This window comes from Chenopodium album, chromosome 9, assembly GCF_948465745.1.
Source record: "Chenopodium album chromosome 9, dcCheAlbu1.1, whole genome shotgun sequence".
Classification (NCBI taxonomy): Eukaryota; Viridiplantae; Streptophyta; class Magnoliopsida; order Caryophyllales; family Amaranthaceae; genus Chenopodium; species Chenopodium album.
In genome coordinates this window covers 56,101,482-56,173,570 of record NC_137842.1, presented here as the reverse complement: position 1 = coordinate 56,173,570, position 72,089 = coordinate 56,101,482, and the positions used below count along the sequence as shown (strand labels likewise).

Genomic DNA, 72,089 nt, shown 5'->3' with positions numbered 1-72,089 from the left:
TTTTAATCAGAATAAAAGCGTGTTTTAAAGGAAAATACGATTTTGCCCTTCTGTACGGCTAAATTTTATCAAAACTAAGAAAACGCGTTAAAATAATGATTAGCGCCTGACGACATGGATTAGCGCTTGGCGCTAATGCTTGGCGCCTAGCGCTAGCCTTAGCGCCTAGCACTAATGTTCAGCGTCTGGCTCTAACCTGTTTTATTCTCGTAGAAACTCTGATTTGTTTTTCTATCTGTTCGACTGATTTTATCTATAAATAGCCTTCTAAAACCTCCGTTTTCAATCATCAATTTCCATCAATTCTTCTCATCAATTCTCTAAATCTTTCTCTCACCAACTCTCATCAAGAATCTCTTGATTATTCTCTAAGCTCTTTCTCTCTCTTTTCTATACCAACCCTTTTGCATACAAAATTCCGCATTCACAAGACCTAGAAGCACCTAGCCAAGTTCAAAGTTGCCTTCGCCCTAGACATAAAAGGTTTTAATTTCTGAGGGTTTGGTCCTAAATCTCTATTTCAATTATTTAATTTAATTGTTGTTTATTATTTTCCTTGAAGTTACTAACGCGTTTATTTTGTTATTAGAAAGAGGTACGAGGTATCCAAGTAAGTGCTTTTAATTGTTTACATTGATTTTATGATATAGAAATCATGTTTAGGTTATTATTTTGATTCCTAGTATCATGTTTAGGGTAATTTCTAATATCAAGAATGATTAAAAGAATGCTTCCTAGTATCATGTTTAGGGTAAAGAATATAATGTCAATTATGATTTCTATGATGCCTTTTATTTCTCTTTCTAATATTCATGTTAGTATCATGTTAGGGCTATATATTTGACTTTATTGTTTAGTGACATGCTAGGGTTTGTTAATAATCTTGTTAGTATCATGCCTAGTGTAGGGAATAATTTCAAGCGTTAACCCCTAGCTTGAACCCCACTGTGATCATACACTAAAGTACGGTGGCGTCCAAAAGAGAAGAAGATAGAGCAAAAGAGTCGCCAACAAGTTTTAGGAACTTGTAAACCGTTCACAGGGTGAAAGTTACACCCCTTAACGATCCAAGAGATCGTCAACTCCACAAGGTCTTGAACCAAATAAGGGTTCGGGGATGAAGGTACAAATCCAACCTAAAAGAGATTGAACCTGCCCTAATAATAGGCCTCTACTTTACTCTGATCGTATTCATGTGCGCTTTCTAATTAACATGCAATCATTAGGATTAACCCTAAACCTGTTTATCTATGTTGGTTGAATTTAATGCACAAATAAATCTATTATTGGTGATCACTTGAATTATAATCACAATTAACCCTAACAAGATTATTAATTATCTTATTAAGCGTGATTACAAGTACCAAATTCCCTATAAACATGCATAAAAAGGTGTGATCAAGCAATAAAAATAAATAATCAAGCAACATAATAAATAATCAATCATTAGAATAAACATGAATAATAATAATCATCATAAAAATAATAATAATAATCATCATAAATTATAACAATTATAATCATAATCATGTTCATGTTAATATTAAAGCATAATAATAGCAAGATCCTAGGCATGATAGTAACCAGATTAATAACAAACCCTAGCATGTCACTAAGCAATAAAAATCAAATCTATAGCCCTAACATGATACTAACAATCATAAACATTATGAAGAACATAAGAAGCATTGCAGGAATCATAATAAGCATATTTGATATTATAATTACCCTAGACATGATACTAGGAATATCATAGTAACAATGTAAATATGATTTCTACATCATAATATCAATTAAAACCATTAAAGCACTTACTTTGATGCCTCGTACCTCTTTCTAATAACAAAATACACACGTTAGTAACTTCAAGAAAAATAATAAACAAACAATTAAATTAAATAATTGAAAGAGAGATTTGGGACCAAACCCTCAGAAATTAAACCTTTCACGTCTAGGGCGAAGGCAACTTCGAATATGGCTAGGTGTTTCTAGATCTTGCGAATGCAGAATTTTGTATGTGAAAAGCAAAGTTTGAGAATTAAGAGAGAATTAGAGAATTAATGATTGCGAAAGAAAACTAATTGTAGGTGAGAATTCGTGAATGAAAACGGAGTTTTTAATACGTTATTTATAGAGAAATCAGCCAAAAAGATAAAATAAACAAAACAGAGTCTGACGCACAAAAAACAGGGCTGGCGAAAGCCCTGGCTAACTGGCGCCAGGCACCAACACTAGCGTCAGGCGCCAATGGCTAGCACCAGGCGACAGGCCTGATTCCAGGCGCCAATGCTTGAAGTCAGGCGCCAAGTCTGGTTTTAACGCGTTTTCGAAAATCAGATAAGTTTGTCGTACTGGAGGATAAAATCATATAATTTCCTCGAAAATGCTATTTGATTTTGATTAAAACTCTGAAAAGTAAAAAAAAGTCAATTTATCAATGCTAATTGAATTAGGAATGAAAAAAACCTTCTAGAAGAATCTAGAAGACTAAAACCATTCCTAATGAATGATAAATCATATTAGGCCCTCCCCTATATCATTGGGCCATATATAAGGCTCAAACCGGGCCCAGTTTAGTAAATTGGCCATAACTTCCTCAATATTCATCGGAATTGGGCTTATAATATATCGTTGGAAAGCTCTTGTCAAACCCCATCCAACTACACTACTATTGGACCCATATCATGGACCAACCAAACTGGATTGGCTGTTTTCTTGAAATAAGTTTTTAAAAGCAGAGAGAATAGAAAAGAAATTAAAACTATCCGCAACACTAGACTTTCCACACTTTCGCTTCATTCGATTATGATTCGACGTGAAAGGTACTCATCACTAGGTTTAGTTTTGGGGAGACACAAATGGGTATCTACACAACCCCCTACTTTGACTGAGTTTGGAGAAACGCAAGTTTCGAAAACAAAAGTCAAAGTAGCGATAGGGACGGAGAATGATTCAGAACGTTCTGCGATCCTAAATCACTCTTGTAACGCCGATACCTGCAAAACTAGCGTTAGTTAAACAGATAAAAGAGTTAAGAAACGTGTATCTTGCACCGTCAAGCACACGTCTCTAAAAGTAACCGGTTAGCTGCTTTTGTTGTTTTGATGACCTCCTGCAAGCTAGAGAATGCCATCCCGCTTGAAAACCGCTACGCCCGTAACTGCTTCCAAATTAGAAGATTGCTTCGCCTGAAACGATCCTCCTCCGCTATGATAGTATTCCACATCCAAGGCAATACCATCGAAGATTGCTTCTCTTGAAACAATCCTCAGCTGTTTGTGACAACTTTCCACAATCTAGGGAACGCCACCTTGCTGTTTCGATGTTCACTCGTCTCTGAACAAAGAGCTTCTTTTTTATATGTTCACGTGTCTCTGAACAAAGAGCTTCTTTTTTATATGACTCCGATTTCCGCTGTGATAGTCTTCGATAAGATCACTGCTTTTTAATCTTTAATGCTGCTATGCCAGTACGTCGGCGCTTTGCTGCTTGTGAACCAGTATGTCGACAATCCTCTTGTATTTGGGAATATTTGCCAACACAACTCTTGTACGATGTATGACAATCCGATTTAGGGAAAGTTGTCAATGCTACGCAACAATCCATCCTTGGAAATGTTGCCACGATGAAGCGACAACCCGTACCTCGGAAAATTTGCCAAAATCTAATTTTTGGAAAAGTTGTCAATGCTTCGTAACAATCTTTCATAAGAACTTTGCTACGATCAACAATCCACATCTTGGAATATAACTCTTGAAAGCAATCCACCTTGGAAATTTGCCAACGCTATGCGACAATCCTCTTAGGAAAATATTTCCATGATTGACAATCCGCGTTTTGGAACATTTGCAAAAAAGAGTCGACCGACAATCCACTTCGGGAAAATTTGCCATTTGCTGAAATGAATGACAATCCACGTTGAGGAACTTTGCCGAAATTTATGATGAATAGAGACCTACAACAATCCTTTGGGAAATTTTGCCATAGGGAACTGGGTGTATGACAATCCAATCTCGGAAAACTTGCCAACGAGCCGATGAATGTATGACAATCCGAACTTGGAAAAACTTGCCAATAAAGAAGGAGCACGACAATCCACGCTTGGAAACTTTGCCAGAGATGACAATCCAATCTTGGAAAAATTGTCGTTTAAGAAGAATGTGCGACAATCCATATTTAGAAATATTGTCGTTTAAGTGCTTGCTTTTAAACCGATTGTAATGAGCCAGTGTTTTAGGCGCTTAAGCTAAGTGAGACGATCTTTCATCAGGTCGACCACTTATTGTGATTGTAATCAAACTAACTACTTAATCATGTCAAATTTCTTATAGGGGCTAACTGGCGTACCAAGGAACCCGAAATTGCTGCATGAGGTCGAAATCACCTTTCTGAGAGGCTTCGAGCTTTTCGTTGCTGAGATATTTCTGGCGCCATGAATTGGAGTAGGGTCCTCCCTATTCTGCTGCACCTGTATTTATTTTGACTATAGAACTTTGCCAATCTTTTTAATTATCTTAGGGTTGACCTAAGGTCTAGCGTGTTTGACACATTGACTTGACACGACTCAAGGCATAAACTTGACTCGATGTGATTGACTGACTCGAGGTTGACTCGACTGAAATGACACGTGTGACTCATGACCCGTGTGTGCATAGTGTTGACTCAATGTGATAACGCGACATGACTCGTGTGTGCATTGTATTGTGATCGTGCGACTCGAAAATGCAAAAAAGCAAAAATTTTCCGTCATTTTTGTGGAGGGTACCGACTTTCTCCCGAAAAAGAAAGACGTGAAAAAGAAAGAAGCGAAGTTTTGAAGGTGCAATTCGTTGACTCAATGATGAAAGTATTTGGGTAACTTAGGCACGGAGGCTAAGCACTTCATACTTAGTGATGTTACAAGGCATGCTTCAGTGTTGTATTAAGATTACATGATAAAGGGTTCCTAAGGGAAGTATATTTTGTCATGTATCTATGCAGTGTGTGAAAGTGACACTAAATTTAGGCTGCAAGAGCTAAGTGTGTGGAGAGATATTATTTTTAGAAGATTCAAATAATGGTGACTCTTTAGGCTAGGTAAGCTAATGATGTAAAGATCAAGCCCCCAAGTCTAGCTCTAAGTGAATAGGGATGAGCATAAGATATCCCTTGATATGATCATGGTGCAAGTGTGTGAATTTGAATATGAATGCATGTTTATTACGGCCGCACCTCGATGGGAGGTTGCCTATGTATCCGTTAGGAATCTGGCCGAACGTAGCTCTAGCCAAACCTCGCACAAGTATGTGTATACCTCAAAAAGGTCTTTTTAAGGGTTGTAACGTGGTTAGGCTAAAGGCTGAAGAAGAAGGGGATAAAGGCTCAAAACCCTAGATAAGCCCCCAAGGTGTGCAACCTTGCTTCTGAATCTTTGTATTTTCATGCTTGAGTTTCTACTCTTTTTTAGCTCTCTTTTTTTTGCTTTATTTGTTTTATTTTCACAAGTGTGGGAAATCCCGATCATGCGGTCTATCACTTACTTGGAATTCATGTTTCTCAGGCACGGTACCGAGCACTCGATAAGAGACGCAATCTGAGACGTGTTCTTATCGAAGATATTTTCATATCAAAGACATTGGAACACTTACCCTTTTGTACACTTTTATTATTTTTTGCTTTTGCTTATTTTTGCTATTTTAATTTTTTGAATCACTCAAGCCTTTTTTAGAATTGCATAAGTTACACACCATCCCATCCCAAGGTTAGGTAGATGTAGGTTGAAACAAGAAGGGTCTATCGTTAGACGAGGCTCAAAGTGGTTTATGAAGAAAGGATTGCAAATTTGAAAGGTGAAAGGGGATATGATGTGGCTACAAGGGGTGCCTCAAATCATTGGTATACCTTGTGCTTAATTCGACATTTTTTTTTAATGCAATGTAATGAAATGATCATATGCAAGGAAATAAATGCTCATTTTTATTAAAAGAAAAAAAATATAATGATCCTATAAAAATAATCTAAGGGAAAAGAAAGGTGCCTATGCTAGACTTATTGGGGAAAGGAAAAAATGAAAAAGAAATAGAGAAAAGAGGTCATGAGATCTTGTCGTTGAAGCTCGCCTCTGCCTTGTGTTGTTTGCTCCGACATCATCCAGCCTTCTCGCTGGTTAGAGGCAATGGGATCTTATTTGCCTCTATGAGATCTTGAATGAGGTTTTGAAACCTGTAGCATTCATCAGTAGTATGACTGCGCCCTCGATGGTACTTGCAATAGGAATTTGGATTCCATCTCGAAGATCGATTTTCTGGTGTTGGATCCTCGGTAGGGCCAATAGGTTTGATTAATCCTCGATCATAAAGACGGTCAAAAGCAGCATCGTAGGTCATTCCAATGGGTGTGAACTCTCTCCTGGGTTTCCTTTTAGATCCTTGATTGTCCATGACTAAGACGCCATTATGGTCAAAGGTACTAACATTATTACTAGAGTGGCCGTTTTCGGAAGAAGAAGGATTGTCGCTCTTCTTTCCTTTCTAGCCACCGTGGTTACTATTGTTAGTAGCTTTTTTCTTTGCGAGGTCATCTTCGATCTCGATACCTATGTCATAGACGGCTCTGAAAGTATTCAAGTTGTGTTGATATTTTAAGTGCTTTGAATGCTTTTCTTGGAGATTCTTGATAAACATCCTCACATATTACTTTTCGGTGGGGACCTCAATCATCTTAGCGGAAGTTTCCCTCCACTTATTAAAGAAAGAAGTAAAGCCTTCATTTTCTTTTTGTCTTAGCATCTCAAGTTGCCTATGATCAGTTTCAACGTGAATATTGCACTTGTATCTATCAACGAAAGCGTTTACTATCGATTCCCATGTAGAGGTCTTCTCCTTGTCAAGGGAGAAGAACCATTGTTGGCAAACGGTTTCAAGAGATAGTGGGAACAAAGAGGGGAAAACCTTCCTATCGATACCCTTAATGTTCATTATAGTTTCAAAAGCTCTTAGATGAAAGTAAGGGTTATTTGTTGCCTTGAATTTAGGGATGTCAGTGGCGTTGAACTTATGTGGAAGAAGTTTCTTGTCCAGCGAGACCCCTTGTGAACTCATGCCCTGAATTTTATAGTCACTAGATAGCTTGCTTAAACTTTCTTGCATGAGGTTCATTTGTTGTTGCTTCACAGGATCATCGATCTTGAGTGTGAGTAGCTTCATTGTCTCAGTCACGTTAGTCAATTGACTCCTAAGTTCATTAACTTCCTCTTGAGTTGTCATTATCTTCTTAGCCTTCCTCTTTTGACGAATCGGTTTATCAAAAAGTGAGACTTGAACAAAGAGGTTGTCCTTGATTAATCTCCCTTCTCTCCTCGACCAAGTACTGTGGAAAAGGAATTTGGGGATATTCATTATTAATTATTTGACTCAAACTATATTCAACATGTAATGGAAGGAGGATATGAAGAAAGATTGGAATAGAATGTGAAGGAAAATGATGTAGATGGAGGGATATGAAGAATTAGGAATAAAATGTACCCCTAACTCAAATGACGGAAAAGACCGACTCATGCATGAACCTAAGACATGGTCATGGCGACATATACTCAAAGTGTGTGCTAAGACTAGTGAGTGCAGGTGACATGTTAAGACTCGTGTCATGACCATGTGGCTAGACTATGTGACTAGACTCAAGCAAAGACTAAGTTAAGACTTCACGTATATGCATTAAACTGGATAGACTGTGGTATTTTAGTCATAACTTTTTATCTGTGACTCTGATTTGGGTGAAACCAACGTCAAATTAAAGATAAAACTCGGGGCTACAGATCCATATGTTGTACGACTCGTAGTTCTTCCTATAACTCCGGCTATGACCAAAAAACGTTGACGTTTGTGCAGTATACAGGAATAAAAATCCGGGTTGACTTAAAGGAATTATGACTCGATTTTAAGTTTATTTTTTTAGCTCAAATTAATTAATTAATTAATTAATTAAATAAACAAAGTCCTTTAGTCATTAATTATTTTATTTAGTCTTAACACAAGTCAAACAAACGGTTAAGAAAACATAGAATATATGCACAACAAATAATGCACAATTAGTCAAGTAGGCACAATATGATGCAATGAGTTCGCAACCTAACCATGGCTCTAGTTCTCTAAAGTTCGGGATATGGTTTAGTCAATAGAGGGTCCATGGCTAATTGTCCGGATGCACTGCGCGGAAGCCTAACCGTGAAGGGTTGGCGCGAGTGGATGGGACACCGCGAATTTTAGAAAAAACTCGCTTCCATGGTTTGGTGAATTCAACAATCTCGGATGTACCCTTTGTTGCACGGACCGTTCAATCGGGTAGATAGAGCATGAATTCCCAGAGGGTTATGTCCATATGTAGAACACATATGGGTTTCAGAAAAGTGAGAAAAAATTCAATCAGGAAGTAGAATCGAGCAAACAATACGAAAAATCGGTCGAAATTAGAACGCATATTTCTGGCTCGGTATTGGGGAAGTTGGCGCCAACAATCAAAGACTGGCGCCAGTTTTTAACTGTAGCGCCTAGCGCCAATGCTGGCGTCTGGCGCTACGGCTAAAAGTCTGGCGCCAATGCTCTGGCCCCTGGCGCTACTTCCCACATGCCTCAGCAGCTTTCTGTGCTCGATAAAATTTTCCAGTTTCGCGCGGTGTTATTTCGGTCCTAGTTGTGAAAGATATTTCTCAAATTTCCTACATGTAAAATCCTATGTTTTTAACTCATTACGGATGGTCTTTCCAATGAGATCTTTTTTATGCATATGAAAATAATGTTAATCAAAATTACGCACATGAGATACTTAGAACGTTTCGAGTCTCATCCACTCATTCTAAATCATTGCCAAAACAAATTCAGGAATAAAAATAGAAATCCTCCCCAGTAGAGTCGCCAAAAACTGTAGGGAATAATTTCAAGCGTTAACCCCTAGCTTGAACCCCACTGTGACCATACACTAAAGTACGGTGGCGTCCAAAAGAGAAGAAGATAGAGCAAAAGAGTCGCCAACAAGTTTTTGGAACTTATAAACCGTTCACAGGGTGAAGGTTACACCCCTTAACGATCCAAGAGATCGTCAACTCCATAAGGTCTTGAACCAAATAAGGGTTCGGGAATGAAGGTACAAATCCAACCTAAAAGAGATTGAACCTGCCCTAATAATAGGCCTCTACTTTATTCTGATCGTATTCATGTGCGCTTTCTGATTAACATGCAATCATTAGGATTAACCCTAAACCTGTTTATCTATGTTGGTTGAATTTAATACACAAATAAATCTATTATTGGTGATCACTTGAATTATAATCACAATTAACCCTAACAAGATTATTAATTATTTTATTAAGCGTGATTACAAGTACCAAATTCCCTATAAACATGCATAAAAAGGTGTGATCAAGCAATAAAAATAAATAATCAAGCAACATAATAAATAATCAATCATTAGAATAAACATGAATAATAATAATCATCATAAAAATAATAATAATAATATTCATAATCATCATAAATTATAACAATTATAATCATAATCATGTTCATGTTAATATTAAAGCATAATAATAGCAAGATCCTAGGCATGATAGTAACCAAATTAATAACAAACCCTAGCATGTCACTAAGCAATAAAAATCAAATCTATAGCCCTAACATGATACTAACAATCATAAACATTAGGAAGAACATAGGAAGCATTGCAGGAATCATAATAAGCATATTTGATATTATAATTACCCTAAACATGATACTAGGAGTATCATAATAACAAAGTAAACATGATTTCTACATCATAATATCCATTAAAACCATTAAAGCACTTACTTTGATGCCTCGTACCTCTTTCTAATAACAAAATACACACGTTAGTAACTTCAAGAAAAATAATAAACAAACAATTAAATTAAATAATTGAAAGAGAGATTTGGGACCAAACCCTCAGAAATTAAACCTTTCACGTCTAGGGCGAAGGCAACTTCGAATATGGCTAGGTGTTTCTAGATCTTGCGAATGCGGAATTTTGTATGTGAAAAGCAAGGTTTGAGAATTAAGAGAGAATTAGAGAATTAATGATTGCGAAAGAAAACTGATTGTAGGTGAGAATTCGTGAATGAAAACGGAGTTTTTAATACGTTATTTATAGAGAAATCAGCCAAAAAGATAAAATAAACAAAACAGAGTCTGACGCACAAAAAACAGGGCTGGCGCAAGCCCTGGCTAACTGGCGCCAGGCACCAACACTAGCGTCAGGCGCCAATGGCTAGCGCTAGGCGCCGGGCTTGGTTTCAGGCGCCAATGCCTGGAGTCAGGCGCCAAGTCTGGTTTTAACGCGTTTTCGAAAATCAGATAAGTTTGCCGTACTGGAGGATAAAATCATATAATTTCCTCGAAAAGCTAATTGATGTTGATTAAAACTCTGAAAAGTCAACAAAAGTCAATTTATCAATGCTAATTGATAGGAATGAAAAAACCTTCTAGAAGAATCTAGAAGACTAAAACCATTCCTAATGAATGATAAATCATATTAGGCCCTCCCCTAGATCATTGGGCCGTATATAAGGCTCAAACCGGGCCCAGTTTAGTAAATTGGCCATAACTTCCTCAATATTCATCGGAATTGGGCTTATAATATATCGTTGGAAAGCTCTTGTCAAGCCCCATCCAACTACACTACTATTGGACCCATATCATGGACCAACCAAACTGGATTGGCTGTTTTCTTAAAATAAGTTTTCAAAAACAGAGAGAATAGAAAAGAAATTAAAATTATACGCAACACTAGACTTTCCACACTTTCGCTTCATTCGATTATGATTCGACGTGAAAGGTACTCATCACTTGGTTTGGTTTTGGGGAGACACAAATGGGTGTCTACACCTAGGATCTTGCTATTATTATACTTTAACATGATTATTTTAATGATGATTATTATGATTATTATTATTAAAATTATTATGTTGCTTGATATTTATTTGTTATTGCTTGATCACACCTTTTATGCATGTTTAAAGGGAATTTGTACTTGTAATCACGCTCATATAAGATAATTAATAATCTTGTTTAGGGTTAATTTGATTATAATTCAAGTGATCGCCAATAATAGTTTTATTTGTGCATTAATATTCAACCAACATAGATTAAATAGGTTTAGGGTTAACCTATTGATTACATGTTAGTCAGAAAGCGCATATGAATACGATCAGAATAAAGTAGAGGCCTATTATTAGGGCAGATTCAATCTCTTTTAGGTTGGATTTGTACCTTCATCCCCGAACTACCAGTCATGGTTCTAGACCTATTGGAGTTGACGATCTCCTGGATCGTTAAGGGGTGTAACCTTCACCTCGTGAACTATTTACAAGTTCCTAAAACTTGTTGGCGACTCTTTTTCTCTAGCTTCCTTCCCTTTGGACGCCACCGTACTTTAGTGTATGATCACAGTGGGGTTCGAGCTAGGGATAATGCTTGAAATATTCCCTACAGAACTGAACTGATTAGAGTTGAAATGAACTGAATACAGCTGAAATGAGTTGTTTATGAGAGAAGGAAATTAGGAACTGAACTAAACTGATTAGAGTTAAATTGAAGAAATTAAGCTGAAAAGAACATGCCTTAAGTGATTAGTCCAATAAGCTACCAAGGACATAATATAAGTTGATTTATAAATTATCTTTTTTCCTACATCATTACTATTATAAGCTGATTTATCAAACCTTAATTACTTGAGTTTGTTCGTTTAATCATGCATCAATAATAACAGGGAAATGCAGCCTGATGTTCAGGGGCGGAGCCAGGGGGTGGGGTGGGCCATGGCCTCCCCCTTGACTCAAGATAAATGATAGTATTAAATTTTGTATATAATTAATATAAACTTTAGTGTAGAGGAGTTGATTTTTGTCATGTGATAGTGAATAAGAGGTCACGAGTTCAAATCTTGCAACTAATTTTTTTTTTTTAATTTTTTAGTAAATATAATCAACGAACTCAATATAATAGTTGCGAAATCACACATATATAGATATGATCTTGGCCCCCTCACTTAAAAATTATGGTTCCACCATTGCTAATGTTATACTCCCTCTGTCCCAATTTACTTGCAACATTTTGACTGGACACGCTTGTCGATGCATATGTTTGACCGTTGATATCTTTCATTATATGTTTATATAAGTTATAAAAATATTATATTAAGAAACTATTTATTAAAATAAACCCAACAATATCATACATGATTACATTGACTATCATATAATAGTTAAAGAAAAGGAAAAATTGCTCCCATTAATGTGAACTTTGCCTCGTCCGCCCAAATTAATTCCAACTTTTGATTATTATCTATCACTCCCAACTTTAGGGGGTATTAATTTCTATTGCACCCAAATGACTTACAACCGGTCAATCAGGTAAACAATTGTGAATTAATTTTTTTTTCACACGTGTCAATATGTAATTAGTTGAAAAAAAAATAAAAAAAAATGTAAAAATAAAATAAAAAAAATCCTAAAACCAAACCCAGCCACCCATAGTAGCCCGCTGCCACCAACGACCACCACGTAGCAACCCACGACAAGCCCAACACCGTTCCCTTCGAGCACCGGTCGCCGCCCAGTAATCATTCCCTTCTCCTAGTGCCGGCGAAGCCCGACCACCCTCCCCTTTTCCTGGAAAATCGGCCGCTGAAAACAGCCACCAGAAAACACCGCACTTCTCCCTGAAAACGACCACCGAAATGGCCGAAAACGACCGAATTTCGGGTTGAATGGTTGGTTTTAACCCAAAATCGATCGATTTCGGCCATTCGTGGCTAATTTCGTTAGCGGTGGCTAATTTCGTTCGTGGCTAGGCGAAATTTGGGGAAGGGAAGGGGTGGGGTAGGGGTTTTCGGGGGTGGGGGAAGGGAAGGGGTGGCTAGGCGGCGGTTTTCGGCAGCGGGGGAGGGGTTTACGGGGAAGGGGCCGATTTCCAGCGGGGTGGGGGTGGGGGTGTGGTGTTTTTCGGGATAGGGTGGGGGGCTGGGTTTGGTAGTTTTTTTTTTTAATTTTTGTTTTTATTATTTTTTCTTTTTTTTATTTTTTGGACCTATCACGTGTTGACACGTGTCTAGGTAACCTGCTACATCAGGTTGGATGACTTGTTGGGTGCAATAGAAATTAATACCCCTTAAAGTTGGGAGTGATAAATAATAAACGAAAGTTGGGATTAATTTGGACAGACGAGGCAAAGTTCTAATTAATGGGAGCAATTTTTCCTAAAGAAAATGGTCAAAAGGGATGTGTGAATAGTGCAAAAAGTCAAACCGTTGCGAGTAATTTGGGACGAGGGAGTAGCAAAAAACTTTATGCCATTCGTAGGAGGAACAAGGAAATGTGCAGGAGCAGAATATGCTAAAGTGTTGATGACTGTTTTTCTGTATAACCTTGTTACTAATTACAGGTTACTTATCGAGTAACCCTCAAAGCTAATCAAGTAACCCCTGTAACGCTGAAAAGTAACCCCTATGATGATTGATCACACAGTGTGACCAACCACAAATAAATGTTTGTGCAATATGAAATAGAGGCATTACAACTAAAAAAGGGGTGGTGTTAAATACCGCTAGCAATTTTTATCAAAATCGCCAATATTTATGGTGAATGGACACCAATGCCCTTACTTAACCCCCTCCCATCTTCTTCTTTCTCTTTTATTTTTTTCTCTCCCATCACTCACAAGGGGCACAACCACCACTTCTCAACCACAACAGCGATTGTTCATCGGAGGTGAAGGGAAGCAACAGCCATACGTCAGGGTGGAAGGGTAGCGACGCCGACGACCGTAGGGGGCATCACGATGGTCAGCAAAGCAGTTTGTCCCCAATCTTTTTTTTCATAATCACCGATGCTCACCAAAACCAAAACACCACGACAATCGGTTTTAGACGCCGTTTACCAACCGACGTGGAAAATCGGTCACTCGAGACGGAAACCGGTTTTGGACGCCGGTTAATCGACGTTGGAAACCAGTTACCGCCCCGGGTGACCGGTTTTGCACGCCGATCATGCAGGTTACCAGAATATGAAGAAACCACCACCCTCCTGCCGACGAGGGAAGGTGGTGTCGTGATGGGTTATTTTTACCGATGATTCTTGACTGTTGTTAGTGGTTCCAACAAGGCAGCAACACAAACAAAATTCTGGTGGTTGTGGGCGGTGGTGGTGGTCGTGGTCGTGGTGGCTTGGGTGATGTTGGTCGTGGTCATGGTGGCGTGGGTTATGGTGGCAATAGTGGTTGCTTTGTGGTTGTTGATGGTTGAGTTTGAGGCTTGATGGACTTAGGAGAGAGAAAGCAAAGCGAGAATGAGTAAGGGTAATTTTGTCACTTCATTACTTTTACTGGCAGTTAGATAAAAAAACATTGATGGTGTTTAGCAATCCACTTAAAAATTAATAGAATCCAAGTTCGATTTCAATAAAAAGAGAAGTCAGACACTCATATAAAATGTCATATCGAATTATATTATAATATAATTATTAAATTTCTTCGGCTCTTTGCCCCCTCCCCTCCCCCTCTCCTCCATGTAACTAAAAAAATCAATGTGATTGATATTTTTGCTCTTATGTTTTCAGCCACAAATATATCTATCCAAACAAAAGAAATAGTTTGAGTCAAATGTATCATCGATTCATCATTATCACGTAGTATACAACATCATCAGTGATATATTCGTCTATCAAATTATCAATCACGTTTTTTTTTTTTTTTTAATTTGTTTTATCAAAATTAATCATATAATTGCTTTCAATCCATCAGTCGTACATCTTCTTCCTTTAATGGCTTTTTAGAAGACAATCATACAAGCTACGATTTACTGAACAAGTTGTACGTCTCTCTTCCGATCCCATGTGCATTCTTATGCGAAAATTGTACAATAAATTGCCTTATGCAATCTAGTAGCAAGTGACCTAAAAAATCTAATGAAAGTTGTACGTACAAAATAATATTGTCTCATATAGAGTACTTTTTTTTTTTTTCTTTTTCTTGAGACCATATAGAGTACTTATTTAATAACAATTGCTTCAAACAAAATAAAAACTCTCAACAACAAGAAAAAAGTTCAATCTTAGATAATAGTAGGTTAAGTCCCGTGCCATGCACGGTAATAATTAAACTTTATAACAAAAATTATAAAGAATGATGTTAATTTAACAATAATTTACCAAAAAAAATATTTGTAACAAAATAATAGTCTTTAATTAAGGATATTGATGGTTAAAGTTGTGTCTCAACAAATGTGCAAATTCAACTATAACATATACAAAAAGGAGGAGTATTATATAATATAATAATTTTATTTGATTGTTTTTATAAACGTTATGCATAATTTTAAGATTTATACAAAGTATGCTACCAAAATATTTTTTTTTTCTATTTTTAATTAAAATAAATTTTAAGTTAGAGGAAAAAAATTGATAATATTATAATAATCTTGGATAATGATATACGAAGTATTTCAGTATCTTAATTTTAATCTATGTTACTATACTTGTAATTAAAAGATTCCTAGTATATAAAATATATGTTAAAAAATAATAAAAAAAAATTAATTGAGTATGATTGGATTAAATGTGTTGTCAAAATGGAAATAAATATTATTGTAGGTTAAAAATTGGAAGTCATTCAAATTTAGCAAAAAAAAAATAAAGAAAGAAAAAAAAAAGCGGGAAATTTTTTAATGACATCATGACAAGTATCACTTTAGGTTCGCTTTCAGTATATGTTAATTGATTGTCTCATATAGAGTAGTACTAATTTGATTACAATTGCTTTAAAAATAAAAATAAAAAAATTCAACAACAAGAAAAAAGTTACACCATTTGTCCTTTTCCTAAATAAATAAACGGGTTTTTCATCATATGCCCCTGAGTTTTTTGTTTATTCACCATATACCCCCTAACTTTTTTAAATTCATCATATACTCCCAAATTTTAAGAAAAAAAACACCATACACCTTTGATGACTAATGATTGTTAATTTTGTCAATGAGTAGAGTTAATTATGAACCGAAACCACCCTAAATACATTTCCTAACCCCCGAAACCACCCACATTCATTTTCCCACTCCCAAAACCATCCTAACTTTCCTTTTCTCATCCTCAAAATCAATCATATGGATATGGTTATAGAGATTTAAAGTGCTTTCGGGGGCTGGAAAAAGGAGAGGAGTGGTTTTGGGATGAGGGGGAGAGATCTAAGGTGATTTCGAGGTATATTTGACCAAATTTCACTCATCTTATTTTTATTAGGGGTATATAGTGAATTACTGTAACAACTTAGGAGTATAGGGTGAATTTGAAAATTTTCATGGGTATATGGTGAATAAACAAAAAACTCAGGGGTATGTGGTAAGTTTGTTTTGTAAAACCATCTAAATATCAATACAATATTGAGTATGCAAACATAGATACTGAAATGCATCTAAATCGAGCAATGAAACATCGAAAAGCTTGAAAGCACTTGAAGTGTCATGTTAAAAGACTCATTTATAAATTGTCCACATTAAATAAAAAAAAAATAATAAAGAGAAAATACTTGTTACACTCCGTATAAGATTTGGGGCCGTTTGGTTGGGGGTATTCATCAAAGGAAAAGGGAAATCAACCACCTTGATTCCCTTTGTTGTCATTTGTTAGCTGATTTTTCCCATTCCCTTTACCCCCTCTATTCCCCTAAATCCTTCCAAGTTCATTCCCCACCCCCTAGGTATTTTCATTCCCATTCCCTAGCCACCATCACACCACCACCTTCCTACCTACCAACAACATCGGAAAACCAGCCCACCTTCATACCAGACCCTCGCTGCCCCTCCCCTCCCAGCAAAAACATCCCACAACCCCTGTAAAATCCTAGAAACCCCTACCTATCTCCGTAAAACCGTCGCCTGCCTATCCCTACATCCTCAAAACCCTAGCGGCTAAGGTTTCGAGGGTGGTGGGAGGGCCGACCGACGGTTTTACGGGGAGAGAGAGAGTTGTTTTTAGGGTTTTGCGGGGCTAGGCTAAGGGAGGTTTTTTCGGGGGAGGGGAGCGGCGAGGGGCAGCAAGTGGTGGAGTGGCTGAAAATTGTGGGAAGTGAAGCAATGTGGTGGTGGTGGTGGGGTGGTGGTTAGACTAGTGACATTCCATTCATTCCATTCCTTTGTTATTCAATCAAACAACACAGCAAAATTGGGGGATTTTCATTCCATTTCAATTCTTTCCCTTTGTTCATTCCATTCAGATTACCCCGTGCAAACCAAACGACTTCTTAGGTGGAATTTTTTATATGCACTCAAGGTTAGTATTTGCTTTCATTTAATGATTAAATGAAAAACAATAATCAAAATGAGAATAAAATACTCATGGGTGTACGGTATACACGAATGTATATAATACTCTCTGATTTAGGAGTTACTCGTACAGTCATACTACTGCTGCTATTACCTATCATCGGTCATGAAACTCCTACGACCTTGTAGCTAGGTAGGTTAGACTCTCTCCTCTTTATTATTAAGACCACTTTTATAAGCTTGTGTAGTTAGTAAGTTACTAGTTAGTTAGCTACTCTTCATATTATTTAGACCCAATACGGCATAGTTGTCTTCAGTATCCGGCACCCTTGGATACGGCAATCTTTAATTGTAGCTACTACTGTTTTACGTAGTATTTAGACCCAATACTTCCATAGTTGTCTTCAGTGCCAGTTTTTGACAGGTTCCTTATGAGATAAGTAACAAAATGTAGGTCTGATATATTTTTGTCGGTAATTTGTAGGTGTGAAGCAACTTCATGATCTAATAATGTCCAATTTTGAATGACAAAAAGGCTACTAGAGTAGACATGATCGATGGATTTTTGTACAATAGTTGTAAATTGAGATATGCTACTTATAGGTTGTCGTACACCTGTCAAAAATAAATTCCTAACAAAACCAACTAACAATGTAGTAGGGTAAGTAGGGTCGAATCCACAGAGAGATGGCTATTCAATCTAGCTTTTAAGATATGGAGAAACTAAACTATGTCGCGAAATTGGGATGAAAATATAGTCTAAATTAAAAGAGGGAAAAAATAATTAATAAAAAGACCTAGGGTTGTGGTTCACCATGCTTATAGCTCTAAATCTATCAAATATCAATAACAATTCAATCAATCAATTATCTAGAGCAATTGCTAAGCCTACGGTCGGGTCTTAACGCTCTCAATTCAACATATGCAGTATGGTCGCTAACATAATCAGAATTGCTAATTGTAGGGAAGCCTCTAAAAGTAAGATCTTTCCACTCAAACTCTTATTAACAAGAATTAATCAAACAATTGATCAGGTTGCAAGATTAATAAGAAAAACACTATCAATTAGAGATATCAATAATCAAATCATAAATAATATCAATCAAGAATTAAATTATAACAATGGATTCCCAAACCCTAGAAATTAAACTACTCAAACATGAAAAGAAATAATTAAAGCTAAATCTAATAAAGAAAGCATAATTAAAATAAAGAAATAAAATTATCTCAATGAATAAAATTAATAAACTCAAGAACAATCCATGGAGAATCCATGGAGTTGCCCATGAGAAAACTAGGGCTAAGAAAACGAATGTAAAAAGGGTCTAAGGGAAAAATAATAATCCCTTCAAGTATTTATAAACTTTCTAAATTCTAATCTAAAAATAAATAAAGAAAAGAAATAAGAAAATAAATATTACATAAGTTGAATTATTATTGGATGATAGAAGATGACGTGGCCCGAAGACTTGTGACGATGTGGAATGAAAAAGCTGCTCGAGACTTCAAGGCTGCTCGACCAAACCTGCGGGCGCAGGCTGGTGGTCGCGGGTTGGCAGTAGCTTTGGCTGGTGTCGAGTGGTCGCGGGATAGGGGCGCAGCAACATCCCGCGGGTGGCTGACTGCATCGCTTGGATTCAAAAGCCTATAACTTCCGTTCTAGAAATCTTCTTGAGGCGTGCAACCTATCATTGGAAAGCTCTTCAAGTCTAGTTTCTAATGCAACTTGAATCTCTTCAATCCAATCTATAAAACTCAAGATATTATCAAAATAGTGAGCAAAGGTCATTTTTTATACTTTGCAAACCTTCGTTTTTCTTCGTTTCTAACTCAAATTCATTTCCGTAAAGTACAAAACGACCCTTGTGAATGCTATATTCATGTCTCGTGCACATATTAATCAAAATCAACATCCACAAATATGGGATATCCAATTAATAAACTCAATCATCGGCTTCCATCCAAATATCATCCGAATCAACTCCTAACACTACGAAAGCGTCCAAATGTCTATCAAATCACCTGAAACATTAAGAAAAACACAAACGGAGTGTAATAGAGTACAAAACAAACAACTTATGTATTTATGGCCTAAAAAGCAACTAAAAGACCTAAAAAGCAACTATAAAATTAGCGTAAACGTGCCTATAAATCCTATATAAATGTGATTCATCAAATTCCACCAAGCTAAACCGTTACTTGTCCCCAAGCAACACTAGACTCAAGACGGAGAAACAAGACAAATAAGACTTCCAGGGAACCAGAATAAGACCGACCTGACTCTCGAGCAAACAATCAAACCAAAGTTATTAAGACCAAAATTTAGCTCGGATACAAATAGAACCACTTAACATCACGATCCACAATTGAAACCAAACTTGGCCACAAACGATTTCCCAATCAAGCTAGTCGTCGCCGCACACCTTGTAGAATATAAATATTTGATGCAACAAAGGGTGACTTGACGATAGCAAGAAATAACGTTCACTCAATCACAAAATACACATGCCGATCAAAAGGACTTTATAAGCTTGTAATGGGGCTAAGGTAAAGGGGTAGGATAATATTTAGGAAAATGTGAGTAAAAAGCCAACTTGGGGAGCAAAAACATAAACGCGATCAAATAATGATCTAAGTCCGATTGACATCACAAACTTTCTCCAAAACATTATATCGAACCAAGATTGAAATTAACTATACATCGTCATAAATAATTTTTTCTTTTCTTTTTCCTTTTTCTTTGCCTTTTTCTTTCAATTCTTCGGCTTTTTCAATGAGTACACATAAACAAGCTTTTTATTTATTTTTTCTTTTTTTTTTCACTTTTTCAAGTAACACTTCTCAACTATAAATTCACCTTTTTTTCAAACTTTATTCCACCATGTTTTGCATAAATTGAAGCTTGACACACAAACAACGACACCAGATCAATAAGCTCCCCAAGCTAGCTAGACTTGGGAATAATAATCAATGGGGCTAAAGAGGCTTGTAATGTAGCTAAATATCAATGAATGGGAAAGGCAATAACATGAGTGAGCAAAGGGAACAAATGTATCTAAATATCATCTAAAGGTTACCTAAAGAACATGGCCTTTATCATATGCGACATGCGTGAATCATAATCAAATTACTAATAAATCTCAAGACAAAGTCATTGAAATAAAAAATTGCATCAATCACACAAACACAAAGTAAGGTGACCTAACAAGAGAATTGGCTAGCTATACTTGTTATGGGACAACCGATCTTTCCACAAACCAGTCAATTGGTTCACATAATGTCAAGTAGTTAGCAATGTATAGCACAAACCGACTGAATTTTAGAATTATAACTAAGATCAAAAGAAGCTCAAGAGAGTCAAACCAAATCCTCACACGGTTCGAAGTCAAAAATATGAAAGATAGACACAAGTATGCACTAGCAAAAACAACTAAAAACAACTAAGAAAGCAACACATTATTTTTCGTTGTATGTAAACTCCCACTCCTAATGAATGGTACAAACCATACAACACCTAAAAATCAATAAAAAAAATTAAAAAAAAATAAAAAAAATAAAAAAAAAACTAAACACAACTAACATGCCCAAAGTGATGATTATAATCATCCTCCCCCAAGCTAAACATCACATTGTCCTCAATGTGAACAACGAGGAACTAAAGCATAAATAAGGGAGAGGTACAACTCACAAAGGGGTGGGTAAGCGAAGGGAGCGTCAAAAGGTATAGACACCCCCACCACAATCGGTGGTTGTAATAAGGTAGCCGACATAGCCAAGGAACTTAGCTATGTTTGTACCTAGCAACAAAGTTCATCACTTGAACACACATTAGCATTATTATTTAAATAACGAAAAAAAAAAGAAATAAAAATAGGAAGTAGGAAAAAAGAATAAACAAAAAGAAAATTGGGTTGCCTCCCAATTAGCGCTGGTTTTTAAGGTCCACGACCCTACTCAAGTCGTCAATCGGAAGAATCCAATGCCTTGAGTAACTTATCATATGCTCCTGCAAACATATCATTGAGCACCACATATGGCTTGATAGCAAGCACACAAATCTTGATATACATGGGGTTAGAAAAAATAAAAGAAAAATTAAAAGAAAATGAAGAGTAAGAAGAGGAAGAAAAATCAAAATAAAAAGAAAAGGGAAAGAATTTACAACTTCTCTCTACTTGTTCTTTGGGCAATATAAACCTCTTTAAATGAACATCAAGATCCACTTTGCCACTGTCATGCAATGGAGATATTCTGAGAAAGTTAGAGCAATAAAGCATAGAGATGAATTCACAAGTTTAAGACTCTCTACACATGGGACATAAAGGGAAGGTAGAGTTGGCTCAACATCCATGAATTTACCATTATTAATCGCACCCTCTTCTATAAGCATGTCTGCACAAGAGTCCGTAGCTTGAATTTTCATACCCAGTGATTCCTCAGCCATGTATTCATCATATAACGGTTCATCATCCTCAAAAATATATATCATATCCACTTTGTTCTCATCATGAACATCTATTAATTCATACACGTTCTCATGAAAATTTTCATTCTTAATCCAGCCTTCATCGTCATCATAAATGTATGGTAAGACACTAGATTTTACAATAGAATGCGCTTCATACTTGGGAGAGGGGTTTGGAACATGCATGAAAGAGTTATTGTAAGGACATGAAGAGTCATCATATGATCATATGAATAACAGTGAGAACAATAATAAGGGGATGGAGTATTGGTCAAAGAAGTGAAGGAGAAGAAATTTTCTTGAGTTGGTTCAGCATACAATGTCATTTCCCACTCATATGTATCTCTATCAAACCACTCAATAAAATCCCAACCAAAAGATTCTTCACTACATATAGACTCAACAATATACCTAGTTTCTTCATTTAAACCCTCATAAATCACTAAGCACATATCCCATTCTTCAATTCCATGAATAGAGCCAACAAAGTCACCAAGCCTATAATAATATCTCCAAAATACCTCATTCTCAAATTGTGGAAAATAAAAAATAGCCATTAAAATAAATCCACAAAAGAGCAAGAGCACCTGCAAACACAAGAATAAGTAGAGAAAATATATATATATATATATATATATATATATATATATGTGTGTGTGTATATATATATATATATATATGTGTATATATATATATATATATACATATATATATATATATATATATATATATATATATATATATATATATATATATATATATATAGATAGATAGATAGATAGATTAGTCTCACCAAATAAGAAGCTAAATAAAATTAAGCCGTCTCCCCGGCAACGGCGCCAAAATTTGATAGGTTGTCGTACACCTGTCAAAAATAAATTCCTAACAAAACCAACTAACAATGTAGTAGGGTAAGTAGGGTCGAATCAACAGAGAGATGGCTATTCAATCTAGCTTTTAAGGTATGGAAAAACTAAACTATGTCGCGAAATTGGGATGAAAATATAGTCTAAATTAAAATAGGGAAAAAATAATTAATAAAAAGACCTAGGGTTGTGGTTCACCATGCTTATAGCTCTAAATCTATCAAATATCAATAACAATTCAATCAATCAATTATCTAGAGCAATTGCTAAGCCTACGGTCGGGTCTTAACGCTCTCAATTCAACATATGCAGTACGGTCGCTAACATAATCAGAATTGCTAATTGTAGGGAAGCCTCTAAAAGTAAGATCTTTCCACTCAAACTCTTATTAACAAGAATTAATCAAACAATTGATCAAGTTGCAATATTAATAAGAAAAACACTATCAATTAGAGATATCAATAATCAAATCATAAATAATATCAATCAAGAATTAAAGTATAACAATGGATTCCCAAACCCTAGAAATTAAACTACTCAAACATGAAAAGAAATAATTAAAGCTAAATCTAATAAAGAAAGCATAATTAAAATAAGGAAATAAAATTACCTCAATGAATAAAATTAATAAACTCAAGAACAATCCATGGAGAATCCATGGAGTTGCCCATGAGAAAACTAGGGCTAAGAAAACGAATGTGAAAAGGGCCTAAGGGAAAAATAATAATCCCTTCAAGTATTTATAAACTTTCTAAATTCTAATCTAAAAATAAATAAAGAAAAGAAATAAGAAAATAAAGATTACATAAGTTGAATTATTATTGGATGATAGAAGATGACGTGGCCCGAAGACTTGTGACGATGTGGAATGAAAAAGCTACTTGAGACTTCAAGGCTGCTCGACCAGACCTGCGGGTGCAGGCTGGTGGCCGCGGGTTGGCAGTAGATGCGGCTGGTGTCGAGTGGTCGCGGTATAGGGGCGCAGCAACATCCCACGGGTGGCTAACTGCATCACTTGGATTCAAAAGCCTATAACTTCCGTTCTAGAAATCTTCTTGAGGCGTACGACCTATAATTGGAAAGCTCTTCAAGTCTAGTTTCTAATGCAACTTGAATCGCTTCAATCCAATCTATAGAACTCAAGATATTATCAAAATAGTTAGCAAAGGTCATTTTTGATACTTTGCAAACCTTCGTTTTTCTTCGTTTCTAACTCAAATTCATTTCCGTAAAGTACAAAACAACCCTTGTGAATGCTATATTCATGTCTCGTGCACATATTAATCAAAATCAACATCCACAAACATGGGATCTCCAATTAATAAACTTAATTCATCGGCTTCCATCCAAATATCATCCGAATCAACTCCTAACACTACGAAAGCGTCCAAATGTCTATCAAATCACCTGAAACATTAAGAAAAACACAAACAGAGCGTAATAGAGTACAAAACAAACAACTTATGTATTTATGACCTAAAAAGCGACTAAAAGACCTAAAAAGCAACTACAAACTTAGCATAAACGTGCCTATAAATCCTATATAAATGTGATTCATCAGCTACTTCCTATCCCTTTAACTTTATTTGCCCCATTTCAAAAATTTGGATCAAGCTTTATAACTTTTATTGAGTTTTCACCGTATTTAGCACTGTCAAAACGGTTTGACAGTTTGGTTCGGGTCGGTTTGAAATCAGTTTAAGTATCGCGGGTCGGTTTTAGTTTGGTTTAAATAGTTATCGGTTCGATTCTGTTTCAGTTCATTCTTGAGCGGTTTTAATTCGGTTCGGGTTCTAAACGGATCTGTGCAGCTGGGTTGCGGTTTGTTAACGGTTCGGTGTAAACAGTTTTTATACTGGTCAAACAATTTCGGGTTGGAAACGGTTTCGAGTTAGAAACGGTTTGGTTCTTTTTCGGTTTAGTTTTATTTTGGCTCGTTTTGTTAACGGGTTCGCCTTTTATACGGTTTAACGTTATTCAGATCAGTTCCATTTCACGTTTACTAAATTATGGTTCGGATAGGTTTTTTTATTTAAAAAGTCGGTTTTTGATCGGTTCGTTTGGATTCGGGCTGTTGAACGATTTTGGTTTGAAATTTCATAGTACTTGGTAACCTTTTGCTGGTTAACAAGTTTTATATCAAGCTGATACTTCATCACTTCATATTTAGGCATTAGACATTATATTATATACAAATTCTCATCGATTTTAAAAATACATATCATGTTATTTTCAAGTTTAGTCATACTGATCTTACTAGTTTATTACGAAATAACATAGATTATAAAAGTTTAGTGTATTAATGAATTATTATTGTTTTACTATCACGTTATTAGCTGCTTCTTATTCAATCATCTAACTGATGTGTCATAATCATGATTTTATGAGTTATTGTGACATCGAAATTGCAGTTTGATTTATAGACGGTTCGATTTGTAAGTGGTTCGGTTTATAAACGGTTCGGTGCAAACAGGTTGCAGTTTATTAACAGTTCGGTGTAAATGGTTTTTACCTCGGTTCAAACGGTTTCGGATTGGAAACGGTTTCGGGTTAGAAACGGTTTGGTTCTTTTTTGGTTCGATTTGATTTCAGTTCAGTTTAGATCTGGTTCGGTTTGTTAACGGATTCGGTTCTTATACGGTTTGACATTATTCAGATAGGTTTGGTTTTGGGTTTATTTAAATACGGGTCGGGTCGGTTTTCGGTTTTACAAAATCGATTTTTAATCGGTTCGGTTCTCATTTGGGTCGGTTGGTTTTAGGCAGTTAAACGGTTTCGGTTTGAAATTTGACAGCACTAACCATATACCCTTAAGTTACTCCCTCTGTTTTTTTTTTATTTGCATCACTTTCCTTTTATGGATTTTTTTTTAATTTTATTTTATTTGCATCATTTTTTTTTTAAACTTTTATATATAGTAACTTTATACCGATTTTTATTATTTCTCTCTCTTTCTTTAAACCCCACTCAAATAATTTATCATTTCTCTCTCTCATGCATGGTCCCCACTACTCTCTCTCACATACTTTCATTTTCATAGTCTCCATATCACTTTTACCATAATAAATTATTCATTCACTCACATTATTATATTATACTAAAGGAAAATTTGCAAATTGCAGCCATTTAAAGTTCGTATTTTGCAAATTGCAGCCATTTAAAAAAATTTTTGCAAATTGCAGCCCAAAAGTTCGTATTAATTGTAAATTGCAGCCTAATTTAATTTTTTTCATCGGTTTACAGGTTGAAAATTCTTCGGTTAAGGTTTTAGGGGTCATTTTATCCCTTAGGGACCCGAATTGAGCTCGGAATTAGCAAAAAAATAACGTAAGTATCTCATATTTACAGTTTAATTTCCCACAAATCGATACATTTTTGTTACGTAAAACGAGATACTTGCGTTATTTTTTTGCTAATTCTGAGCTCAATTCAGAACCTTAATGGCCCCTAAAACCTTAATCGAAGATTTTTCAACTTGTAAAGCGATTAAAAAGTTGAATCGAGCTGCAATTTACAATTTATATGAACTTTTGGGCTGCAATTTGCAAAAAAAAAAAATTTAATGGCTACAATTTGCAAAATACAAACTTTAAATGGCTGCAATTTGCAAATTTTCCTATACTAAATTCACTCTCCTAAAACTCTGTGCAAACACAAGTGATGCAAATAAAAAAAACGGATGGAATATATTTTTATTCACCAAATACCTAATTTTTTTTTTTCCCAAATAAAATTCTCCAATGGTTGGGAAAAAGGACTAGCTTGCAAATATTAAAAATCTTAATTAAACTAGTAGCTACACCATTGTTGCACATCTTATTGATTAGCTTTGGCAAGCAAATTAGCTTTGTAGTGCTAATTAGCTTGGCAAATATTTATTATTAGATAAGAAACATTATTAATTTAAAAATAAATTAATTTACAACTAGCTTAACCACTATTGGAGAAACAAATAGCTTGAATTGTTGTAGCTTAAGAAAATTATGTGGCATGCCAAGCTATTAAATAAATCGGCCAACTATTGTAGTTGCTCTAAGTTTCACTAAAATGTTATAACATGCCTTTGATAACTAACGACATTTACCTCCTCACGTGGCGACAAATGATTGGCTGCCTTTTAAAACGATTAAATTTTAAAATAATTAAACTTATTTAATTATAAATAAAAAAAAATAAAAAAAAAAAAACAACCACCAAAGCAAAGCCCAGCCAGCAACCACCATGTCCCCGCAACCCCCTGTTGGTGCAGATTCCACCTAAACCCCCGCGCTGGCAAACCTAGACACCGATACCTATACCCCACATGTTGACAAACCACCTTTTCTACCCCTGAACCACCTTCTCGCCAATCATCAAAACCACCTATTCCCTCCCTCGAAAAACCCTCCCCTTCATCCTCACCAGTCACCGCAGGCGTCCAAACCCCTCTTCCCACGACGGCGAACGCAAATCACCCCCTTTCCATCTCCACCCCCTTAACCACCATGCGGGAAACCCAAAATAAAAAATAAAAAAAAAACCACAAAATCAAAATCTAGGGTTTTGATTTTGGGATTTTAGGGTTTCGAGTGGTAGTTTTTGGCTAAGTGGGCAGCAGCAACGCAGGGGAGGGGATCTGGGCTGCCAACGAAGGGTATCATAGGTTGTTGCCTAATTTTTAGCTGGCGGGGAAGGGTTTTTACGGTTCAATGTGTGGTGGAAAAATGGTTCAGGGGATGGAGCGAGCACCAGCGCGGGGTTAGGGGGGAGTAGCGCCAATGCGGTAGGGAGGCTAGGCTATGGTGGGAAGGTGGGGTGGCGATTTTGGGAAAGTGGCTGGGTTGTGGTGGTCAGCGGAAGGTGGTTGGTTGGGTTTTACAGGTGTTTTTTTTTTGTTTTTTAGAAAATTAATTAAACAATTAAAAAAATAATCAACCAGATGTTGACATGTGGAAATTTAGCCTTAATAACTAACGGAGTGTCATTTAGGGCATTTTCTGTCATTTTTGTGAAACTCAAGTGTATATGTTGAATTTGAAATTTCTTATGGAGATATGGTGAATAAAAAAATAACTCAAGGGTATATGGTGAAAAATCCGAAGCTTTTTACTCAAACTAGAGTGGCTAACGAGTCCGATGCGCTAAATCTAGCTATTTCTGGGAGTTATTTTAGATGTTGGCAACATAACAAGGGAAATATATGTAAGTAAAAAGTTTAGGGGTATAAATGTCCATACACTAATTTAAAAAGGCCACAACCAATGTTAATGAGGACAAATAAGTAAATAAATATTTTAGAGGGAATAATTATCAAAACACTATCCATAAGAGCTAAATCACACAATGAAAAGCATAGAGACAATTAACTTTAAATCAATAGGGACATATAATTAAACAAACATTTTAAGGATATAATTGTCTTTACGCTATTCATAAGTATTTTCTCGTACTTTTTTTTTCTTGGTGAATGAGAGGGGCAAAGCTCCCAAAAACAAACAAAACAACTAAGAAAACTAGGGAAAAAAAAAGACTAACTAAAAACATCTTTTTAAAAGTTAAGGAAATACCTTTAATCTATAAGAGATAATATAGTCATTTTCTTAATTCGTCTTATTCTATATTTTTTTTTTTTTTTTTTTTGAAAGAAGTCTTAATCTATATTTAATTAATACAATGTATGAAAATAGAGATAAAATCATTTTAAGACACATCTCGTAGATCGTGGAAAGTTGATCAAATGGGAAAAAAATATAAGGGGCGGAGGGAGTATGTAAAATAAAATTGTTGATTGTAGGCTAAAAGATGGAGAACCAATTCTAGATTTGTTTCATTATTTATACACCATGAAATTTATTTGAATCCACACCATTTCACCAATTGTATGTCAACAATATACATGATGCAAAAGAAAGTAGCTATAGTAGGGGCAGGTGTTAGTGGTCTCCTAGCATGCAAATATACCCTTAGTAAAGGTCATTACCCCATAGTTTTTGAGGCACTAGACATTAGTGGGGGTGTTTGGGCCAAAACATTAGAAAGAACCAAACTTCAAAGTCCTAAACCACTATATCAATTCTCTGATTTTCCTTGGCCTTCCTCGGTGAATCAACTTTTCCCAACTTGTGTTCAGGTCTTGGATTATGTAAATTCTTATGCTAAGTATTTTGATTTGCTCACGCACATTAGGTTTAGTACTAAAGTTATTAGCATCAATTATGAAGGTCCTTCCAATGAAGAACTACAGTCTTGGACTCTTTGGGGCGGTAATGGTGACCCTTTTGGCAACGGGGGCAAATGGCTTGTCGCGACACAAAACCTCTATAATCTTTCAACTGAGGTACGATATTACTAATCCTCATGTACATGCTTTTGTATTTCTTAGACGATGTAAATTAAATTTTGCTTGGTCTTGCGGGTAGAGTTCCTTGTTATTTATGAGTTGTGAGTTACTACCACTTTTACTAATACATGGACGTGTTACGTGTGTACGTGAAGAGTTTGATAAATGTCCAGTACAAGACACACCTAGTAAAGGACTTTCTCAATCAAAAGGTCAAGGTAATGGTTGAAGTCTAAGATTGGTTTATGTACCTTATCAGACCCCCTCATAGCTTGAAATGAGGATGCGCCATGAGTCCCTCAAAACCAGCGCGATATATTCAACTTGAATGTTGGGGGTGGATGAGATTTAAACTCATGATCATTGTATCACGTTGGCTCTAATACCTTGAAATAATATCAACTCGACCTAAAAATTCCATGATTGGTTTATATACCCCATTAACTCGACCTACTTGGAGTATTTGCTTTGGTTATCCTCAACACGTACATAAGATTTTTATGTGTTAAAATAAACAAAATAAGAATATTGTCTAATTAAGACTAAATTTGAGCACAGGTGATGGAAGTGGATTTTGTGATCTTATGTGTGGGGCGATTTAGTGGAGTACCAAATGTACCAAAATACCCAACAAATAAAGGACCTGAAGCATGTGAAGCTCAGGTGATCCATTCAATGGAGTATTCTGCCTTGGACTACGAAGCTGCCAGAAATTTGGTTAGAGGGAAACAAGTTACTATCGTTGGGTTCGGGAAAACAGCCATGGACGTCGCTATGGAGTGTGCCATCGCTAATGGTAAGGTTTAATTTTGTACGTGTCGAAAACTCGATACCAGGAAACTGTGACTGAAACCCTAGACTGCTAATGAAGCCAAGTAAGGGAAAGAGTGATTGCATATGTCCATTTTAAGGTGTGTGCGTGACTATCAATTTTGGAGGGATTAATTTTAAATTTCACATTAAATGTGTGTATAATATTTCAACAACTTAATTGACATTATTGATTTAAGATCTGATAAACAGGTCTGGGTCACACCCATTATAAGAGTCCACTTTATACAACTAAGGAGTCAAGGGGGTCTCACCTTAAAACCATATGACAATGAGGGGATGAATCCCTTAGCCTTTTATAGTGGACACAATTTTCTACTTTCTTAATGTGAGATATGATACTTTTATATAATTTTTTTTTAATGTGGGATAACACTTTCACTCACATATAGATTTGCTCTCAACAAGACCATTTAATATAAACGATCTTATACTTGTATATATTTATACATGATTAGATAATCCATGTACAATGATCTACCGGAATGTGTATTGGAACGTACCGGATTACTTCTTGTGGAGATCACCTCTCGCATATTTGTATCTGAATCGCTTCGCCGAAGTTTGGGTTCGCAAGCCCAGTGATGGTTTCCTCATAGTTCTCCTAGCTTTAATCTTTTGGTCACTGGTAATATAATTTTGTATATTGATGTCTGATAATAATTCAAGGTCAAACCTTATAATTCGTTAATATAATGTTTTGATGATTATGTGATTCATAATTGACGTATTTTTCTCTAAATAATAAATACAAATTTTTATAAACAACTGGCCACATGATACGACATAGGTTACTTATAGGGTGTTACTTGTAAGGTGTTACGGGTTTTGGTCATGGGTTACTTGTAGAGTGTTACTGGTTTGGTATGAGGGTTTGGTTTGGAATTACTTGTATTATGGGGTTACTTGTAGGATGTTACTGATTTTGGTCATGGGTTACTTGTAGGGGTGTTACTGATTTGGTATGGGGTTATCTGTAGGGGTTACTTAGCATATAAATAACACCTACAAGAATACAAGTAACCTCGGACAAAACCAGTAACACCTTACAAGTAACCCTTGCCGCACCATGTGACATGTCGCACTGAAAAACTTATGAATAATAAATTATATCACTATCAAAAAATTTATTATTTATCAAATTATTAGTTTCATTATTTATGTAGTTTTTATTTTTATTTTATAGTTTCTCAAAAAAAAAAATTGTTGGATTAAAATTTTCAAAAATTTATATTAGATAAAAGTTAAGATATACATGCTACGCGTGTACCATATAAGAAATTAGATGAAAAAAAAATAATCGATTCAAGAGTGGTTTTATATTTTATGGGGAGTGAGAACAGTTGAATTATTGGGTAGTTATGATACGTTTTTTTTTAAAAAAAAAAAAAAAATTCTTAAATTTTAACTGTAATTGTAAAAAAAAAAAAAAAAAAAAAAAAAAAAAAAAAAAAAAAAAAAAAAAAAGTAATTTTGCAACTTAAGAAGGGTAATTTGGGGATAGTGAAATTTGTCACTCAAAAGCCCCTTTTACTCTTTTTTTTTTTTTTTTTGAAAACAAAAAGGTCCTTTCACTTTATATATAGGATTAGAAAACTAATTGTATCCATATTATAATGTGAAAATGAACCGTTCACATTGTTTGTCATTAAACTAATATGATAGTCATATTTCAAGCGGTCAACCAGTGTAAAAGTTTTATAGAGCACATTATATGGACAAAGAAATAACCTTGGTTGTACCAAAATGAAATGCAGAAATGGGCGATTTGTAAAGTTGTGGAGGGAGAAGTGAAGCGTATGCATCGACTAGAGAAGTTGGGATTGGTACCGGAACGTAGCTTATTAGAAGAAATGAATGCATGTTTAATATCAACAGTTCCACAAGAATTTTATGACAAAGTTGAGGAAGGGAGCATCGTTTTACAGAAATGTTCTAGCTTTCATTTTTGCAAAGAGGGGATCTTGCTTAGCAATAATGAACTTGAACCGCCCCGACTCGTCAACAACGACTTGGTCATTCTTGCTACTGGTTTCAAAGGAGAACAAAAGCTCAAACACATTTTTTCATCAACCAAATTTCAGGACTATATTATGCCCCCTAATATCAATACCCTTGTTCCACTATACAGGTTTGTATTCGTTACTACTGCCTCCGTCCCAATTTTCTTGCTTCATTAACTTTTCAGTCTTAAAATGTACTTCGATATAACTCCATATTCGTACTCGTAAAAATCATAAAAATTTGTATTACAGAGTATTTTTAATGTTTATACTTTTGGTCTAGCATACAACTAAAATATGTTGTTCTAACAAAATGTATATTGATACAGGGAATGTATACATCCGCGAATTCCACAACTAGCGATAATAGGGTTTTCAGATAGTTTAGCAAATCTTTATTCCTCGGAGTTGAAATGTCGTTGGTTGGCAGAACTATTTGGAGGGAAATTCAAGCTGCCAAGTATTCAAGACATGGAGGAAGATATATTAACCACGGAAAATTTAATTGCGAAAAATTCAGAGAATCGTGATAGCAAGACTTGCATTGGAGCTCTCCACATCTGGTATAATGATCAACTTTGCAAAGATATGGGTTGGAATCCAAAAAGAAAGAACGGATTTTGGGCCGAGTGGTTTGAGCCTTATGGTCCCATGGATTACACCCAATCATAGGTTAGTTGAGTTGCATAATTGCATTGAGTTGTTCAGTTGTTAGTCCGTATTAATATGAACGTGATTTTTTTTTTTTATTATTATTATTTATCTTTTATTTATACTACCTTGGTTAATTTTTATGTGCAACTTTGGAACATTTTATATCTCACAAATAATACTCCAAAATTGCACATAAAAATTAACAGAGATAGTATTTAGATAACCACAAGGACGAGTGATGAGAATTGATTTTAGAAGGTGGAAAAGAGCTCTAACCACTTAATCTATTCAGTACTCATTCTCAAATAAACAAGAATGAATATGTATATGCTCCATAGTTGAAATAAAATTAGCATATAGTACAATTGTTATACTTCCTATTTCTATTTAAAGGTTGTACTTTTTGACATTATTACCCTTTTTGTGATGAGTTGTCATCATTTTCTCCTTTTCTTTTTTTTGTACTTTTAATATTAATTTCCAACATTTTTTCTCTCTATCTTTTCAATTATTCTCAACTACTTTTTCTGTCTCTTTATTTCTCTCTAACCCTACATGCACATATGTACTTTAAATCATTTTTAGGAAATTTACAACTTTTTTTAATTCCCGCGTAAAAATCCAAAGAAGCATTGTATTATGAGAAGGAGCGAGTAATATAATAAAAATTAAAGCGTTTCTAAAAACGTTTATGTGACACGTAAACCTCTCATTACGCCACGTCATCCACTTAGCTTCTCAGTACGCCACGTGGCTCTCCTTTCTAATTGTTTTTAATTGCACGTCATGCACTTATAATAAAAAAGAATCTCCACAACATTTGAACATGTAACCTATAATTCTAAAACTAAGTGTCTTACATATGTGGTATTTATATTATCTTTTGAATACAAACTATTAATATATTGCGATTGATAATAAGAAAAACAAATTTAATTACAAGAAATTTGAGTTGGAAATTAAAATGTATATTAATGATCAACTTCATATAATGACACGAGGCATCGTCCGGGCCCAATTACTAGCTAGCTTCTTATTATTTGTAGCAAAGAAGTTTTAGTTGTAGACATAAAAATATATTTATTGTTATTAATAAGAAACGGAAATAGTATATAGAACAGACAATAGAATAAAGTATGTATTTAAAAAGGAAAATTTGTTCGAAAGGATCACTTAAAAAATTGTTTTGGTAAGTTTAAAAAGCATATAAAGGCACAAAAAGACTTGCGTGGACATAGTGACCATTATTTTTAACATAGTAACCTTTATTAAAACTACTACAACGTTTAATAATATTGTGAACTTGAAATACGACGCTATTATCCTAATTTTAACATAGTGGTCTTTATTATTCATATTGATCAGTATATAAAATATTTCATTACAAAAATAACCACTTAGGCCTATATATAACCAAAATGATTTTTATTTCAACATAGTGACCTTTTTTTTTAATTATAGTGACCCTTTTTTTATTAATAAAACAACCATACTTTCTCTAATGTTAGTGGTCCACAATAAATTAGTGTGAACCAGGTCCATTTAAGAATTTGTAATAAAGGCATGCCTAAGGCCGGATCAAAATGTCCCTAAACCACCCAATTTAAAAAATTTCTCGGCTTGAAATTATCAACACACAAACCCAATATAATTTTGGTGATTTTTTTCAGTAGGAATGAAAATCAAGCTGACAAACTATGTTAGAGTGTTTGATAATTTTAATATAAATGAATGACTACAAAATTTATGGTCACCATTACATTGGTTATATATTTAAGGGAAATTTATGGATGAAGCTTATTATCTCTAGAAATAAAAGTTATAATCCTTACAAAAAAACAAAAAAAAAAAAAACAAAGAAAATCTCTTGGTAGGGGCTAGATATATCATCAAGTCTTCAACCAACAACTCATCATATGTCTGGCACCTTCGTTTCGAACATCTATCCTATGTCTGAAGCTACAATCAATTCTTTGTTTGACTTCAAGGAAAATGTAATGTAGGCATTAGGCATGCATGTACAAGTAGTGCGTACAATTGCTGTGAACTGCGGTCCTCTGCACAATTGTCATTTGTCATGTCATATACTCATTTTGGTATCTTTCATAATTGTAGATTTGTAGATGATATTGCGAATTTACAATAAAGAAGCACTCTAGCACGAAAAATCACATGAGACAAAGTTATAAGGGACCTTACATGTGAAGGGGAGTGTTGAATAATAGACATCCTAAGTATCACCATATGTAAGTGTTCCACATTGCCACATTGGTTGAAGAATGAAGAGATGGTCAAACACTTTATAAAGCTAAGGGGATAAACCTCCTGTTGCCATGTGGTTTTGAGATAGAACATCCTTTGGACTTGTAAAGTGGATTCTCTCTCTTAGTTTGCGGGTGCGGCACACAGAGGCAGACCTACGTAGTAATAAGGCCTAAAAAAAATAAAATAACACTGTTAATCAAAGAGACCTGTTTTTTGAAATAACAGGTCTCTTTGATTATTCCATGACCTGCTGACCAGTGCGCTCTTTTAAACAAAAAGAGACCGGTTGTATAAAAACTGGTCTCTTAGGTTATTTTTTAAATTTTTTTTTTTTTCAACTTTTTTCTTTTGACTTTATTATTATTATTTTTTACTTTTCTTCTACTTGTATTAGTTGTATCTTGTATGTGTGTATGTGTTTATGTGTGTATAATTAATTTTGTATTTGTCCATTTTTTTTAAAGGCTTTCATTCAAATAGTAAAATCTATGCTTTTTAAGTAATAATACAAATTTGTTTAAAAACTTTAATCATTTTTTTAAAGAGAACTTTAATTAATTTTTAAATATCGTACATGATACCCAATCTAAAGAAAAGATTATATAAAATGAGTAGCTTATTCATTCTCTTTATATTAAGACCCCTTGGCCTTCATTTGATGAATTTCTGTACATTTTAATTGCATTTTTCATTTTTTCAATGCACATATTTAGTAAGTAATACATTTACTAATTAGTTTTATACGAGAAATAATTTCATTTTATTTATATTATACCAGTATAAATTATCATATAGTTTATAACCTTACGAATAATAGATGCGGAGTATATATATACAAAAGTAATTAATTTATCGGACATATGGAGTATACTTTTTAATTTGATCATTGTGTTATATTGACAATTAGAATATTAATTTTTCTATATTTGTAAAAATACATGTTAAAATTTTAAAATCTAATTATCAATTGATAATGTATACAAAATGTATAATAACTCGTTTATATATATTTTTTTTCTTCTTATTGCTCAATGTTACCCCTCATTAGAAATCCTAGATCCGTCACTGGCTGCACAAACTCGTATTTAACAGATTCTCACATCATTCGTTTAATCGATCATACACATTGACAAAGATAACCTTGTACAATATAATTATAAGTAGTCACAACATTTTTAATGGGAAGATATTCCTTATTATTTGCAACAAAGAAATATTAATCTTGCATTTACTTATCTTAAATTAAAAGTGACGCTCAATAAAACGACCCAAGTCTCACAATGATACATGTATATTTATACTACTCCTAACACCTGGTTTAACCTAACACCTAGTTTGTTGTGCCCGCCGACTGGTGTCAATTTGGGTGTACGAGCTGGATTTGGTGACGTCGGGTCGAATCAAGTCTATTTGAAATTTAAAATGCGACATTAATGTGTTCATACAAGTTAAAATATAAAATTGTTTTTTTTTTTCGGGTCGGGTCAGTTGGTCCAATTTTGACACCTTTAGTGAGTATATAATGATGGTGCGTTCCATTTGTTGATCGCACTGAATTAATTAGGTTATTGCATGTCACGCTATAATGAAGAGGAGAATATGCATTGTAGGAGCGGGCATTAGTGGCCTCTTAGCATGCAAATATGCCCTTGCTAAGGGTTACCAACCCTTAGTTTTTGAGTCTCGTAGCACTATTGGTGGTGTTTGGACTCAAACTTTAAAGACCACAAAGCTACAAACATCCAAACCTTCCTACCAATTTTCTGATTTCCCTTGGCCTTCTTCTGTAGAAACATTATTTCCTGACCACAACCAAGTTTTTGATTACATCCAATCTTATGCTAACCACTTTAATTTACTTAAGCACATTAGATTTAATACCAAGGTGCTTAGTATTAAGTACGATGGTCCGTCTCATGAACACGTCCAATCTTGTGCTCTTTGGGGTGGTAACGGTGACCCCTTTGGCGATAAGGGCAAATGGATTATCACTACTCGAGATCTTCTCACCCAATCGATTGAGGTAATTTCATTTTCAATTTTTATGTATTACCTCCGTTTCTTATTATTTGCAACAATTTGACATAAAATGTAAGTAAAAAATGTCTTATCCTTATAAATAATAATATAATATAAACAGAGGTAGTATGAATTAAAAAAAAAATTGTACTATCGTAATTTAATTAATCGTTAAGAATACTGATTACTTATATTAATAAGACAGGTGATTGTAGTAGATTTTGTAATCTTGTGTTTGGGACGATTTAGTGATGTACCAAACATGCCGGAGTTCCCCTCGGGAAAAGGGCCAGAAGTTTTTGAAGGGAAGGTTATGCATTCTATGGATTATTCTTCTTTGAACGATGAAACTGCTACAAATACGGTGAAAGGGAAGCGAGTCATAGTGGTTGGCTTGCAAAAATCTGCACTTGACATTACTATGGAGTGTTCGATTGCCAACGGTAAGACCGCCGTAAGAGGCTAATTAAGATTTAATTTTTGCATTATTATTGCTATTTCACACATAACTTGTGTACATATGACATTTTTATAAATAAATTAATAAAATATGTCACTTGTTGCTGATTAGAGAAAGTTGATAAATTATTTACGAAAATGTCATGTGATAATTTGATAAATTACCGATTGAGACAATTATATCGATTATTTTGAGATAATTTGTTGATTGTTTTAATTCCTACAATGTGATGATGATTGCAGGAGTGGAACATCCATGTACGATAATATGCAGGACTCCGCATTGGAATGTGGACGAGTCCTTCCCTTGGAAAAGACTCTATTCCAATCGATTTTCTCAACTCATGCTTCATAAACCCGGAGAAGGGCTTCTGCTTAATATTCTTGCCTCATTACTTTCACCCTTGGTATGTAGTCTTTTCATATTACTTTTGTAAAAAAAAAAAATGATATCCTCTATGTATGTACGTGAGTGTTTTTATCATCATTTATTATTGAATAATTGCATAGAATAATCTAAAGTATTGTCGGTATATTACTTGAGTTTGTATGTATATTTTAGTTTTCGCACTTGGCACAATTTTGATTATTAATATCTTAAATTAGATATTAGTAAAATAAATAAGTAAAAATTATATTATGAAATTAGACATTGCAACAAATTTAACATTATATTACATAGTCATGTTTATTAATTTTATAATAGTAAGAAAAATATGTCAAGGCCTCAAGGGTAATATACTAATATATAAATAGTGCAAAATCTCAAGTGATGCATTAAAAAAAACGGACGGAGTATTTATTTGTTTTCTAGACTTAGAGGGAAAACTTAATAAAGAATATATAAGTTCCAAACAAAATTATTTTCTAACAAAGTAGAGAAGAATACTTAAAAAATTCAAGTTTCCAAAATAAAATAAAAAATTTCTAATAGAATATAAAACATATTTTCAATCCTCAACCGTCAGTTTAAGCTTATGTAAAACTTTATAAATTTCAAATCAATCAATCATTTTAAAATGATGGTTAAGTCTCAGAAATATGTTTTATACACTTTCAATTTCTTTCATACTCCATATGTGCTATTTTCAAATTTCCCTTTAAAGTTTTTGTGAAATTGTGAAGGGTAACAAAAATACAGAAAAGGGCATTAATTATAGGAAAAACTAGTTTAAATCCCGTGCAACGCACGGTTTTTACTTAATCAAATTATGAATCAGTGAATTATAATGTTAATACAACAATTTTTTTTTTTTCAAAAAAAAATATTTTTAATTGAAACAAATACTTGAATTTCTTTTCAAAAAAAAAAAAACAAAAAAATTTGAATTAATATTATATTGTTATCAAAAGTTATTGATTATTAAACAATAAAAAAAATAAAAAAAATAAAAAAAAAACACAAAAATTTAATGATTATAGTGTTTTATATGAGAATGCAATTTATAATTATAACCCGTGCAATGTAATTATATACCCATTTGTCCCTATTTTATTGGCATGTTTTGACCGGCACAATATTTTATAGCATACTGTAATTGGCACAATGTTTTACAATATATTTTTTTTTTGAAACAAATCAATTCATTAATAAAAAGTCTTCCGGCATCTACAAATGAAATCTACATTAACAAATACATAAAATTGAATCAAATTAGGGTTTCCTTCATCAAAGCTACGATCGTTGAAAAAATCCTGAACTGTGGTACATCTCTCGCACACATCGCTGGAATATACAGCCTTTTCGGAGAGACGGTCTAACGATTGGTTGTAGCCGTAAGGATGATTTTCATCTGATTCGCTTGAACGCATTTGAAAACTTGACAACCATTGCGATCCCGAACAAATCTTTACCAAAGAACTGACAATAGGGCAAAAGATGATTACCTTGTTGATAAACCCTAACACACAAACAAACCCTAACACATAAACAAACAACTAAACTAACAAAAACTAACGACTCCACCATAGGGAGACACTCCATCATAGGGAGACAGACGTATATACACTTACTCGTGTAGATTTATTGAAATTTAAATCAAAACTAAAGAAAATTTAGGGAAAAGGGTCGGAAATAGTCTAATTTTCGAAGAAACTACCTATTTCCGGCCTAAACGACCAAGATTTTGGAGAAACTCTAGAGAAGAGGAGGAGAGAAGAGGGGAGGCGAGAGTTTTTAATTCATGATTGTGTATTTTTGTTTTTATGTTTTACAAATTTAATTGACTAATTTTTATGAAAATTAATAATCATGATTTTTTAATTTTGTTTTATATTTATGTTTATAGTTATTGAATTGTAATGTTATTACTCCCTCCGTCCCCAAATGATAGTCCCTTATGGGCAAATTTTAGTCCCAAAATGTTCATCCATTTGCTTTTTCCAACAACCATTAATATTAATTTTTTTACCAAAATTTCCTCCAATTTGCAACAATATTTGTGCAAATTTAAATTTTCCATGTAAATTTTATTTTTCCATGTACTTTTATTACTTTTTCTCTCTCAATTTTTTTTCATACCCAATGTCAATTTACTTTTTCAATGTACTTTTACTATTCTTATTTGTGCTTATTAATTCCCTTGAATAATGCCCATAAGGGACTATCAAAAGGGGACGAAGGGAGTATTATAAAAAAAATCAATAAATATTATACTCCGTAAAATAATAGCTAAAGTATCAAATCCTGGTTAGAGCAAAAAAACTTTCAAAGAAAAAATACGTTGTAGAATGATACGAAGTATGGGAGTAGTACATTTTATTATTCTAATATATTACCTTATTATGTATTTGTTTATTATAGAAAAATACCTATTATAAAAAATATGAAAGATATGCATAATTGCATATAATCCATAGAATATATTTCGTATATAGTTGCCAAATTGAAAGTTAAATATCATAGGATATATAAAATAATATTAATGAAGATTTTGTAAAAAAGAGAAAAAAAAATGGAAAGAAAAAAGTGGCGGGAAATTTTTTAATCGAAACATGACAAGTGTCATACTTTGAGTGGTCCGCTAAAAACAAGTCAAACTTTAAATTATTTCTAAATAATACAAACTTTAGGGACTATTCGCTTTAAACGGATATTTTACCTACAACCTATATAACCGGTTAACTATATATATATATATATATATATATATATATATATATATATATATATATATATATATATATATATATATATAATTCGTTTAAGAATTTAATTAACTCCTAAATAAAGATTTAATCATACTTAATTAACAGATAAAATAATTCAAAAAAAAATTTAAAAAAAAAAAACACATCCCTGTCTTACCACCAGCCACCCTTCCTCCTCCACCAACAGCTCCACCACACAGTTCCCTTCCCCCATCCCCGGCGGCGCCAGCCCAGCTATCCCACCTGGTCGCCGGTCACCGCCCTCCCCCTCCCTCGAACCACTATCACCGAAACCCTATTCCCCTCGCCCCAAACCATCACCGAAATATCTCTCCCTTCCCACGAAAAACCCACAAACCTGCTCCTCCCACCACCGAAACCCCCAAACGCTCCTTCACCGACCATTGAAAGCCTTAGTCGCGGTTAGGGGTTAGGGGGATTCGTGGGTTTTTCGTTTGTTTTAGGGGAGGGGATTCGTGGGTGTTTCGTGGTGGTTGGAAGCTGCTAGGGTTTTGGCTGGTGTCGTCGACGCGGGGGAAGGGCGCTGGTGTCGCCGGCGTTGGTAGGGGGGTGGGGCGCAGACGTGGGGTTGCTGGAGGGCCGGGGAAAGGTTGCTGATAGGGAAGGGGATTGGTTTTATATACTTCCTCCGTTTTTTTATTATTGCACCATAGGAATTGAGTACAAATATTTTGGTAGTGGAAAAAAGGGGAAAATTCAAGTTTATCAATTTGATAAACAAAATTTGTTTATCAAATGGCACAATTGTAAATAAATCAACAACTTTTTATTAAATATGGGTCCCACTGTTGTTGATATATTTACGAAAATGTCATGATCACTAAGCATTTATGTTGTTTTATTTACCATTTTGCCATTTGATAAACAAATTTTGTTTATCAAATTGATTAACTGGGACTTCCTCGGACAAAAGTAAGAGAGAGAAAGGTAAAAATACAAAATTGCCCACGTGACATATTGATAAACTAAAAAGTAAGTGTGAAAAAGCAAGGGTATGTTGGGTATTTGTAGTGTGAACACAAATAATTTTTTTCCTAGAGAGGAAATGGTGCAATATTTGTGAAACTTCCTAAAAAGGCAAGTGGTGCAATAATAAAAGGACGGAGGAAGTATATATATATATATATATATATATATATATATATATATATATAAAATAATAATAATAATAATAATAATAATAATAATAATAATAATAATAACAACAACAATAATAAATATTATCTATATCTTTTAAAAATTATAACAAAAATTTAGAGCCCTTTCCCTAAATAATGTTGGGAAATTATCTAATTCCCAAATTACAGCTACTCTTTTTTTAATTCCCATTATACCGTCCACGTCAGCTAAGGAAAACAAACCCGTTTTTTTTTTCTCGGTCCAGCAACAAACTGCTACTTCAAGTAGCGGTTTTAATTTAATTTTGTAAACCGCTACTTCAAGTAGCGGTTTATGGGTTTGTTTTGTAAGTTTTTCTTTAAAAACAAAATATCTGTAAATCAGTCAAAATTAAACCTTCAAGTACTTGAATAGTTGTATCCCCAAGTTCCATAAACCTTTGATAATCGGTGCAATTTGGCGTGCAATCGGTGTCGGCAATCACAAATCCTTTGATATATCCTCGTTTCTGGTTATATTCTCACAGCAATCATTGTCGGCAAACAACCGTAGGAAGGCGTCGATGGTGGCGAAAACGGCTTCCAGCGCGAGGGATTGCTACATTGGAAGGCTACTTGAGGAGTATCGTTCGATTTTTTTTTTTTTTTGGATGATTCTGCTGAATTCCTTTACAATGGAAGAGGAGAAAGTGATTTTATTAAAAAAAAATAATTAGTAAATACAAACCGCTACTTCAAGTAGCGGTTTCTAATATGTAAATCGCTACTTGAAGTAGCGGTTTTCAGTAGCACAACGCTACTTGAAGTAGCGGTTTTCTAATAAACCCGTTTTTTTAAAAAAAATTCCCACTGAACCGGTGACGTGGACGGTATGATGGGAATTAAAAAAAGATTAGCTGTAATTTGGGAATTAGATAATTTCCCAACATTATTTAGGGAAAGGGCTCAAAAATTTAATAATTAAAATTAAAGCGGACACTGCATAAAGTTTGTATTATTTAAAAATAATTAAAAGATTGACTTATTTTGGGCGGACCGTTCAAAGTTTGTATTATTTTTGACAATTTTTCTTTAATTATAAATTTTTTTTTTTTTTTTTTTTTTTTCCTTACAAGCAGAGATGGGGTATTAGTAAATTTGTGGAGAATGACATTAAGAAAATGCATCCCATGAAGAAATATGGCATGGTGCCAGACCATAGCTTCCTACAAGAGATGAACTCTTGTTCGGTGGCGACCGTCCCAGCCGGATTCTATGATGGAGTTGAGAATGGAAGCATCATTTTGAAAAGATCAAAAACTTTTAGTTTCTACAAAGAGGGTATTTTACTTGAGAATAGTACTAATACTCTTGTTCAGATGGAAGAAGCTACTCATATTAAATGTGATTTGGTTATTTTTGCTACTGGATTCAAAGGGGATCAGAAGCTCAAAGACATATTTGCATCCCCCATATTTCAAGATTATATATTTGGTTCCCCTTCCAATACAATTCCTTTGTACAGGTCTGTTATCAGTACGAGTACATTATATATACTTCCTCCGTTTTTATTTAGTTGCATCATTTTAGTTTTCACGGACTTCTAATCAATTTTTGGAGTTGAAAGAGGTAGAGAGAAAAAAATTAAATTGGGTCTCCTCGATAAAATAATAAATAAATAAATGGGCCATGTGGTAGGAGAGAGAAGAAAATTATTTATTTTATTTTTTTAAATGAAAGTGATGCATCTAAATTGAAACATCCTTATTTAGAAAGTGACATGGAGTATCTAAAAAGAAACAGAGAAAGTATTATACATGGCGATTATAGGTATACATCTTGTGAACAATTCCACATAAAAATAAACAATATAGTGAATGTCTAATGTTTTGTTAAGAATGAAGATATAATACCATCTAAAACGAATTAGACTAGTGTCTCAATGCTAGTTATTTTTTTTTGGTGTTTAGAGAGCCATACCATCTAAAACGAATTAGACTAGTGTCTCAATGCTAGTTATTTTTTTTTGGTGTTTAGAGAGCCACAGGGGCGGGGGTGAGAATCGATCCCAGGATCTCCTGGAATCGGAAGGGAAGCTCTAACCACTTGAGCTATCCATCACTCTCTCTCAATGCTAGTTATTACCAATGCTAAATAATATTTGTAGGGAATGTGTCCATCCACGGATTCCACAGGTAGCAGTGATTGGTTTTTCGGAGAGTGCCGGAAACTTGTTCACTTCAGAAATGAGATGCCGTTGGTTATTTGAGCTAATTGATGGGAAATTCAGATTGCCGAGCATTCGGGACATGGAGAAAGATGTGTTAGAATGGAACAACTTCATGAAGAGATACTCTGGAAGCTACTTCAGAAGATCTTGTATGGGAGCATTGCATATTTGGTATTATGATCAACTTTGCAAGGACATGGGCTTAAACCCAAACCGAAAAAACGGATTTTGGGCCGAGTTGTTCGAGCCCTATGGCCCAATCGACTATGCCTAATTACAAAAGAATATTACTTGTGAAATGTACAGGTATTATAAATTAAAGGGAAATTCTCTTTGATAATCACGAACTTTTATTATTTCTCAATGGTAAACTGTGAATTTTTTTATTATCAATGGTAATCACAAATTAATATTACAAAGCCAATGATAACATTAATGATAATAAAATGATTAACTAGGGTTAATCTTGGTTAAGTAACACTAAATTTACATTAGTACCCTCCAAATGATTTTAAAAAAAAAACACAAAAAAATCCAAACCCCGGCCACCCAGCAACCGCCAGCCCCCTCCCATTGTCGGCGCTCAGCTCGGCCAGGGTGGAGGTGTCTCAAACCACTCCCTCGCCGGAGACCCCCCCCCCCCCCCCCGATACTGCAATCCCACCCGAAATCGTGTTTCCAACCCCTGTTCCCAACCCACCCTCTCTCTCCTCTCATCACACACCGAAACCGATTCTCGCATTACCCCTTTTCAAAAAAAAAAATTTCCTGTTATTCTTACTCCATTTCTGAATTTACTTACAATTAATTTAGAGCTTTATTTAAATAAATTTTATGGGGGATGTTATGTTTTGTGTTTGTGAATTAGAGGTTAATTAAACCAATTCAACAACAACAACAACAACAGCAGGTCAACGGCAGCAATTTAGTATGAATAACTTCTTCAACCCTTGAATTTGAGTGTGGGTGAGGTTGCATTGCATTTCGAAGGGAGAGGGGTATGGATTTCAGTTGTTTTCGAGGGAGGTGGTGGGTTTTTTCTGGGTTTTGACGGGGAAAATGGTACGGTGAGGTAGGGGCGGGGAAGTGAGGTGGATAGCGGCGAGGTGCAAGGAAGGGAGGTGGGAGCGACGGGGTGCAGGGATGGGAGTTGGCAGCCGTGCAAGTGGCTGGAAAGGGAGGTGCAGTGTGGAGGGGAAAGAGAAAGGAAGAAAGAACCATGGAGGGGAAAGAGAAAGAAAGAAGAAAGAATTAGTTGGGGGTAAGTGTGTCTTTTTACAGTCGAACTGTTAAACCATGATTAAGAATTAACATGTTGTTTAATTTAAGTTACCATTGACTTAGTAATATTAACTTATGATTACCATTGATAATCAAAAGTTTCAGATTTTACCACTGAAAAAAAATAAAAGTTCGTGATTACCAGAAAGAATTTCCCTAAATTAAATAAGCTATATTTAGGGACGGGTGGAGTAGTTTTTTCTTATAAATGAATTAAGATACATGAACAAAATATTATAACTTTGAACATATACTTCCTCCGTTGAAATTTTTTCTGTGGAGGCGGATGCACCATGCTTGGTGCATCCAGTGTTCTTTAAAAAAAGGCGGAATGAACATTTAGCTATTCAGTAAAGAACATATAGTTGTTTTGTAATGAACATATAGCTATTTTATAAAGAACATCCAGTTTTATATGTTTTTTTGTAAATCTAAAGAACATTTGTAATATTAGTAAAGAACATGATAATATTAAAGAACATTATTCATATAGTAAATGTACATTTGGTATAAATGATCATGTATGTATATGAAAATGTACATTTTACTGTATTATAATGTACATTGTATTATATTCTAATGAACATATATGTTATAATGTTGGTTACATGTTTTATGTACATTGTATTATTTGCATCATATAAGTATATTAAAAAAGAACATTTTACTGTATTTTAATGTACATTGTATTATTTGGATCTACAACTTTTTCTAAATTTGTCTATTTGTTTGCTTTCTTCTTCCAAAATATATTAATTGGTTGGTCTTCTTCAAGAATTTCATTTTATTTCTCATTGCAACAACAAAATTATATCAAAATCGCAATTAATTTTCAATAAAATCAAATATTACAATTTTCAATCAAATTTATAAAAAACAAACACTCAAACTCAAAATAAACAAGTATGAATGTCAAATAAACAAGTATAAATGTCGAATTTGGTCTTACCTTTTGTTTTTATTTGTCATCTTGAACAATTTTAAGCTCAAAATTTCGAATTCGAAATTTTGTTTGAGGTTTGAGGAATTTAAATGGGTTTGAAGTTTTTTTGGAGAGAGAAAGTGAACTTTTGGTTAAAAAAAAAAATTGAAATGATTTGTAATTAATGTATGGTAAAAAAAAATAATTATAGTACTATTTATCTATTTCATTATACAAAATTTCTTTTAAAAAAAATATATATATACAAAATTGTTGCATAAAAAACTGATGTACATTATAAATGAACACTATGTTTTTTTATGTATATGTCCATGTACATTATAAATAACTACTATGTTCTTTTATATAACCATGTTCATTAGTATATATCTGAATGTTCATTCCGCCTTTTTGTATTTTGGAGCGGATGCACCATGTGGATCATGCATCCGCCTCCACGAACCAACTATTATTCCTCCGTTCTTTATTAATCGCAACATATTTCTTTCATAAAAGTTATAAATGAATTGCAACATTGCTTTATTTGGACAATCAACAATAATGTTCTCTCTCTCCTATGGTTCACCTTTTATTCTTATTTTTTTTCTCTTTCTATCTCTCCTCTCCTAAAATACCATGCAACTCTCTTATGTTGCAATTAAAAAACAGAGGAAGTAAATAATAAGTGCAATGAACTTTAAAAAAAAAAAGGAGCTGGTATCTAAGCTTCCTTATTTATTGCTAACTGGTTCAACTAATCACTACGGAGTAATGAAGTTCATAACTAGGAAGCCAGTACTCTTAAATATAGATAGAGCCCTAGATCTCGATACATTCAAGAAGCTCAAACTTTGAACATCTAATAGGCTTGAATATAATACAGCTCAAAGATAAGGCTGATGTTGCCTGTTTCTTAGCTACAAAGCAGATTTCTTATTGGGAGAAACTCGGTGAAAGAATGAGCATCTCACCATTTGGATTCCGGCATTGCATGAGAATTTTGCCCAATGGGTGTTACAAGCTCTTGTACAATGTGATCAGCAATATAAGTAGCATTACCAAAGCTGAGTGTACATGTGCAGAGGAATGATGCCCAGGCTTCAAGTAGTAGTGTCGTCAAATCTGGAGGAAAGGGGGCAGGGCATGGGCTGGGATGGGTTGAGAGAATGCCCATATGATGAGAGGGAAATCTACTGTACACCGCTCCACCTAGCCCAATCAACAAACTGCATACCACCGTAGACATTGTTGGCAAATCGCACACCAACGGTGAAAGCCAAAGCAACTGGTGGAAAATTCTTGGCCAACGGGGATGTCTCAACCACACGTTCCAGTCCATTAATAACTTGGTAACGAGTATTGGATGAAATGGCGAGGAATGCACCTGTTGAAAATGCACAAACAGCCATTTAAACCTAGTATCAGCATGGCCAAAAGATGCAGCAACGCAGATTCCCAAATACAGTGCAGAGAAGAATATTAAGGAAAAAATGAAACAAGTCATGTGCATGCAGAGAATCATGTCTTAAGTTAGACAGCTCAATATTTGGATAATTTTTTAGATGCTTCATATCTTCATATTCATTCCATTGATTAAATTTATAAGAAACAACACAAGGATAACAATTTGGATTTTTAACAAAAGCTAAAATGTTCAACCACTAAATAAGAAAAAAATTGACCTACTATTTGTAAGAGGTGGAAAAGGAATCAGATGTTGCAACTAGAAGGTTAAAATTATAAACATTTCTTGATGAAAATTGAGTAGATATTCACTGGTCACTAATCTAAAAATGCATATATTTCAACAATTAAAAAAATGATAATGTATGAAAGTCCTCTAAAACTGAAGAAATTAATGAAGAATATCATACATACCCCAGAGTAATGCACTTTTTATTAGAGGTGGGACTGGTATATCTTCATCAGACTTCTTTATGCTCCTATTACACAAAAAAACAACAGAAGGATGTTAAAAAAGTTTCAATCTCACCAAAAAGGAGTACTATAACAAGAACATCAATTCCGGGTAATTACTAGTAAAACAATTGAAAGATTGCAGTCATTGCACCAGAATAATCTATACAAATCTAAGCCAAACTATAGGTAAAACATCCAGCAGCTTATGAAATAATGAAGGTTTTCTAGCAAGAAAATTCAGTTAATTAGTCCTGGTTTGACGTCTTAACCTTAGGTTGGCAGAAATCTTACAGTTAATTAGTCCTGGATTGAGAAATCTCATCATATGTTAAAGAGTTCGACTTCATTCAGGTGAACCTTAAAAGTTGGTATGGCCTTGTATGCATGGAGTAACTGCATTGGTGTTTGGACAAAGAACTTCACAAGTTTGAGCTGGAATCAAACTTTCTTTACTTTTATACATCAACTTTTCAGTTTTATTCCCCCCTTCTGGAGGCATCAACTTTTGCAGATTTAAATAAATTAGAGGGAGCTAACCTTCCCCCATGAAACCTCTATGGTTCACGTCTCTTCGTTTTTCACACCCACACACAAGTTAGATGTTTTCAATTTAGCTATCATATACTCCCTCCGTTTTTTTAATACTTGCTCCACTTTCCATTTCCGGCTATTTTTAAATAATTGTTTCATTTCCTTATTTGAAAAGTTTTTATAATATTTAATTCATTTCTCTCACCTAGTGGACCCACCATAAATCATATATTATTAATTTCATATTCTCTCTCCTCTAATTCTCTCAACTACTTTTGCTTTTCACAATTTTATATTCTTCACCTACCCCACTACCTCCATATTTTATTATTTTCTCCAATTTCTCCTAAAACTCCGCGCATGGAGAAATGGAGCAAGTATTTAAAAACGGAGGGAGTAAAACCTACTAATTATGCGCAGAGAGCAAAGACTAGCATTATTAATGCCATACTCTTACATAATTATCATTAATTTTTTGAAGGACGTAAGAGATAGGGGGATTTTTTGATGATTTCCAAAGTGGTGTATAACATGTTGCAACTTATAAAAAAAGAACAAAAAGATGGTAATATTTACCAACCATAACTACCAGATAGGATGTTCCCTTTTCTTTTATTTTTCTCTTTTGGTGTAAAAAGCTTATGTAGCTCTAAAATTATTACCTTTCCACAGCCAAAAAAAAAAAAAAAAAAAAAAAAAAAAAAAAAAAAAAAAAAAAGAGTAAGCCAGTGTATATTTTTGGACTGCATGATGTGAACAAGTAGACCACATGTTCTGAATCACAAAACCAACATTTCACCACCAGCCTAGACATATGCTCGGATAATTATTTTCATGAGAGACAGAATCTTATGAAGTGCCTCAACCTTCTTCAAACTTTGTAATACCAAAGTTTAAGTCTGAACCCAAGTAGCTTTGAACAAAGACCAACTAGTTTTAATAACATATGTTTCCAACATTTCAACGAGCATCACAATCATTCATCAATTCAAATGCTAACAAAATGCATTTACAACGAACTAATTGTCTTATATCTGCAATCCAAGATGTAGCAATGATACATGAAAAGTGCACTTGATCATATTATAAAATGTTAATACTTAATAGTTTGTTAGAACGCTTACCTTTTAGCAGTCATGATCAGATTTGCAATACCTTGGCCAACAATGCCACATCCAAATCCAACTCCCCCTTGCAGTACTCCCTGTAAGGACAATTTAATAATTTAAACTTCGTATAGCAAAAGCTGCAAGGAACATTATGAACACTAAAAAGCAGAGCAGACACCCTATTCGGCCTATTACATAGCAAATTTGCAACTATCAATGTAATTCCATTTTGCAGAGCAGACACCCTATTACAATAATAATTGAAGCTTGACAACAACAAAGCCTAAGTCCCAATAATAAGAAATAATAAGATCAGCACAACTTCTTCTCAGAAAAACCTAAAAATAAGCCCAAATGCACATTGAAAACAGCCCATAAGAAACTTGAACTCTAAGAAACTGTTTAGGACTATTAAGAGTATGTATATAGAACTTTAGAGGATTCAATTCTCAAATGTCAACTAATAATTAAACTAGTGAAGCAAAGGCCCAAACAGCCAAAAGACATACGAAGTATATTGAAAGCCATATCACTATTTCAGTCATGCAGGGTGCATAATTTAGTCCTTGCAAACTTCTGCAAGGACTTCTGGAATGACAAGTACAAGACATACATGTTTAAATATTAAACCTTGGCATTTATTATAATAGTCAGAATTGATGCAAGTCATGACAATCATCGAGGATAACAGAAACTATAATTAGACTCATATGTAGTCCCAATACCGTGTAAAGATATGAAGCCATTCGCTGTTTCACTGAAAATCGACTTCCTGGCCTTTCAGCTTCAAAGACGCTACAAAGCCAAGATTAAGTAAATTAATTAGTTTTTGTAAACACCTGTTGTTCCATCCCAACTGATACAGCACAAAAGCATAGTAGATCCACGTCTTGTAATAGCAGCACAAAAGCATACTAGACAGGCTCAATTTCAGTGATTCTAAACTTTAAATTTAACTTAAGCAGATAATCTATACAGAATAATTAGAATTCAGAACATTTAAAAATAAATGCAGCGCCCTATATCCTAAGATCTCAGGAAACTCCACTAACCTACTGGGAAGTTCATTACAAGCACGTCTGATGCCTCCAAGAAAACCGACAGCAGATGTAGATCGATTCCCAATACGGACATATGGCGCTAACATGCCAACTAAGGCCACATTTACAACCACACCGACAAGAAGATCAGCAAGATAAAGTTCAAATTCCGTCCAAAAATCTTTTCCCCTTTTCTGAACTTCCGCAAATGTTGCACAACAGGAATCAATTACAATCTGCATGGTTCCAACAGACATGGCATAATACATGTCATAAGCTTTTATCAATTTCATATAGCATAATCAGATTCAAGCATTATTAACAATCAGCTATTAAGCAGGTAGTCACCATCATCATAAACCAGCCTGGTCAGAATTATCTCTCAACATGTTCATGTATCAGTTGCCATTTCAAAATAAATTGACTATTTAAGAAGATTTTGTTATTTGTCATTAAATATTAATGCAATATTGTTAGCTGTCATTGCCAATGAAAAATTTTAATGCAACAGTACAAGTCTATTCTTATACATCAATACAATGATTACAAACATTCATTGTCATGTGCATTACCAACATTTTCAAAGTAGAGAGAATATGCACAGCGCATCATTTCGAGTAATTCCTACTTTTCACATATCCATACTTCCTTTAATCTCAACAAGCTCATCAACATCATTTCAACACCTTTAATCGTAGCAACTAAATGGAGAACACTAACTTACCTCAGTCCCAATTTTAAATAAGAACGCAGGATCAGCCAACATTCGATTTCGGAGCATAGCACAATGTCTCATCAAAAATCCTAGCGGCCCAGCTGTTCCCTACAATTAATCAATCCCCAATACATTATTAGAAAAATGAAATAATAATACAAGAATACAAATCAATTAAAACAAATAGTATACTACTCCAATAGTCCATTTTTCACACTTTGCCAATGCACATTTTACACCATTAACATCTTTATCATCTTATAGTTTGAAGGGTAATGATATATGTAGCCGTTAGAGCTATGTATAAGCATCTAATATACTTCCCAAAATGAAATTAAGTTAGGAATTCACCACAAAATCACGAGCATAATCTTTCTTATACATAGCCCATGTTTATCATTTTCCTAGTTTTTTTTTTTTTTTTTGAGGAAATCATTTTCCTAGTTTGAATCTTCATAAGTTAGATATTTTTAATATATATCAAATATTCCAAACCAATCAAACATTTTTATTTTTCTAAGTATAAATCACAATCGACAGTCAAATGGAGTAGAGTTATGTGACAGGATACAAGTCCGAACATTGTAATTAAAAAAGAACGGAGGAAGTATTAAAAAATAAAAACTACTCGAATTCGTATTAAATAATCAAGAACAAATCACCTGCAACTCCAAATACCGCATCAAAATCAACTCTCTAATCCCAGTAGTTTTAGCAGCTTCAAGAATATCATTCGGAAGGGTCGCCCCGTATTTCTCAGTCTCTCTCATCACTTCCTCGAATTTCAAAATCGAGCCAAACTCCTTCTCTTCCCCATCATCCCCATTTCCGTCACCTTCTCCGCCACCACCTCCGCCATTTCCGCCATTGTCAGGCGGTAACTTCCCATTACCATTGTCAGAACCACCATCGTCGAGTCGAGCCGAAACACCCTCATCTAAAACGCGCACATCATCATCTGGAATCGTGACAGTAGATTCCGAGTTATACGAATTGATGACAAACCCAACTTTCTCTCTCCTCCAATTGGCCGAATTCACGAGTTTAAGAGAGAAAGATGGTCTGGGTTGAGAAAACCCAGAAACCCTACAATGGAGGATGACATTGGAACTCCATTGATTGATTGCATTGTTGGGGAGATATGGAAGAGTGGAGCCCAATGAAGTAACTGACATGGCTGCTTGAGAATTTGGGTTGAGTATGATGGATGATTTTGGGAATTAATGTAGGGTTTTGGAGTGAATTTGATGAAGAAATTGGGGGGAATAATTGATTGATTGATAGTTGATTGAAAATGGAAGAGATTGAAAATTTCAAAGTTAAAAGAGAGAGGAAGAAAATGGGGTGCATGAAGTGTTCAAGTAGAAAGTGTGAGTGAGTACGGCGGCGATGAGGGGTATTGAGTATTGAGGGGTAAATTAGTAATACTTCCGGAATTATGAGGTTTTTATTAAAAACGTGTGGTTATTATTTTATTAATTTATTTAATTTAATTTAATTTAGTTAATTTAAAGTGGGACACTCATGGTCAAAGTGTCAAATTAATTCTACTCCTCCAAGTCTCCAATACCCCGTCTGCCTTATTATTCTTTACTATTCTTTACGTTTGGTATCAATGATTAAAGGTTTGGAACCTCGTTGTGCTTACGGCTTTTCCCAATACTACGAGAAAATACAAGTTAATTGCCTATTCACCTAGATAAATGTTCGATGTTAATTCTTGACCACTATGTAATTTCCTCCGCAAAAACAAGGCTAATTTAAAAAAAGGAAAATTTGCAAATTGCAGCCATTTAAAGTTCGTATTTTGCAAATTGCAGACATTTAAAAAAAATTGTAAATTGCAGCCCAAAAGTTCATATAAATTATTAATTACAGCCCAATTCAACTTTTTCATCGGTTTACAAGTTGAAAAATCTTCGATAAAGGTTTTAGGGGCCATTTTAGGTCTTAAGGAACCGAATTGAGCTCGGAATTAGCAAAAAAATAACACAAATATCTCGTTTTGCGTAACAAAAGTGTATCGATTTGTGGGAAACTGTAAATATGAAACACTTACGTTATTTTTTTGCTAATTCCGAACTCAATTCGGTTTCCTAAGGACTAAAATGACCCCTAAAACCTTAATTGAAGATTTTTCAATATGTAAATCGATAAAAAAAATTGAATCGGGCTGCAATTTACAATTTATACGAACTTTTAGGCTGCAATTTGCAAAAAAAAAAAAAAAAAAATTAAATGGTTGCAATTTGCAAAATACGAACTTTAAATGGCTGCAATTTGCAAATTTTCCTTAAAAAAATTACATAAAACTAAGAAAATGATGAAGACTAAGGTTTAGACGGAGCACTCGACAGACCTTATGAGAAGCCTCAATGGAGTTCACAACCTGGCTTCAACAGGATAACTAATGGAAGAGGATGACATCCTTATCCTTTGGGTTTAAGGGCGGGCATGTTCTGTTGAGCTTAATTGCAGTTCAATTCAGTTTAATTCAGCTCCAATCAGTTAAGTTTAGTTCAGTTCTTCATTTCCTCTAATAAACAATTCATTTCAGCTCTATTCAGTTCAACCCCAATCAGTTCAGTTCAGATGTTTTCAGTAAATCGGAATAGGCCCCAACTATGTCATTCATTTCTACATTTGTTCTTAAGGTTTTTGTTCAAATGGTTGCGGAGGAATGAGAAAGAGATGAAGGTGTGTAGAGATCACTGGAAAGAGGAACAAGATGAAGCATTCTACTTTCTATATTGAAGCTTCTTGTGAACTCTGTCATAACGGTCATTTAGATGATTTTTTTTTATTTGCATTTTTTTAAATTTTAAAATGTTAAATGTTTACTGATAGAAAGTCTTTTAATTTGTGAAAGGATAAGTAAAGAAGGAGTAAAAGGGATTAGTGAAATTGTAGTGTAGTAGTAGTAGAGGTGTCAAAACTGAACCGACCCGAAAAAAATTATCCGTTTCGAACTGTAACCGATCCGATTTGATCCGAGAAATTCAAGACCCAAACCCGATTTGTAACCAAACTGAACTCAACCCGAATCCGAACTTGACCTGAACTTAACCCGACACCGATTTGATCTGACCTGAACTCAACCCGAATCCGATTTGACCCGACCTGAACTCAAACCGAACTGATTTGACCCGACCCGTGCTCAACCCGATCCGAAATTGATCCGAAAAATAACCGATCTAATACGATCTGTTTTGACCCGAACTGATATTAACCCGATCCGATTTTAACTCGATTTGATTTTTACCCGATCCGAATTTAACCCGATCATAATTAATTATTTACTTTTTTATTCAAGTTCTTATACTATATATTTACTAATTATTAATAAGTTAACTTTTTGACTACAAAGAAATAATCCGGAGTCTTAAGTTTACTTCATGTACATATCAATTATATTAATTTACTTTCTAAGCTTTAATAAATGCCACAAGATCTAATAAACCTAAATATTAAGCGGAAGTTAATTGATTTGCTTGTTAAGCTCTAGTTAAATGCTGCCTAAAGCCTATTGTCATTTTTAATGAATTTCCTCCCATTCTGTTATATTTTATGAACTAATAATTCTTTCTCTAACACCTACAACCAATTATATCAATATAAATCACAATACTACTAGTCTGGTGCAACATATAAGAAACAATTATGAAAGCAAAATAAATAAAGTTTTAAAGGATATATCAAGCGCTTACATTTTCATTATAATAATTAAATATATTACATATACATAATCCAATGATTCAAACTTAGGTATTTTTCAGTAGTTTCATTTTAATATACAAAATACGCTGCATATAATATCATTGCAATGTTTCGACTCTAATAATATGTTATGGGTACGGCTTCCTCAAAAATAACAAAAGTCTTGCACTTCCAAAAAAATTTAGCCAAACACAAAAAGGAATTGAGCCGAAATTGACCGAACCGAACTTGACCGAACCGAAATCAACCCGACCCAAATTCATCTGACCCGAAGTTACCTGGCTAAACCCGTTTTAAACCCGATCCAAATATATCCGAACCGAAAGAGAATCGATCTGAAGTTGACCCGACCCGTATCCGACCCGGACTCGATAGACCATGACCCGAATTTGACCCGATCCAACCCGATCCGAGTTAAAAGGATAATTTTGATCCGAACATATTCGACCCGAACAGACCCGACCCGAATAGACCCGACCCAAACTCCATCCGGTTATCCGAATTGACACCTCTAAGTAGTAGTATTGCATCGTAATATTTGCTTGCATGACATCCTACATATATATAAATATATAGCCAAGAATCCTATACTAAGAGTACAATCATACTAATATATTGTCATATAAGTTCACAAGTTTTTGGACTTATATGGACATTGTAACATTCACCTTATTTTCTAACATAAAAATATTTATTTATGATTTACACTTTTTTTTCAGTTTATTATCAAAATGTCACCCCAATTAAACCACTTAGGATGCACAACTCATTTATTAACAAGTTATTAACAAGGGAGCCCCTCTCAAAAAAAAAAAAAAAGTTATTAACAAGGGAGCCCTATTTTCTATCATTGATACACCTTTCATCTAATACGAAGTTAAGTTTTTTTTTCCTCTTTTCAGTTCGGTCTAACGTTCACCCACCTATTTTTTACTCGGTATATCAAGTTTTTCAATTGTATGAAAATATGTACATATGACATCGCAAGTAAAATTGGAAAGATTGAGTGAGTATATATATTGATAATAATGCATGAAAAGTAGGGATAGGCGCCATTCTTGTACCAAAATCAAATTATTTGGTACTAAAAAAAGTACCAAAAAACAAAGCCTTAAATTCTAGTTGGTGCCCTTGGTGGAGAGGGCAAATACTTTTAACTCTTTAAGATGCCACAAATATGCAAGCCACCCAAATAAGCCACTACCAGCGAATCTAGCATATAAAATGCGCATAATAATATTGTTTGGTTACTAATTCCAACTGAAAATTACTATAGTACTAACTCTGTCATAGTTAGTTCATCAGGAAAGATGCAAAATGCAAGAACAAGCGCTTTCCTATAGAACTTATTATCTCATGAACAAGTAAAATACCTATGTGCTATTGTTCTGTACATGAGAGCATATATTCACATGAATCACACCAACGAAAAAATGTGTATCTGTTTTTCAAAATGCTATAGTTCATGAGCTCCTATGTAAAACCAAAAACCTCCCAAGTCACATTTCAACACCTTCAAAAATTCACGCTACAGGTCATATTCGAATATAACTTCATTCCTGCTGGAAATGGAATTAAGTGGAATTGAAGGCTTATGACGCCAATAATTCCGCTCAAATCCAAACCCAAAAGCCAGCCACAAAACAAAAAACCTCCATTTTTGATCCTGTCCTCTTTAAAAGCAAGCACAAAGCTTTGGCATTCCCACAATGCATCTTTTGCATGAGAACTGTAGTTTGATTGAAATAGGCAAAAAATCTTATGTTTCCCATACTTGAGTCATCACCGATAAACCAAGCTTTCCTCCAAAAGAATTCCAAATATTCTTGTTAATATACTCTTTCCACCTGACTTTGTCAACCAGTAATGCCTCTATTAGTTTTCACTGGAACAAAGAGAGACTTTTACGATGCCTCAAAGATCGGGAAGAGTTAGGTTGGTCAACTGACGCCCTTGGACTGGGTTCAGCAACTTCAACCACATCTCTTTGAGCATTTGAAGATCGAGGGAGTAACTTGCAACCAATTCTCCAAGCAACTAAGCGGGGAGAGCTAAGTGAACTATGTGATTTACTCACTTTTCTCATCTTCTGCTTTATTTTACTGAATTCCTCTTCCAGTTCCTGAACCCTACATCTCATCCTGTCCATGTCTCCTTTAAGACCATGGTTTTCACGCACAACAGAAACCCATCCATCTCTCTGGATTATCTGGCCCACCAATGCATTTTGGGCAGTATCAAGATTGGTTGGGCCATTTTCAGGGTCGTCAACATGGAGGCAACCAGCAATAGCAGTTCGTAGATGCATCTGCTCAAAGAAAAGGACCTGAAGAACAACCCTAAGGGGCAGTCTTTCATTTTGAGATGCATGAGTGCATGCATCAATGGAGAGTCTTTGGTAGTCAATCATGTTGCAAAGTTGTTCTTTCTCTTTGTCAGAAAGCCACGGATGATCCTGCATTATTCAATAATAATTAATAAATTTCCATAATGAACATGAACCAAGGCAATAGAGGATAAGCAAATCTTATGGGAAGGGGAATATTATAAGAGCAACACTTATACTCCTTACATAAAACTAAGCTATGTTGACCGTATAAATGAGTGCCACAATCACGTATTGGGTTACAGGAATTCCTACAGTGAATGGAACTGTAATACAAGTATCTATACTCATAAAAATCTTAGGACCTTGATAGTTTCGTAATGATTGACTACATCCCTATTAACGTGCAAAAAAGTTGAACAGATGTGATAACGCAGTTTATGACAGAGCATTAAACCTCATTTAAGAGACAAACCTTGAAATATATGTCAAGAGCTCTGTATAGGCCATCATGGAAAGGTCGACAATCTTCTGGAAGAGCCTCCACAAGGGCACGTATCTTGTCTGGTTTTAAGTTCACATCAGAAGCAACCTCTGCAACATAGCCATCCACCAACTTTGCTACTTTCCTTAATGATTCTGATGTCGGTGATGCTTCTATATCTGGTGAGCAAGGGGAAAAGGCTGGAACTTTTGGCTCTGTTGATACAAAATGCTGGATAATCCTCTGAACACAATCTGTGTCGTACAAGGTATCAGAGTCTGAGTAAGTAGGAATCAGTAGACCATCTAATGTTGCTAGATCAAGTTGCATTCCAACTCTTTTCTCCAAATAGTCCTTGCATTCTTCACTAACATCCAAAATCAAAGCGGTACGAAGAATTCCCAGTAAAAAGCGACAATAAGATTTGCTCTTCTTTTCTGGGAGCAACTTTGCAATAGTTTCCAACAGAACCTTCTGATCAACAGTTACAGGAGTCAAGCTAAAACTTGCAACTGTTCTTGTTTTACCAACACGCCCACCCTGCCATCTTCCAAGGCCTGGTAGGAACTTCCTAGTATAGTACATTATAGCACCCGCAATATTTTCAGGTCGTATACCTCTCGCTTGCATTGTCTGAATAAGTTTTTCAAATAGATCAATGCAAAGATATGATATATCTTCGTACCACCAATCAGACTCTGCACTTCTAATTCTTGCTCCAGTGTTAATTCCGTTCCACAGTATGCTCCCGCCCGGGCTTTGTAGGCTACCATACATCATCATAGGCCATCCAAACAAACTTGGATCTGTGCAAACCATTGTGGATACAGCATTCAAGCATTTGTCAATTAGCTGAAGCTTCTCTGCCAATGGTATAACAGGTTCAGCACTCTGAAGGGCGACAATACAGTCCTTCCAATTACGAAGTATGTTCTTATGGAAAAAGCTGTCACACCTAGACAACAAATTATCCGAGCCATATTGATCTGTCATCTCTAGATAGTCCGCAGCACAATAGATTATCATAATATTCCTCGGAGTCAAATCAATACGAAGTCCATAGCAGAATTTAGCAGCTATGAGAAAAGTGTCGGGCCCCCCCGGGAATCCTTCCAGTAACATGGTGGATGATTCTTTGTTTATATCTTGTGATGCTTCAAATTCTTTATCCAATTTCCCACATCTTGATACAAGAGGAAACTGAGAATAAAACAAATTATTAACTCAAAGGTACAATAAGAGCAACGAATTCACCGTCTTGGCAGCCATGACTGAATGAAAACAATAAAGCAGTCAAATGTATCAGAAAACAAGCTAAGATTTCAACAAAGTGACAATTTTTGTTAACTCACTATCAAAGTATCAAATCAATAGTACTGACATAAAATGTAGAGAATATGCAGGTCATTGATGCAAACATAAGTAGGAGACTAACCTAAACTCATGATCAGTTTTGTAGCATCCAAAATTCTTGTGACTTTTCCCATTGTGGATGACTCAGGTTTCTAAAGTGGTTTCATTTTTAGTATATCTTACTAGACAGAGATAGCTTCAGAAGTTACTTGCCAATTGTTTTACAAAGTTCTACACCAAAATTTCCCATATAATATGCAATTATCCCTCTTCTCTGTCTTCTGTCTCAGTTACCCACTAAAACAAAGACCCCTTGAATTAGAAAAATTGAAGGCGTTGCCTTCCTGTTATTTTTTTGTTCTAATTCAACAAGTTCGGATGATAGAAATTAGAAATACTACAATGTGAATTACACAGAATCTTCTCTTGCAATTCTTTTCTAATTCAAGGCCTTGCTCTTCAGGAAAAAATTATGCAAATTTACACGGGAAAAACAAGAAGAAAAAGTTTTTAAAACTTGAAAGAAACATTCAACTGAACTCCTGCAGTACCTTTAATTTTTCTTATGTAGTTTTTCATCAGACAAAATTGCATATGGCTGTTAGGAGATTCTTTGTTTTCCATGGAACATAAGAATAATGTAAAGCGATTGAAAACATTTGAAGAAAAAGCAGCCACCATAGTAAGTTCTTCTTTTTTTTTTTTTTTTTTTTTTAAAGAAAAAAGACTTAAAAAAATGAACCCCTCTTGTTATGCTTGGGAAACAGGAAAGTAATTAACAGCAAGAACCTATTGCTCTGACAATCCATAGTGAAGCTAATCCCATAAAGAATAATCTACTCAGATATATATCACAATATGTGAATTAAATAGAACAATTTCCAGCCTTATGGTAATCATTTGTTTATACATATTAGTTAATAGTAAAGAGAATCCTTCAAAATAAAGCAAGCTCAATAAAGCAAACAAAGCAAGAAGCAGGACAAAATGATTAGTTGTAGGTTGCAAACTGAAGACTTCGAAAGAACTTCAAGCAACCCTCACATGAAGAAAGCTGCCAATAAATTTCAGAACTACAACAGGCCCTACATATGTCCTTAAGGCATCATTGCTCGTAACTACATTTCTTATTACACTCAAATGACCCAAATCTGATTTCGCTTTAACAACATTAGTATTAAGTATATCGGTAGGCCGACTGGCCGACTCATTGGAACACCCAACGAAACGACTATAATGTGCACAACTGCACATAGACTCCTAAAAATAACACACATTCATATGCAATTAAACAAAAATAGGAGAATCAACACTCCATTGGACTCTTCATTTCACACAAATACACAATCCTCGAAACATTCACATGAGTATGGACACTTCAACTAGTTCAACACTTCATTTTGAGCCAAAGTTATGCAAAATTTTCACAAACGGACATTCAGGCAATTGGATAAATTCCCATGTCCGACTTGAGTACCCGAATCCAAGTAACAAAGCTCTAGTACAAATCCAATCTTTAGCAAATATATAGACAGAAATGATAAGAGGAGTGACTACCTTGTGCAAATGAAAATTTACTCCTTCCACAATAACAGTAATATCGCTTGGCAAACCTGCATTGCAGAACCTGTCATAATCATGAAAAAACATTACAAAAACACACATTAAATATAAATGACTAATATACACCTAAAATATCCAATATTTACGCCACCCAAAAAAAAAAAAAAAAAAAAAAAATCATTATAATCATATTTTCTTAATCACGCAAACACCAATTCAGACAATCTTAAAACTTCAATACCATGATTCCAAACAATAGCATGGCTTAAATACAAAGTACTACGTATATACTATATACTACCAGTAATTAAATATCGACCCGTTTAGTATGCGGTATCAATTACAAGTATCCAATACAAATATTTCAAGCTAAATTCTAAACTTCCAAAATTAAACCCATCATTTCAACCCAAAAATAACCAAAACTTAATCCAACAAATTTAAGATGAACCAAAACAAAACGAAATGAAGAGAGAGAAAAGAGAAAGTACCAATCACTGCCTTCACGTTGAAATTCAGCCATTCTTCAACACAAAAACCCAGAAATCAAACCTTATTTTCTCTCTCTCTCTCTCTAACACCAAAACATCAAGTATTATTCAACCAACCAAAAATAGACCCACATTTGAAAAATAAAAAAAAAAAACTACCAAAACCCCAAATCAATACCAATGAATTTGGAATGTATTTTTGGAATTTAATTACAAAAATAAACAAAGATGCTATTTATTAATACTTCCTTTAATGTCTGAGCCAACAAACATCACACTACTGAGTCAACTCGGGGTCCCCCTTCCAAACGTTAAGTATATTAACATTTTTATTTATTTTTTTTCAAAAAAAAAGGAAGAAGAAGAGAGTTTAGTGGGGAGGAAGTTGAGTTGAACTTTACAGCAACGACAAAAAATGGAAAAATGAAGTGGGGTTTTATACTTTTATTGAAGAATGTTGAGAAGAACAAGCAATGGCAGAAATTATTTGAATATTCTAATCATTTTTATTTGATTTATTTTGATGTAATAATGATAATAAAAAATAAAAAATAAAAAATAATTCTAGTAATAAGTTTGTTTTTTCGAATATAGGGAGAAAATAAATAAAGGTTTTAAGGATAAGAGGAGAGAGAAAATGATGAAATAAGAAGAAGGTTGAAAGTAGGGATGGCAATCTAGTCCGGATCCGACCCTACTTCGCCCCGATCCGAGGTAAAATATCCGCTTCGAGTCCGAGAAAAAAGTAATCCGAGTTCGACTCCGTTAAAATAATCCGACTTCGAGTCGGAGGAGGGTCGGAGTCGGATCCTACAAAAAATCCGAGAAAAAAATCCGACTCCGACAAATGTCCGACTTTAACGGATTATCCGACTCCGACTCCAATAGATAGTGGATTTTTGTGTGGGTCATGGTGGCATTGGGTGTGGGTTGTAAAGGCCCAAATAGCCCAACATCTCAAAGTATATTGAATAATGAAAAAAAAACTCGGAGTCGGGTCGGATCGGAGTCGGAGTCGGAGTCGGAGGTCGGATATTGAAGTCGGAGTCGGAGTCGGATGTCGGAGTCGGATTTAACCTCCGACTTCCTGTCGGGTCGGAGTCGGATTTAGCATAATCCGCTCCGAGTCCGACCCGTTGCCATCCCTAGTTGAAAGGGAAGAAATTGATGACGCGTGGATTTCCATAAATATAAGAAGAGTGGGTCCATTTGAGATGGGGTGGTGAGGTAATGTAGATCCTTGACGACCAACATCGACATGTCACGCTCTTTTTTTAAATGCGTTCCATATGCCTCCCCTTATTTGAAAAAAATAAATACTAAAAAAATTACTACGTACTACCTCTGTTACATATTATTTGCAACGATTTGACATAAAGTTGAGGGGAAAAATGTCTAATCGTTACAAATAATATGTAACGGAGGTAGTATATTGATTAAAGGTCTATTCTCATACGTTGAAATTCAGTTTAGTTCAGTTTAGTTTAGTTTAGTTCAGCTCGGTTCAGTTCAGTTCAGTTCAGTTCAGCTCCTAATTTTCTTCTCTTATAAAATATTCATTTCAGTTCAGTTCAGCTTAGTTCAGTTCAGTTCAATTCAGTTCAGTTGAGTTCAGTCAATGAGAACAGACCCTAAGGGTCTGTTCTCATACGTTTATTTTCAGCTCAGTTCAGTTGAGTTCAGTCAATGAGACACAGGTCCTAAAGAGTGCTTGTTTTGTAATTATTGAGTGAGAGTTGTGAGACCTTATATGCAAGAACGGGGAATGAATAGAAATTTTACATTTTAAATGTACAATACCAATCTTCATGGAAATATAATTAAATATTTTGCATTTGTTATATAATTAGCGATGTAATGGATTTTTCGATGATCAAAGTTTTGAGAAAAGAAAGAAAATGAAGATCTACCATTGTGTAATCGATATTCATGTAGTTTGTCAAACTCATACTTCCTTTCGTTCTGCTCTTATTACTACACCATTAATGAATTTATGCATGAATGCGTCCCAAAACACATTCTCGCCTAAAATATCTTTACTTACTTTAAATGGATAAATTATTAATGCCTATCCAAATAGTAACTTCAATAATGAATTGATGTTACTTAATTAGAATCAATTTATTATTTTTTTGGTGAAGAGGATCAATTTATTATGGATGGTTATATATTATATGGCATTTTGCTATGGAATTCACTAATTGTTTTGGGCTTTGCTAGAAGAAAACTCAAGCCCAATGAACTCGTAAGCACATAAAAAAAGGTTATCATTTACTTTTTGAAAGTGGTAGAACTAAGCGCCCGTGGCCTAATGGATAAGGCGTCTGACTTCTAATCAGACGATTGTGGGTTCGAGTCCCACCGGGCGTGACATTTAAATTTTTTTACTACACAATTATTTGGAAACAAAAATCAATTTAGATAATAAATGGTCAATAAAAAAAAAATTAAAGGAACGTTATTTGAATAGTATTTTATGTTATTTGAATTTTTTTTAATTTTTTATAATGTTATTTTATTAATTGAAAAATAATTGAATAATACTCCACATAGCTACATAAGAAGTGGACTAATTTATTTAAATCTCCCGTTGAGAAAAAACTAAAATTTTCTTATCATACCATCCGCATCAGTAGCTACAATCAGTCTAATATATACATGTTTTATTTACCCGTCGCACTCATGAAATCTATAGACACAATAATAATCTTATATTTGACCTACCAGAACATATATTTTCCTAAGTTAAGTATTGTGCCAAAAACTATATATTATATAATAGTCATATATAACCAACAGTTGATTAAATATAGTATACGACACAAATACTTCGTATATAGGTATGGATACTGATAATATTGTATAAATAAAATATACGGAGTATATATTACTAAGATTTATCCCTACCTTAATTATAAAAAGGTTAACAAAACTCTTATAATAGTGCATGGACATTTATATATCTAAAAATGTTCTTTTTACATATATTTTCCCCCATTTAATTTTAAATGCCTTAAAATTGTCTCTTGAATTCGCTAAATTAAATTGATTTAAAAAGTTATGTTTATTTCAATATTTAAAGCTTTTTACTATTTTCATTTCCTTTTGTTTTAATTTTTCTATTTAGAATTTATTAGACTATTAGGTTTCAAGATCGAAGTCAATATCTTTTTACCGTACAATCACTAAATCAAAGTCGCTCAACTAAAGTTTTGGACATTGCATAGCTACACAACATCCAACACATTGAATGATTACACGCAAATAATTTTAATAAAACTACACATTCGATATAAGTTATTAAACAGTTTAACTATGTATACATTTTGATAGGTTTATATCTTTCATATTAACAAAAATTTACAAATGTTATTATTATATTTTGAAAAAAAATTTAGACTTTGGAGTTTTGTATAAGATAGATAAAGGATAAGTTAATTCCCGTCATATATGCATTGAGTTTTGGGTGTTCTATCCGGTTCACCCTTTGGGCTAATCCAGATTTGAGGATCAGTTCTAGGTTATTCGGTTCCACTCCCCTTCCGATTGTTGTTGCAAGGGAGCACACAGATCCTCCCTACCAAGTGTAGTCTCAATCACCACTACACCAACAACCAATTGGTGTAGTGGTGATTGGGACTACACTTGGTATGGAGGACACGTGTTATAAAATATTATATTATATTATATACTTTTTTATATTATAAAAAATATTATATTATATACAAGTATTATTATGTATAAAACAACATAAATTATTGCACATGATTGTTGTATATCTAGTATAGTACATGAGCAATGCACGATTTTTAAATCAAAATGTTAGTTTTTCTAAAAAAAAATTCATAAGTAATAGCATTGTTAATACGAATATTACAATTTAAAACATGAGTAATAGTTATGATACATTTTATATCTATCTCTTTTCCGTCAAATGTCTAATTCAATTTAACTTTTATTCTTCTTGTTTAGATTGGTTATTGGTTCAGTTTTTTTTTATTTATTTTTTATTTATTTTTATACAAGAAAAACAAAAGGTCATTGTAAAAGACATTGTATAGAAAATGAAAGGCCGATTAAAATTAAATTTATGCTCAAGTTTATGTATTTTTTTCCAAGACAACATTTCGGGTCAGCATTCAATATTTGTCAAGGAGTACAACAAACGATAAAAGTAATTTTTACACTATTTTAATTTGTATCTTTATCAAAAACTTTTGTATTCATCCGATTACCTGAATTGAATTTAGGATAACTTGTAGACTATTTTGGGTAACTTTTATCAATAAAGCATAAATAACTTTCATTCATTACAGGGTAGCTTTTATAATAGGTACACAATATTTTATTGTACATATGATTTTTTATAAATGTTTGTATTGATTTCATAATTGATGTCAAACTAAATATTATCGATTTTATTTAATTTTCATATAAAAAAAACCAATATTAGCCTTTCAAAATACGAAATATTTGTTTCCTTAATTAGGCCACTTTAATCATATTGCTTCAAATTAGTTATTATTCTTTAACTTAACTATAAATAAAGATTGGAAAGATTTTATGGATTATTTGTAGTATTGGAAAGTAGATATTTATTATAAAAAATTAAATCAATATTTATGTTAGGAAATCATGAAAATCTTATGCATGTATAAAAACTTGCTTTTATTGTTTGAAGTTTAACTATGCTTGAATATGTAAACAGTAATTATATAGATATATTTTATACATTAGATAAGCCAATGAGAGAGTGACATTTGTCATCCTCACATTGAGGCGCTTGTCTTTTAGTATAATATATAGATAATTTAAATTTAATAAAAAAAATGTTACTTTTAGTAAAAAAAAAAATGTTTTGATATGCAAAATCTAATATATATATATAAAGGGGAGTTTTTTCCCGAGTTTTTAGAGAGCCACGTAGGATCTAATTTTCTCAGCGCGCCATGTAGGATTATAAATCTTAGTAGTAGCCAATTAAATAAGAGATTATTAATTTCTTTTAGAATTAAATAATTTAAATGCCATGTAAGCAAAATTGGCAAATGAGATTTTTAAGTTTAAATTAATTAAATATTATATATTATCTTTTAATATTAGGAATTTTATCTAAATATATAACAAATTTTAGGCTCATAAATACAAAAAAAAAACATTATTTTAAAAAAAACAAACAAACCGTGCATCGCATAGGCTTCATCTAGTTAAGTTTAATAATAGTACTCCATCGTCCCTTAATTAGAATATTAGATGTCTACTTTCCTTTTTTGGGGTTTCAAAATTAGATGCTTATTTCTATTTTAAGAATGTAGTTTTTGACAATATTTCTTCTTTTTGATGAGTTGTCATCAATTTCTTCTACTATTATTTTGTACCTTTGACATCATTTTCCAACACTTTCTTTCTCTATCTCTTCAATAATTACCAACTACTCCCTCCATCCCTTGATTAGAGCATCCACAATGGTTAGCTACTTAGCTATATGTATATGTATATGTAGCTTTGGGTTGCCACATCATTAATCCTCAAGTTACATGATTTTAGCAACAACCTCTACAATGATAAGCTACATCCTTTTGTAATAAATAAACCATAAAAAAAAAACATAAAAAATAAGGGTAATGATATATAAACATTAAATATACTTTTTAAAATGAAATTAAGTTGGAAATTCATAACAAAATCACGCGCAATGTGATGTGATAAATGTTAATCTACCCTTAATATTTCCTTTTGTTTATTATTTTTCAAATATAAATTAATAAACAAACAAATACATACAAAACAAATACTTTGTATTAAATAAATGTATGTGTGTTGGGTGGAGTGAAACTAAGAGCTATGTAGTTTGGCTTAGCTACAAGCCTACAATCTATGTAGCTTGAAAATGACTAGCATCTATGTTAAACCATGTATTATTGTAGGGAATATTTCAAGCATTAACCCCTAGCTTGAACCCCACTGTGATCATACACTAAAGTACGGTGGTGTCCAAAGGGAAAGAAGATAGAGCAAAAGAGTCGCCAACAAGTTTTTTAGGAACTTGTAAACCGTTCACGAGGTGAAGGTTACACCCCTTAACGATCCAAGAGATCGTCAACTCCATAAGGTCTTGAACCAAATAGGGTTCGGGGATGAAGGTACAAATCCAACCTAAAAGAGATTGAACCTGCCCTAATAATAGGCCTCTACTTTATTCTGATCGTATTCATGTACGCTTTTTGACTAACATGCAATCAATATGATTAACCCTAAACCTGTTTATCTATCTTGGTTGAATATTAATGCACAAATAAAACTATTATTGGCGATCACTTGAATTATAATCAAATTAACCCTAAACAAGATTATTAATTATCTTATTAAGCGTGATTACAAGTACAAAATTCCCTTTAAACATACATAAAAGGCGCGATCAAGCAATAACAATAAAATATATCAAACAACATAATAAATTATAATAAAATTATAATCATAACAATCATAATTAAAAATAATCATAATCATGTTAAAGCATAATAATAGCAAGACCCTAGACATGATACTAACAAGATTAATAACGAACCCTAGCATGTCACTAAACAATAAAAATCAAAGCTTTAACCCTAACATGATACTAACAAACATAAATATTAGGAAGAAAATAAAAGGCATCATAACAATCATATTTAATATTAAAGTTACCCTAGACATGATACTAGGAATATCATAATAACAACCTAAACATGATTTCTACATAATAACATCAATAAAAACCATTAAAGACTTACTTTGATGCCTCGTACCTCTTTCTAATAATAAAATACACACGTTAGTAACTTCAAGGAAAATAATAAACAAACAATTAAATTAAATAATTGAAATAAAGATTTGGGATCAAACCCTCAGAAATTAAAACCTTTCACGTCTAGGGCGAAGGCAACTTCGAACAATGCTAGGTATGTCTAGTGCTAATGTATGAGGAATTGTGTTTGTAAAAAGCTAGGCTAGAAAGAGAGAGAGAATCAAGAATTTCTTGATGAGAGTTGGTGAATCAAAACGGAGTTTTTAGCACGTTATTTATAGAGAAAATCAACCAAAAAGATAAAACATAAAAAAACAGAGTTCTGACGCAAAAGGCCAAGTTAGCGCCAAACGCTGACCTTAGCGCCAGGCGCTACAGCTGGCGTTTGGCGCTGACTCAGAAACTCACGCGTTTTCTTAAAATCAGATAGAAATTGTCGTACAGGAGGATAAAATCGTATTTTTTCTCAAAAACGTTCTTTGATTCTGATTAAAACTCTAAAAAGTCAACAAAAAGTCAATTTATCAATGCTAATTAAATTAGGAATGAAAAGAACCTTCTAGAAGAATCTAGAAGACTAAAACCATTCCTAATTGCATTAGGAATGATAAATCTATATTAGGCCCTCCTCTAGATCATTGGGCCGCATATAAGGCTCAAACCAGGCCCAGTTCAGTAATTTGGCCATAACTTCCTCAATATTCATCGGAATTGGGCTTATAATATATCGTTGGAAAGCTCTTTTCAAGCCCCATCCAACTACACTGTTATTGGACCCATATCATGGACCAACCAAACTGGATTGGCTGTTTTCTTAAAATAGGTTTTCAAAAACAGAGAGAAGAGAAAAGAAATTAAAACTATCCGCAACACTAAACTTTCCACACTTTCACTTCATTCAATTATGATTCGACGTGAAAGGTACTCATCATTGGGTTTGGTTCTGGGGAGACACAAATGGGTGTCTACAATTATGTATAGTTAATGGGTCGATATTAAGCCCTAATCACTTCTCCTAGGTTATATAAATATATTGTTAATATCGCAATACAACATATATAAATCATTCACTCTAATTTTTTCTCTAGTTTGACATGGTAGAAGAGCCACTAATACATAAACCCTAAATCTCTATTTCTCTCTTCACTGCCAATCTCTAATTCACTAAAATTCACTAAATTTTTTTTCTATACTATGCTAATTCCTCTGTTTTTACTCGACTACGGGGGATGAAAAACTCGATTCGGCTTCTTCCTTCTATCTTGGGTCTGGCGATTAACCAGGTAATCTAATTACTTATGTGATTTTGAATGGCGACAATTTCTTGGCTTGGTCTAGGGCTATTACCTCTTATCATTATCATCTCAAAGGAAATTTGGGTTCATTGATGGCACTATTAACAAACCAACCAAGAAGAAAAAGATGCTAGATTGGAAGACGGTAAACTCCATGCTCGTCTCTTGGATATTGAGGGCTATTGAGCCGAAAATTGCAGCATTGCTCCCTTATTTTGACGAGGCTAAACACTTGTGGGAATACCTTGAGAAACGCTATTATGAAGCGAGTGGTCCACGTTTGCAGCAATTAAGGGCTGCGATCACCAATTGCAAGCAATCGTCCTCTATGACTATCGAAGAGTATTATTCCAAACTGATGGGATATTTCGATGATCTCTTGCGACTCAAGCCTCTTCATGGCTGTGAGTGTGGCTCGTGCTCGTGTAATGTGGCTGAGAAATGTGAAGGAGTTTTGTCTTCGATAAGTGCAATTACTAGATATATCAAGGATCACTATTATGGAGATAATAAGTTCGTTCTTTTGGGTCGTCATTATCTGTTGCTAGACTATGATTAATGATCTTTGGGCTAGTCAAATAGTCCAAAGCCCACTAGAATGGATCCTATGAGGTCACACACAAAGGTTATGGGTTAAGCAAGTTAGAGGCCCATTTATGGGCCTCATGAACAAGTAACTACTCATGAATTGGATTGGGCTAGCATAGTTAGATTAGAGTTAGGTTTTGGGCTTTGTCATGAACTCTTATTTAGAGATGAGATCTATAAATAAGGTCCATGCCTAGGGTTGTATGATACAACACAATTAACAGTTAATTGTGAATCAAGCAACAAGAAATCCCAAAACCCTCACACTCTCTCTCTAACCCACGGCTCTCTCTCCTCCACCCTTTGGACTCACGGCCGGCCACCCCTAGTGGCGCGTGTGGTGGTTCGTGGTAGTTTGTTGCTCGTTGTTCTCCTTAGAAGGTCAATTGAAGGGTTCAATTGCAACTAACTAGCATTAATGGAGGTCTTAATCCGTGCCTGTGGACCAAGTAGAGGAATCACGTTTGAGGTTCTTTGTCTCCCTTGTTCTTGTTCGATCACACGTGGAATCACGCTTCAAAGGTATTAATTCTAATTCTTTATGTGTTATGCATGATCTTGGGATTAGGTGCTATATGAATATGATTCATGTTTTCCGCATTCGTACCTATAAACTCCTACAAAATGTAGCTCTACATTATTTAAAAATTGCAAGCATGTCCTTTTATGCAACCATTGTGGATGCTCTTAGATGTCTACTTTCCTTTTTAGGGGTTTCAAAATTAGATGTCTAATTTTATTTTAAGAATGTACTTTTTGACAACATGCTCTCTTTTTGATGAGTTATCATCAATTTTCTTTTATTTATTTTGTACTTTTGTCATCATTTCCCAACACTTTCTCTCTATATCTCTTCAATAATTACCAACTACTTTTTTTTCTCTCTATCTCTCTCTAACCCCACATGCACTTTGTACTTTTCAATCATGATTTTGAAGGAATCTCTAAGTTCCTTAATTCTAGATTTCCGGTATAATTTTAAAAGTAGGCATCTAATTAATGGACGGAGGGAGTACTTTTTTTTTTCTCTCTCTATCTCTCTCTAACCTCACATGCACTTTGTACTTTCAAATGATGGGTTTTAAGGAATCTCTAAATTTCTTAATTCCCGTGTAATTGAAGGAATTATGTCTTCGATAAGTGCAATTACTAGATATATCAAGGATCACTATTATGGAGACAATAAGTTCATTCTTTTGGGTCGTCATTGTCTATTGCTAGATTATGATAAATGATCTTTGGGCTAGTCAAATAGTCCAAAACCCTTTAAAATGGATCCTATGAGGTCACATAACAAGAGTATTGGGTTAAACAAGTTAGAGGCCAATTAATGAGGATATGACTAACCATGAATAGGATTGGGCTAGAGTAGTTATGTTAGAGTTAGGATTTTGGGCTAGCCATCGACTCTTATTTAGAGATGTGATCTATAAATAAGATCCATGACTAGAGTTGCAATTAAGTCACAATTAACTTACAGTAAATTGGACATCAAAGCAACTAATCCCAAAAACCCTAAGCTCTCTCTCCTCACGCACGCCCTACCCCCCTCTCTATCCATACACACTGCCACCACCCCTAGGTGGTGCGTGGTGCTTCGTGGTGGTGGTTCTTGGCTAGTTCGTTCCTCTCCTCTCCGTAGAAGGTTGATTGAAGCTTTCAGTCACGACTAACTAGCATTAGTGGAGGTTTAATCCGTGCTCGTGAACCAAGTAGAGGAATCACGCTTGAGGTTCTTTGTCTACCTTGTTCTTATTCGATCATACATGGAATCATGCTTCAAAGGTATAATTACTTATTCTTTATGTGTTATGCAATGATCTTGGTTATTAGATGCTTATGAATATGATTCATGAAATTCCGCTTAGAGTATCTAAATCCCAACAATAATTTTAGAAGTAAGTATCTAATTACAGGACGAAGGGAGTAATAAGTTAGTAAAAATTAGTGAAATTAATTTCAGTTTAGCAAAAAAAAAATTGGAGAGAACACTACAAATCGTGCTAGCTCCTTTTATTGTAACTAATTGTCCAATATATCTCAATTTGTCTTTGACATTATCTTTAACCTATACTTGTTAGAATCATCTCTAACATAGTTTTGATATACATTATTGTATTGATATTAAAAATATTGTTAGTCAACAATTCAACATTACAAGAGGAGGGAACCCATTATCTCAAGATTCTTAACATGTGATACAAGACTTAAATCACAAAAATGGGAATTACTATGTGTAAGGAATATTTCACCCCACTGTGATCATACACTAAAGTACGGTGGCGTCCAA

The 72,089-nt window shown here is 34.2% G+C and overlaps 4 protein-coding genes and 1 non-coding gene across 6 annotated transcripts; 3 read left to right on the top strand and 2 right to left on the bottom strand.

The window, feature by feature from the left end:
• Nucleotides 1-28,507: 28,507 nt before the first annotated feature.
• On the top strand, nucleotides 28,508-33,024 carry LOC145559919 (putative flavin-containing monooxygenase 1). The gene is made up of 6 exons (XM_081621195.1): nucleotides 28,508-28,945; nucleotides 29,507-29,744; nucleotides 29,972-29,977; nucleotides 30,238-30,407; nucleotides 31,537-31,910; nucleotides 32,112-33,024. Exons 1-6 carry the CDS (start codon nucleotides 28,508-28,510, stop codon nucleotides 32,452-32,454), a joined length of 1,569 nt encoding a protein of 522 aa, XP_081477321.1. The 3' UTR covers nucleotides 32,455-33,024.
• Nucleotides 33,025-36,286: 3,262 nt separating this feature from the next.
• Nucleotides 36,287-43,951, top strand: LOC145559918 (putative flavin-containing monooxygenase 1). Its single transcript, XM_081621194.1, has 5 exons — nucleotides 36,287-36,724; nucleotides 36,926-37,163; nucleotides 37,423-37,586; nucleotides 42,587-42,972; nucleotides 43,615-43,951. Exons 1-5 carry the CDS (start codon nucleotides 36,287-36,289, stop codon nucleotides 43,949-43,951), a joined length of 1,563 nt encoding a protein of 520 aa, XP_081477320.1.
• Nucleotides 43,952-46,559: 2,608 nt separating this feature from the next.
• On the bottom strand, nucleotides 46,560-52,573 carry LOC145559917 (protein RETICULATA-RELATED 1, chloroplastic-like). Its single transcript, XM_081621193.1, has 7 exons — nucleotides 51,858-52,573; nucleotides 51,205-51,303; nucleotides 50,493-50,716; nucleotides 50,166-50,235; nucleotides 49,456-49,535; nucleotides 47,759-47,823; nucleotides 46,560-47,264 (listed from the first exon to the last, which is right to left on the bottom strand). The coding sequence occupies exons 1-7, from the start codon at nucleotides 52,368-52,370 to the stop codon at nucleotides 47,071-47,073; spliced, it is 1,245 nt and encodes a 414-aa protein (XP_081477319.1). The 5' UTR covers nucleotides 52,371-52,573; the 3' UTR covers nucleotides 46,560-47,070.
• Nucleotides 52,574-56,119: 3,546 nt separating this feature from the next.
• On the bottom strand, nucleotides 56,120-61,792 carry LOC145559916 (BTB/POZ domain-containing protein At3g44820-like). Of its 2 annotated transcripts, XM_081621192.1 has the most exons (4): nucleotides 61,130-61,792; nucleotides 60,633-60,702; nucleotides 57,714-58,922; nucleotides 56,120-57,367 (listed from the first exon to the last, which is right to left on the bottom strand). In XM_081621192.1, exons 1-4 carry the CDS (start codon nucleotides 61,159-61,161, stop codon nucleotides 56,795-56,797), a joined length of 1,884 nt encoding a protein of 627 aa, XP_081477318.1. In that variant the 5' UTR covers nucleotides 61,162-61,792; the 3' UTR covers nucleotides 56,120-56,794. The 2 variants fall into 2 exon arrangements, with proteins under 2 accessions (XP_081477318.1, XP_081477317.1); XM_081621191.1 differs by lacking the exon at nucleotides 61,130-61,792 and having other exon boundaries at nucleotides 60,633-60,801.
• Nucleotides 61,793-63,426: 1,634 nt separating this feature from the next.
• On the top strand, nucleotides 63,427-63,499 carry TRNAR-UCU (transfer RNA arginine (anticodon UCU)). Its single transcript has one exon. It is a non-coding gene; the product is annotated as a tRNA-Arg (tRNA).
• Nucleotides 63,500-72,089: the final 8,590 nt, after the last annotated feature.

Coding starts and splice junctions, on each gene's coding strand:
- LOC145559919 (XM_081621195.1), top strand. CDS start 28,508: ATGCAAAAGAAAGTAGCTATAGTAGGGGCAGGTGTTAGTGGTCTCCTA. Junction 28,946..29,506: donor TCTATAATCTTTCAACTGAG/GTACGATATTAC, acceptor ATTTGAGCACAG/GTGATGGAAGTGGATTTTGT. Junction 31,911..32,111: donor ACCCTTGTTCCACTATACAG/GTTTGTATTCGT, acceptor ATATTGATACAG/GGAATGTATACATCCGCGAA.
- LOC145559918 (XM_081621194.1), top strand. CDS start 36,287: ATGAAGAGGAGAATATGCATTGTAGGAGCGGGCATTAGTGGCCTCTTA. Junction 36,725..36,925: donor TTCTCACCCAATCGATTGAG/GTAATTTCATTT, acceptor TTAATAAGACAG/GTGATTGTAGTAGATTTTGT. Junction 42,973..43,614: donor AATACAATTCCTTTGTACAG/GTCTGTTATCAG, acceptor TAATATTTGTAG/GGAATGTGTCCATCCACGGA.
- LOC145559917 (XM_081621193.1), bottom strand. CDS start 52,370: ATGTCAGTTACTTCATTGGGCTCCACTCTTCCATATCTCCCCAACAAT. Junction 50,236..50,492: donor TGTAATGAACTTCCCAGTAG/GTTAGTGGAGTT, acceptor TTGGCTTTGTAG/CGTCTTTGAAGCTGAAAGGC. Junction 49,536..50,165: donor TGGCTTCATATCTTTACACG/GTATTGGGACTA, acceptor TTGTCCTTACAG/GGAGTACTGCAAGGGGGAGT.
- LOC145559916 (XM_081621191.1), bottom strand. CDS start 60,740: ATGTGTGTTTTTGTAATGTTTTTTCATGATTATGACAGGTTCTGCAAT. Junction 58,923..60,632: donor TAAATTTTCATTTGCACAAG/GTAGTCACTCCT, acceptor TTTTATTCTCAG/TTTCCTCTTGTATCAAGATG. Junction 57,368..57,713: donor CTCTTGACATATATTTCAAG/GTTTGTCTCTTA, acceptor TGAATAATGCAG/GATCATCCGTGGCTTTCTGA.